Raw genomic sequence first — 69,769 nt, forward strand, 5'->3', positions numbered from 1 at the left:
ATCTTTACCATCGTATAAATGTTATTACTTTGTTGCTTGTCTTTTGTTCTTACAGAACACCATGACATCAGGGAAGTGAGTGATTCATGCAGGACATGCAAGTGAAATTGGATTTTAGTGAGGGAGAGCTGTGTAAAATCATTTGCCTCACTTTCTCCTTCAGAGCTATCAGAGGACCTATACTAGAGAGGTGAAAGTGATAGAGGGGAGAAGGAAGCATAATCAAGAGATGCTGCAAAGGGAAAACCAACAGACTATGGCAACAGCTTGGATATGGGGAATGAAAGATCCTGAGTTGAGCCATAACTGTTGGGTTGCAAACCTGAAGGAATGGGAGAATTGTGTTGTCCTCTGTATTAATGAATCAAGTAACAGATCAAGCAATAGATCAAGACAACTGGATATAATGACTCCATAGTTTCCTTAAAGAGAGTCTTCATTCCTTAGATTACAATCCTTCCATATATCATTACCCTATGCAATTCTTGTATATGGCTTTCCTTAAATCAACAAAAGTGGTTTTCCTCTTTGATTCCCTAGGATTCTTTGTCTGATTCTTTTGTTAGTACCAGTTTCACATTCACAATTCTTCCATTCTCATTTCCTGAGAGAGAATGGGTCCTGCTTCAAGCTAAATGCAAGTACTTAGGTTAAGCAAGCTTCTACAATCTCCTTTATTTTGTTAGATAAAGGAAAACATGCCGTATATCATTCAGGATTGATAGCATAAAATTGGCCTCCTCAGGGGAATATTGGATTGTGACCATTTGTAAGGATTTTCTCCTCTTCCTAAACATGACTAGACATAGCACAGGAAGAGTATAAATTGTGTACTCTTCAGCTAGGAACACTAGGAGTAAGAGAATTCTCTTAAGAATAAGTCTCTTTAAATAGGAAGAAAGATCTGTGTTACAGGACTAGGGGTTTTGAAAGGGTCCATGCTGTTAAGAGATATACTTGACCTTAATGAGATGATAGATCTTGTGGTTTTTATGCTTTATATCTCCTGAAATTTTTATGCAAGTGCAGTAGTAGGACAAATTTATGGATTTACAGACACATTTATTGACTTGGAGGTGGTCCAAAGCTATGTGATTTTGAAAGAACATACTTGTCAAGCCATCACTCTCAGTTAGATATTTAAAGATGAATGAGCTATAATTCATAAAGAATTCAAGAGAAATATTTGTCAAGTCATAAGTAAATTTCCCTAAGACCTAAGGGAAGTTATTAGAATTTAAAAGATTGCTTCAAGGGCAGGAGCAGAACAACATTTGATAGGAGAAGGAAGTGTCATGAGATCACCAAACAGTTCATACTCTTAAGGACTTAAATCCTGAATACTGATGGTTCAAGTCCCAGTTCAGGAACCTGAGAGGATTTTATATATTTATGGTTGTCAAAGCCAGAATAAACCTTTTATTGAGAATAAAAGTATGAGGTCCATTAGAATTTGGGTGTATTCTGAGAGAACATTGTACAAGGGGATAAGGTGGAATCAGAAGAAAATAATAGTATTCAAAGTTATAAATAGGTCACAGGCTACTTTCAATGTAATTCCTCATAACTTTGTACTAATATTTTTGGGTCCTGGAAACAAGAGCAGAGAGGTTATCTGACAATCACTGGGTGGAGTTGATCATAACCCTAACTATCTAGCCCTGTTCACAAAAAATGAGAAAAGTTAGAAATATAAGGGGCTCCTATCTACATATGGAAAATGGTATAGCCTAAGAGAATGGTCCTTGAAATTGTAGGAGCACTGAAAACAAGGCAATAACTTGTAGGCTTCTGGAGGAGCATGAAAAGATTATCTGCAATCCACTTAACTGTAAATAGGAGTATCTCTGAGGTAATGGTGGAGAAAAATTCATTTTATGACTTGGGTCTGAAAGATAATTGGGATAGGAGAGATCATATGGTAGGGAAAATGTTCTTTAAGTTACTTTTTTTTTCCCACCATAATAAATAGAAGCTGAGATACCCATGGAAGGAAATATTTGCCTCTTTTCCATATCTGGGAACAAATTTTATAATCAAAATAGCCTCTCATCCTTGCAATTTGTTAAAAGTTTTTAAAAAAATAATTGCTTCACCAGCTCATAGACTTGCTATAATATAACAGATTGGTTTTATTATGAGTTAATGATATGAGATAAGGGAAAAATAATTTTTCATATCAATCTCATATCATTTGAGGAACAGATAATAGGGGATATGAAAGAGGATATCTTATAGATCCTATGCTGTAGTGCATAGAAAACTAGCTTCAGAATCTGAATGTCTTGAGTTCAAGACCCACTTTTAACAAATACTGACTTTGTGATCCTGAACAAATAATGTAACATCCAGTGCCTCCAGAATCTACATTGCCTTTAAAACCTCCACTGTCTTCAGTGCCTCCAGTAACTACAATGCCCCACTATCTCCAGTGCCTCCAGTGTCAACAATGCTTACAGTGCCTACAGGTAACTCTGTGGAATAATAAGTAGCAGAGAAGGTATAGGCCTATATATAGGTAAAAGGTATAAATTCTAAAGATGTGAACTATATATTGAGTAAACTCAGATGTTTTAAAAAGCACTCCAAGAGTCAACCACTACGAAATGTATAGCTTGCAGAACAAGATGGTGGAAGGATTAAAGATAATTTGGAAGTGGAAAGACCTATATGAACTGATGCTGAATAAAGTGAGCAGAACCATGAAAACATTGTACATAGAAATTGCAAGATTGTGTGACAATCAATGATGATACACTTGGCTCTTCTTAGCAATTTGGTGATCCAAGGCAATTCCAATAAAATTTGGATAGAAAATGTCATTCACTGAGTGAAAACTATAAAGACCAAATGTGAATTGAAGCATACTGTTTTTATCTTTTTTTCCCCTTCTCATCATTTCCCCTTTTATTCTGATTTTTCTCTCCTAACAAGACTCATATGGAAAAGATATAAAAAATAAATGTACATATATAACCTAAAACAACGAAATTTTAAAACAAGATAATATGGAAAGATGGAATTAGATCCTTCAGAGATCTTTGATCAAAACCAATGGTCCTTTTCATGTTTATTTACAGGGGCTATTGAGTATTCCATTGGTTTATATATGAGACCAAAAGGTCCTGTGACATTTGTCCTATAAGAAAATAAGGGGAAGGAATAGACCTGGCATATATGTTGAACACACAACTAAGCTTAAGAGAGAGCATTATTCACACTTCTAGGAATGGAGTCCAGATGACAGAGTGGAGCCAGGAAACTGCTCCAGCTCTCCCAATTTCTCTCAAAAATAACATGAAATCAAGTGTTTGAACAGAGTTTGATAGAATGAAACCACTCGCCAGTCCAAGATAAACTAGAAAAACTTTAGTAAAGATGAGTCTCATTGAGGTGAAAGGGCTGAAGCCCAGCTCAGACAAAGTCTCGGAAAGCCAGTGAGAGTATCTTAATCACAGCAGATCAGCATCTGAGACCCTTGGTTCTGTCTCAGTAGAGAAACAGATCTGTGGGGCAACCCCCAGTCCCAGATCAGAAGGTAAACTCTGGGAAACCAAGTCTTTTCCTGGAAAGAGTAGACAAAGCTAGAAACATAAGGGGCTCCTATCTACAGAGCCAAGGCTCAAAGCTACATAGAAGCTTGGGACAGCACCTCTTTTACCCCAGGAGCAGAGTTTAACTAGAAAAGTTTTTTTTTAAATTCCAAAAGAAAAGGAAAGAAAATGAGAAAGAAGCAGAAAAGAATCTTAACCATAGAAAGCTACTATGGTGATAGGGAAGATAGAAACACAAACTCAGATGAGGACAAAATGTCCACGGAAAAAATATCTAAGAGTGATATGAATTGATCTCAGGCTAAAGAGGCTTCTTAAACTTCTCATAAAAGACTTTAAAAAAAGAGGTAAAAGAAAAAATGAGAAAAGAAACAAGAGGCATGTAAGAAAGAGTCAACAGCTTGGAAAATGAAGGCAATTTCTTTAAAAATACAATTGGCCAAATGCAAAAAAAGCAAAAAACCAAAAATAAAAAAAAAAACCACCGAGGAAAATAACACCTTCATAAATAGAATTAACCAAATAGAAAAAGGGATACAAAAGCTAACTAAAGAAAATCACATGTTAAAAACTAGAATGGGACAAGTGGAAGCTAATGACTCTAGGAGACACCCAGATTCAGTCAAACTAAAAAGAATGAAAAAATGGAAGAATATGTAAAATATATCATTGGAAAAACAGATGACCTGGAAAATAGATTCTGAAGAGACAATTTAAAAATTATTGGTCTACCTGAATGTCTTGACAAAAAAAAAATAGCCTGCCTGGATAGTATTCTTCAAGAGATCCTCAGGGAAAACATCAAGGAAGCAGAGGGGGAAATATTCATTGAAAGAATGCACCGAGCACTTTCAGAAAGAGATCCCACAAGGAAAATCCCAAAGAACATTTTTTCAAAACACCAGAACTACAATCTCAAGGAAAAAATAATGCAAGCTGCCAGACAAAAACAATTCAAATATCTAGGAGCAACAGTAAGGATTACCCAGAATGTGGCAGTTTCTACAATAAAGCATCACAGAGGGTTAGGAATATCGTATTCTGGAAAGCAAAAGACCTGGGGTTACAAACAAGAATTAACTACCGATAGAGACTGAGCATCATCATTCAGGGGAAGTGATGGATCTTTAATGAAGTTAAAAGACTTTCAATCATTTCCATTAAAAAAAAAACAGAAGTAAACAAAAAATTCAGTCTTCAAACACAGGACTCAAGAGAATCATAGAAAGATAAATGGGGGGAAATATATATTACTTAAAGATTAAATTATTTTCATCCCTGGATGGGAAAACAATATCTGTAATTCTTGAGAATTGTATCTGTCATTGGGGCAGACAGAGGGAGGCATCACATGGATAGAGGGTATGCTTGTGAATGGACTCTGATGTGATGATATCAAAGAAAAAGACATTAAAGGGTGGAAAAAAGACTGGGAGAAGAGGAAATGAGAAAAATTAGATCACATGAAGAGGCACAAAAGACCTATTACAATCAAGGGAAAGAAGGGAGGAGGATGAGCATTGTCTGAAGTTTGACCCCATCAGTTTTAGCTCAAGGAGGGAACAATTTGATCATTCTGTTGGATAGAGAAATTTATCTAATACTATAAAGAAGTAGGAGGAGAAAGAGGAAAGAAAAGGGAGGGCAGAAACACTATAGGAAAAAATGATAAGAGAAGGGGGGAGAGATGGAGAGAGTGTTAGAAAATAAGGTAGTGGGCACACCTGTCAGATTGGCTAGAATGAGGGAAAGATAATGTGGAATGTTGGAGGGGATGCGGAAAAACAGGGACACTAATACATTGTTGGTGGAACTGTGAATACATCCAATCATTCTGGAGAGCAATTTGGAACTATGCTCAAAAAGTTATCAAACTGTGCATACCCTTTGATCCAGCAGTGTTTCTACTGGGCTTATATCCCAAAGAGAACATAAAGAAGGGAAAGGGACCTGTATGTGCACAAATGTTTGTGGCAGCCCTTTTTGTAGTGGCTAGAAACTGGAAACTGAATGGATGCCCATCAGTTGGAGAATGGCTAAATAAATTGTGGTATGTGAATATTATGGAATATGATTGTTCTGTTAGAAATGACCAACAGGATGATTTCAGAAAGGCCTGGAGAGACTTATATGAACTGATGCTGAGTGAAATGAGCAGGACCAGGAGATCATTATATACTTCAACAATAATACTAGATGATGACCAGTTCTGATGGACCTGGCCATCCTCAGCAATGAGATCAACCAAATCATTTCCAATGGAACAGTAATGAACTGAACCAGCTATGCCCAGCGAAAGAACTCTGGGAGATGACTAAAAACCATTACATTGAATTCCCAATTCCTATATTTTTGCCCACCTGCATTTTTTATTTCCTTCACAAGCTAATTGTACAATATTTCAGAGTCTGATTCTATTTGTACAGCAAAATAACGGTTTGGTCATGAAAAAAAAATAAAAGAAAGAAAATAAGGTAGTGGGGGGGGCAAAAAATCTAAAACACTTCTAAGGACAAGGTGCAAAGAGAGAACAAAAGCATATACAGGGGAGGAAATAGAATGAAGGGAAATACAGAGCTGGTAATCATAAATGTGAATGTGAATGAGATATCCTTTCCCATAAAATGGAAGCAAATAGCTGAATGGATTAAAAAACAGAATCCTATAATATATTGTTTACAAAAAACCACATTTGACACAGAGAGATACATATAGAATAAAGGTAAAAGTCAGGAACAGAATTTATTGTGCTTCAGTTGAAGTAAAAAAAGCAGAGGTAGCAATTCTGATCTCAGATAAAGATAAAAATATCTTTTAATTAGAGAAGGAAAGCTCATCTTGATAAAGGGTACCATAAATAATGAAGTAGCAATGATATTGAATGTATATGCATCAAGTGGTAGAGCACACAAATTCCTAGAGAAGATATTATGCCAGTTACAGGAGGAAATAGATAGCAAAACTATATTGGTGGGGGACCGCAATCTTCCTCTCTAAAAGTCAGATAAATCTAAATACAAAATAAACAAGAAGGAAACCAAGAAGGTTATTAGGATACTAGAAACCTAGATGTGATAGACCTCTGAAGAAAACTGAATAGAGACAGAAAATAATATACCCTTTCCTCAGCAATATGTGGCACCTACACAAAAACTGATCATTTATTAAGTAATAAAAACCTCACAAATGCACAAAAGTTCCATTTTAGAAAAAGAAATCGAATAAGCCATTAATGAATTCCCTAAGAAAAAAATCTACAGGACAAGATGGATTTATAAGTTAATTCTACCAAACATTTAAAGAACAATTAATTCCAATACTATGTAAATTATTTGGAAAAATAGGTAGAGTCCTGCCAAATTCCTTCTATGACACAAATATAGTACTAATACAAACCAGGAAGAGCCGAAATTGAAAAAGGAAATTACAGACCAATCTCCCTAATGAATATTGATGCAATCAAATAGAGTATTAGCTAAAAAATTACAGCAATTTATCAGCAGGATAAAACACTACAAATAAGTGTGATTTATACCAAGAATGTTGACTGATTCAATGTCAGGAAAACTCTTACCATAATTGACCACATCAATAACAAAACCAGCAGAGATCATATGATAATTTCAATAGATGCAGAAAAAAAGTTTTTACAAAATAAAAACCTATTCCTATTAAAAAAAAATTCAAGAGCATAGGGGTAAAGGGAACTTTCCTTAAAATAATAAGTAGTATTTATCTAAAACCAACAACAAACATTATTTGTAATGGAAAGAATCTGGATGCATTCCCAATAAGATTAGAAGTGAAATGCCCATTACCATCACTATTATTCAACATTGTACTAGAAACGTTAGCTTTAGCAATAAGAAAAAAAAAAAAGAAATTAAAGGAATTGGAATAGACAATGAGGAAATAAAACTATCATTCTTTGCAGATGATATGAAGACATACTTAGAGAATTCTAGAAAATCATCTAAAACATTACTTGAAACAATTAATAAGTTTAATAAAGTTGCAGGATATAAAATAAACCCACACAAATCATCAGCATTTCTATGTAACACTGACAAAGCCCAGCAGCAAGAGATAGAAAGAGAAATTCCACTTAAAATAATTGTAGACAAAATAAAATATTTGGTGGTCTATTTGCCAAGACAAACCCAGGGACTATATGAACACAATTATAAAACACTTCTCACACAAATAAAGTCAGATCTAAACAACGGGAAAAATATCAATTGCTCATGGGTAGGCTCAGCTAATATAATAAAAATGACAATTCTGCCTAAATTGGTCTACTTATTCAGTGCCATACCAATCAAACTGCCAAAAAATTATTTTAGAAAACTAGAAAAAAATAATAACAAAATTCACCTGGAAGAACAAAAAGTCAGGAATATCAAGAAAATTAAAAAAAAAAAAATACAAAGGATAGTACCAGACCTAAAACTATATTATGAAGCAGCAATCATCAGAATTATTTGGTATTGGCTAAGAAATAGAGTGGTGGATGAGAGGAATAGAGTAGAAACACAGCACATTATAATCAAGACTTTTAGTAATTTAGTATTTGATAAACCCCAAACTCCAACTTCTGGGATAAGAACTCACTATTTGACAAAAATTGCTGGGAAAACTAGAAAATAATATGTCAGCAACTCAACATACACTTATACCTCATACTCTATACTAAAATAAGATCAAAATGGGTATATGATTTGGGCATAAAAGATGATACCATAAACAAATTAGGAGAGCAAGGGATAATTTACCTATCAGATCTTTGGAGAAGGGAGAAACTTATGACCAAAAGAGCAACTAAATTCCTGATTTCAAGTCCAACATTATATCTATTGTACTACCCAGCTTCATATCCAGGTTTTCTGTTTGCTGTAACAGTTTTATATTGATAGGAATTGATTCTGGCACCAGGGTGATAGCAAGAGTAGCTATTCCATATACACAGGAAATAGTTCATATAGAAGAGTCATTATAATATAAGGATATTTATTTTATCTATTCACATATTGGTGAGTTGTTGTTGTTGTTGTTTTTAAATCCCCCGGGTATTTCCTTTGGTGTTTCTGAGATATTTCACTTGAAAAGTGAAAAGCCTTCTTACTAACCTATTCTCCTCTTTCTCTAAGCATCTATTTAACTGTTTCCTCTTTGATTTAATTTAATTTATCCAGTCTCTCTCTCTCTCTCTCTCTCTCTCTCTCTCTCTCTCTCTCTCTCTCTTTCTCTCTCTCTCTCAAAAAACTTTTTGTTTTGACAAAATCAAAGCAGTTCTGAATCACTATAGGGATCATATTTCCAATTCTTTGAATTGCATTTGACTAAACATTTAATAAGCCACTTTAAGAGGCAAAGCAATGATCTTAATCTCTTGATAGTACAGTTTCTCTTTTTTGTATATATATTTTTTCTTGCTTAAAACCTGAGTTCATTTTACCCTGGCATTCTTTTAATTTCTAATTATCTGGATCACACTTATTAAATGTATTCTTGGTCGAAGTTTAGATCCTGTACTATCAAGATTTCTCCTAATACAAAATTTTAACATCTTTCTTCGTCAGTCAAGGTTTAGCCACATTTTTGTCCATGAGGAATTTGTCTAGGTCTACATATATGGGGTTCAGCACTGAAGAATTACTACACAGTAGCTGAATTCTAGCTTATTTAGACTGTGCCCCAATATTCACTCTTATAGTTGGGAACCACAAGAGAAAAGAAGGAGGCTCTATTCAATTAGTAAATGTTGACCAATTACCCCTTTGCTATTTAGATCTTTTACTATTGGTGAGTGCCAGCTAGGGAATTTTTTAAAAAAATTTCCAAATCTACCAGCAGTTTTTAGGGAAACAGATCATCTATCTTTATGAGCACTGAAACAATGAGCCTTAGGGATCCCAGTAGAAGTTCTAAGATTTATATGTATACAGTTCTAAGATTCATATGTATAAATGTGTGTACATGTATATATATATATTATATTATGACATATTTAGAAAAGAAAAAGAAAACGCATTCCTAGTGAGAAGGAACAAAATAGTTTTTAGGTCCAGTCTTTTCCAGAATTGTTAGATTTGGACATTTTGATTAATACAGATGGATTTTTTTATTTAAGCATGTCTTAGACTAAGTGGCTTGTGAGGTCACTTTCAAATTTGAAATTCTATGAAGTAATTTGCCCAAAATTACATAGGTATTAAATAGTAGAGTGGGATTAACATCTGACTCAAAATTCAGGTTGGCCTGAATTTTGGCCCCATGTTTCTTTTCTTATTCACTATATCATCCCTTAAAAAATCCATAATTTTAATATTCACAAAGCTTTTGATTCACAGTTGGTGATGAAAATGTGTTTATATTTCTTTTATAGAAAAAGTAACTGAAATATAAAGTGAGGTGTTCAAGGTTGCACAATTATTCAGAGCTGAACTATAAGCCCAGATTTCTTCTTACTTCTGTTTCATAACACTTTTTACCACAGCCAAAGCTTCTTTTGATCTATCCAAGTAATGCTGGGGGCTATAAGACACTAATAACGATGGTGATTGTGATAATACAAAAATAGATGCTACTCTTTTCTTTACAGAAATAATTATTATCCAAAGATATGTCAAATACCATCATTAGCATTTTTTTCAAATTTCAATGATAATCTCATATACTTATACAAAATACATAAAAGGAAATCTAAAAACTTTCAAGGAGGTGGAAGTCCCAGATTTCTGAAGGTTTCCCATGCTAGTCTGGTTTCCAAGTTATATCTAGTTTGTGCTGAAATGGTCTTCTCTGTTTCAGGAGTTAAGTCCTGGAGCTTGGCTAAATGAAAAGAGCAGCTATTAGGGAAAATTGAGATTTTGTATTAGAATTTGGGAATGGACATGCATTTTGACATTTTTTGTTGCTGTTGTGTCATTCCAATCATATTTAACACTTCATGACCCCAATTGGGGTTTTCTTGGCAGAAGTAATTGGAGTAATTTCTCATTTCCTTTTTCAGATCATTTTACAGATGAGGAAATTGAGGCAAATAGGGAGAAGTGACTTTCCAGGATCACACAAATATTAAGTTGTAGATTTAGGATTCACATCAAATTTCTCTGACTCAAATTCTGGTCTCCTTGTATAATACCAGTCTTCCCTTATTCTCTATAATACAAAAACAAAGAAAAACCCACATACAATTGCAAGGTTTATAAAGTCCCTGATTCACAATTACTCTATAAGGTAGATAATGAAAATATTTTTATACCCATGTTGTGAATCAAGAAGCTCAGGTTCAGAGACAAAATTACTTTTATAGGTCACGCTTAGAAATGAGATATAAATCTAGATCTTTTCTTACTTCTAGACTGGAATGCATTCCATCATACCATACTTGCTGTCAAACATTTTTTGATATGTTCAAGTAAGATTAGTGTCTATAATCAAAAATACTAATGATAGTGATTATATTACAAAAGTATGGGGTGTTAGTTCTCTTCTCTAGAAGATTGTTCTTATTCAGGAATATATCAAATGCTATCTTTAAAAAAAAAAAACCTTCAGATTTCAGTGACAATCTTATGTAACTATATTAAATACACTAAAAGAAATGGGAAAATTTGTCAGAGAGAGTGGAACTGTCAAATTTCTGACAGATTCTTATGCTCCTTCTCTATGCCATGAAGTATGTATTTGGTGATTTCACCTTTATCGAGGGCTAATTCTTAGTTTTGCCACTTGCCAACTTCTTTTCACCCAAGAAATGCTTTATGTAATCCTGGGTTAATAGATATATAAGATAGGTATACAAATCAAATGTTTACTTATAATGAATTATAACTTTGCAACCCTCACATTTAGTTATGTTATTCTCCCCCCCCCATATGGGATCACAACCCACAGTTTAAGCTGAGATCTAATCCATATGAGTTAAACAAAAATATGATAGTTTGGTGGAAAAGTATTCAAACCATTCATTGGACATCCTAGATTGTAGAGAGCAAAAAGGGAATTTTTCAAACCAATGTCTTGATATAATGTATCTACAATTGTCAATAGATAAACATGATCATTCATATGGTGTATTGGGAGTAAAAATTATTATGTAGTTTAATGTATATGCTTATTTGGCACATGTAATACTAGGTATCATTATTGAATACCAGAACCTCATTGATCTCAGTGAGTAAAGCACCTGAGTGGAGTTATACAACATATGAATAGTTCATCCCTATACCCTAACTTAGAAAGGGAGAAATTCTTAAAAAAAAAAAAAAAAAAAAAGGCTGGAGTTGGGATTCCAGGTCTATACTAGGAAAGATCATTATATCCTTTGTGGTCTCTAGAACTGCTTTACATGCTGGGATCCAATGAACATAAATAAATATATTCGTGCCGGTCAACCACATTTAGCACAGTTCATAACAGAATAATGGAACATTTTTAGGAACAACCTCTTCTTATAAACAGGTGAAGATGTGGGAAATAGAAGCAGTTTTATTGTTTATCAGTCATCTTCCACCTCGGCACTCTGTACTGATTTAGCCATACTCACTCATTTTTCTTTCCTTCTAAGAAGGGAAAAATTACATCTTTGGCTACTGTTAAATCTGCTGCAACAGTTCCTGCTCTTCTAGCCTTCAGAAACCTTTTCTTCTCTTTCCAGGTTCACTGTGTAAGTGCTGATCCCATCTGTCTCTTAGGTAAGTTCTCTCTTTTTTGCTCTGAGTTTCCCTTTTAGTCTCCCTACCCCCATATTAAAGCAAACAATATTTCCTTGAATCAAAAAAAGAGTGAAAAATTCCAAATTCAAGTGCTTAATGTGAGTTCAGGTCATTCTTTCTCCTTTCTGGAAGAGGTTTCACCAAGTAAAGGAACATTGGTTGTTCAGCATCATTAATTAGCATATCTGTGCTTCAGAGTAATTTTGTGACAACTCACCCATTTTTCTTGAAATTGAAATATGCCTCAAGAAATTAATGGAGTGTTTTGATTTTTGCAAAGAGTTTGAGTGTATAAAATACTGTTTGTTATGGATGATCAAAAATATACAAAAATGTAAGGAAAATTGTGTTATGTGAATTTGGCAATCTAGTTATTATTTCTCTCTAATTTGTCCTGTGAGTATCTTGTTCATATATAGCTATTTGTATGTTATCTTTCTCATTAAACTATGAGTTCTCTGATAGCAGATTCTGTCTTTTTATTTTTAATTCATTGAATAAAACAATCATTTCTATAACATAATATAATTAAGAAAATTATTGCACATGAAATTGCAAACTTGAAAATATCTAAGGAAAAACAAGATCTTCAATAGACTATCTTTTACCTCTCTTTCTATCTCCAGCACTTAATGAAGTACATGGAACATAGAAGGCACTTAATAAATGTTTATTGAATTGAATTTTGTCTTTTTTGTTACTCCAGGACTTAGTACAGTGCTCCGAACATATTAATAAATACTTATTGACTGACTAACTGGTTGAAAGAACTGGGAGGTGTTTAAGTTGGAGAAGAGAAGCCCTGGGGAGGAGAGGATTATATATGATATTTGTCTTCTAGTATTTGAGTAAAAGAATTGGATTAGTGCAGCACGTGCCCAGGAAACAAATCTAGAATCAATGAGTAGAAATGATACAGAGACTTAATGTAGAGGGACTACTATAGAATTAGAATTATCTAAGAACAGAATGGGGCTACTTTGAAATATCATAGGCTATATACAATCTCCCCTTGGATATTATCAAACCAAAGCTGACATGTCAAGTATGTTATAAAAGGAATTCACTTTCAGGTATAATTTGGGCATGCTGCCATTGAAGTTCCATTCAATTCCTGAAATGGGAAGATTCTCAGTTTTCCTGAGTTGCAAAGTACCATAGAGTGATCCATAAAAGCCACCTGAATTTTAGAATTCCCATAGCACACCTATTTAAATGTACTATTTCAGTGATAATTTTTCTTTCATATCACAGAAAGTACTAAACAATTAGGATTATTATCATGCTTAGACTGAAAGCAGGGTACATTTTATCAACAATACCTTTACTCAAAGTTCCATACTTTTCCCATATTAATAAAACACCCTTTGCTTTCCCACAGTTGAACTTCATGGAAAACTTTGGCCACTATTATTAACCTTGTCTTGTGTATTTGTAGAGATTAAAATGTGAAATACACACATTGTAGTCTATCTCCATGATGTTTTTTTTCCCATGAAATTGTGTCCAAATGATAAAATCCAGGTATAAAAGGACTTTGGCATTTGATCCTATTGGTACAAAGGCCCTGAATATTCTACCATGGTAAGTTGTTTTTTTTGTTTTTTGTTTTTTTTTACGTAGCTGTTGGGGAAAAAAATTCAAGAATCTTTGTCTTGTCATGTGCAGATTATTATTATTAAGATATTGAAATTGTTATGAATTCCTGTATTTTTATGATAAACTTTCTAATGAAACTCAATTGAATATTTCTTGATTGGTTTAGATGTTGGGGCTTTGGACTGTCACTCTTCTGCTCCTGGGCACAGTCTCAGGTAAGAAACAATAATTTAGACAATAATTTAAACCAAGCAAGTTTTGACCAGAATAGCCTCAGCTTCAATACCATATGTCTTACTGCCACCAGAGCAGAATTGTATTATGCTAGCTGACTCTATGCTGGATAGGGTAGACAGCACTGTAAGAAGTGATTTCAGGAAATGAACTTTTTTTTGTTTTTTTTAGTAATAGTAATTTTCTTTTACTATTTTTAATCACCCTGCCTTCTTCAATGCTTACTACTTCCATTTATATTTGACATGTCCATAATTAGATGATGTCTTGGGCTATGGTTTTGAAGACAAAAGAAAGGAAAGGAGAGTTTTTCATCATTTTGCCAGGAATTGACTCCAGCTTCTAGAGAGTCCAATCCCATCCAACAGTTACACAGACACACAAAAAAACTTTTCTCTTTAAATATTTAAGACTTAATTTTAAATTTACTTATTATAGGAAAGGAAATCTGCTATGATGAACTTGGATGCTTTCCGGATGATGAACCTTGGGGTGGAACCATAATAAGACCACTTAAAGTTTTACCCTGGAGCCCAGAAAAGATCAACACCCGCTTTCTGCTCTACACAAATGAAAATCCAAACTTCTTTCAAGTAAGATCTATGGTTATTTTAATTTTAAATGTGCTTCATCCAATAGAGTTAATAACTTAATTTGAATTTCCTGGAAGCTATCCTTTGGGCAAATAATGAAAAGATAAAACTGTAATAAAATAAGGACAAATTTCATATTATGATTATCATTCTTTTATGTCATCAAAGTGCTTCTTTGATGCTTCAGTGTGCTGTGGAGTAAATTGAGGTCCTCAAAGGGTATGTCAGTATAGTACAAGAGATCTGTGTCCTAGGCACTATGCTAAGTGCTGGGAATATAATGAAAGGCAAAACTCGATACAATCTAATAAACATTCGTTAAATGATATTAGTCCAGCACCATAGATTTTTCTGTCTTCACATTTGTCCAAGGACCAGTCACTCAATAAACAATTAATAAGCACCTACTCTATGCCAGGAACTGTTCAAACCATTGGAAATATAAAGTCAGAAACAGTCCCTCAAGAAACTTAGTAAAATGGGGAGACAATAAATAAAGAAGCTATGTATAAACAAAGAATATGTGTAATAATTTGAGATAATTATAGAGAGAATATATTAGCATTATGGGAAACTAGGAAAGACTTATTACAAAAGGCAGGATTCTAACTGAGACTTGAAGAAAATCATGAAAGCCAAGAAAGAGAGCTTTGGGGGTATGAAGAACATTCAGTGCAAATTCAAAGACTTTATGCTATAGAGTGTTTTATAGAAGGGATAACTAGTTCAGTAAAGGGGAATCAGTGGAAAGACTGCTGGGACCTGAAATCAGGAAACTCTAAGTTAAACTTTGATGCCTAAAGAATTTATAACCCCAGGTAATTCACTTAACTGAACAAGCCTGCCTCAGTTTCCCTCTTCTGTAAAAGGGAGATCATAATAGCATTTTCATTTATATTCATATACCACTGGACAATTGCTCTGTGGATACTGGTTGTTATTTTCATTTTGTTATCACTATTATTATAGAAATAGCAACGTCACTGGATTACAGAGAACATGGGAATAAGAAGAAGATTAGAAAGGATGAAAGTAGCTAATTTAAATAGGATTTTAAAAGACAAATAGAATTTTATATTTGATCCTAGAAGTATTAGGGAGTTACTGGAGTTTATTGTATAGTAGAGTAATATAGTCAGACCTTTGCTTTAGAGAAATCAATTTGATAGCTGAATGAAAGAAACACTGAAGTGAGGATTGATGTGACCCTGGAAGACTAACTGAAGACTATTGCAATAGACAGGTGTGAGGTGAGAAGGGCAGCACAGGGGAGTGGAAATGTCAGGGGACAGAGAGGGATATGTACAAAAGATGTTGCTAAAGTAGAATCAATAGGTCTTGGCAACAGATTGGATATGAGGGAGTGAGGGAGACTGAAGTACTGGAGAGGATACCTAAGTTGTGAGACTGGCTGACCAGAAAAATGGTGTTACCCTTGACAGTGATAGGAACAGAGTTAAAAACAAAGGGTTTTGGGGAGAATATGGTAAGTTTAGTTTTGAACATTCCAAATTTAAGATATCCATGGGACTTCCATTTTGAGATATCCAATAAATCATGAAAGATGAGATTAGGAGAAAAATAGGACAAAATGAATAGTCTGAGAACTATGTACATAGAAATTAAAAGTGGATACCCATAATTCTAGAACATATCTTCAGATTTGTGGGTCAGAAATCAGAGAATCCAGGTTCCAGAGTTCTGATAGCACCCACAAATTGTAGCCTAGAAGACAGGAAATGATGTCCTTTTTTTCCTATCTCTCCTTCAACATTGATAGCTGCTTGCTTCCCTAGATATATTCCCTTCTCTCACCAACTGTTTTCTTCCCTTCACTGAAATGACAAAGGGGTGCCATTGATCATAGCCTATGTAAATTTTTGCTGACACAATGAATTGACATTTCCCTAATCTAAAAGGGGGAGATCAGTTTCACATAAATACAATGTGGCCTGACAGAAAGAGTGAAGGACTGAGAAAGGCTTTATGGGGTATAGTCCCTTGATTTGACTACATGGAATATTAATGCCCACCATTACCACCTATATGACTTGCATAATTTATGTAATCTCTGATATTCCTCATCTGCAAAATGAAGGAGTTGAATCTGAAGTCCATTGTAGTCCTCACTATATGATCTTCTGATCTCTCTCCTGTCCTCTTGGTTACACTCTACTCCAGACCTCTGATGATATTCTTTTTCTGCTTCCAAATGCAGTATTATTGTATATTATAATTTTCTGTATTATGTCATCCCCCAGACAATAAACTCTTTGATAACAGGAACTCTATTTTATATAAATATTACATCTTCCTCCCATGTTCAGTTTAGTACAGTCTTTTTTACAATATAGTTAGATAGGTGGCACAGTGGATTAGAATGGCAGATCTAAAGTCTGGGAGACATGAATTCAAATCCAGCCTCAAACACTTAGTAGCTGTGAGAACCTGGGTGAACCACTAATTCCTGTCTACCTCAATTTTCTCAACCATAAAATGAGGCTAATAATATCTCTCAAGGTTTTTGTGAGGATCAAATGAGATAACATTTGTAAAAAATTTATCACAATGCCTAGCACACAGTAGGCATTTATTATTTATTTCATTTCCCATAAGTACTTATTTAATTGAACTGACTTTACTCATATTGAAGACTACCACTAAAAAATTGATGTTTCTTTCTATCTATAAAATAGTTCTTTCTTTCTTCTTAAAGGGAAATGAAGTAAATGATCACAAATTGTTTAAGACCAAAAATAATATCTGCTACTTTTTTTTTTTTTTAAATCACAGACACTGCAATCATCAGAACCATCCACCATTGAGGATTCAAATTTCAAAACAGACCGGAAGACTCGTTTCATTATCCATGGCTACATAGACAAAGGAGAAGAAAACTGGTTGTTAGACATGTGCAAGGTATAAGGCAGATCCTTTTCTGTATTCCCTTAACCTATATATTCAAGTCACTCTAGTTAGTTTCCAAAGAAATTCTACATCTATGTGTGTATGTGTGGTGTGTGTGTATACACACATATATCTGATTTGTATCAAATATATATATATATATATATATAATATAGTATATAATATTTGAAAATGAACTATATATATGTATATATGTGTGTGTGGAGAGAGAGAGAGAGAGAGAGAGAGAGAGAGAGAGAGAGAAGCTTTAAATAGACAGTTCTTTTAAATGACAGTCAAGTGACAATTCAAATTTACAAAAAAGATTGTTTTGGGGAGGAGGTTAGGAATTTTAGAATGTTAAGAATTTGTATTGCATATATAACCGAATGAATATTCAGAAATATTTACTATACAATTTATAATATTTGATTGTGTGTGTGTATGTGTGTGTGTGTGTATGTGTGTGTATTAGAGGTATGTTAAGAAATAAACAGTCAGGAAGACGGGTTCAAATAATGCCTCTGCTCCATATTGACTATGTAAACACAGGCAAATAGGAAATGATAACAAAAACATACTTTGGGAGGAGGGCATGTGATTATTCACTTGACAAGATTATGTAGTTCAAATTTTCTTTAAATAGTAAGTTTCTTCTTGCATTTAAAATTATTTACTTTATCCAAAATAAATTTGCTGATATGTTTTCAGGATCACATAAAACAAATAAAAAGTGGTTTTTTTTTTTTTTTTTGGCCATGCAAGTTTTTCCACCTCAAAATGTTATATTAATATGATTTGTTATTATGGTGATTATTTTCTCATTGTATTGATCTTCCTTCAGAAGCTTGAAATGCAAAGTAGAATAAGCTCTGTGTTTTCTGTGTCTATCATCAGTGAAAATCATTTTTATTCAAGGAAGTCATTTTCTTTATAAACAATTTTAATTTCTGTCTTATGAGTTCTACTTATGTTGAAGAATAATATAATCATTATTTTTCACCATTTGGGGCAGTTCTTGTTACAATAAGGGGGATATTTACACTGTCATTTGAATGAGAGGAAACCAAAAACTGTTGATTTTATGAGTGATGAGGGGCTAAAAGAAAGAGGATACAATCTAGTAAAATTCTATGGCATAAACCATCACATAAGCATAACAAACATGTTAATTGCAAGAGGAAGCAGCAAAAAGAGAAAGTATTCCTAAGATATAAATAACTTTTTTTTTGTAATGTAATGTAATGTCCTTGTAATGTAATGTAATGTCCTTTGTAATGTAATGTAATGTAAAGGCCCTTGATTCAGGACCTTTTTCTGCTTTCTAAACAGTCAGTTCAATAATGTTACCTTCCTCAAATCCATTAATAACTCTATCCATCCCTGAAATAGGTAGTGGAACCAGGAAAGTTACATGTGCATAAAATCAAAGATCTTAAATCTAAGGACATAGTTTTTTTCCAGTGATTCATCTTTTTGTACCTGCTCCCATCCCAGTGAAACAAGTGTGCTATTTATATGGTGTGATAGATGAGATTCTCCAGCTCCTTCACGTACATCAGTGCTTTTATTTCCCTGGTATGATAGAATAGCACATATGAGTATCATATATATTTGCAAAGAATGATGCTAAATTGATTTTTGGGGGGAAATATGCCCCATTTTAACCTTGGGAGGTTGGATGTCTTATGAAGTAGGACTACTGAGGACCCATCAATTCCTCGGATATCTCTGGAGAAGTATTTCTTGTGAAATAATGTATTCTGTGCTGGACCTATTCAATTCTACTAGATATAAGAACTTTCACAGAATATGTTTCCACATGAGATATTGCTACTTATTAATTACTATAACTACAATGATAAAAGCCTGTTCATTTAAAAATTTACAAAGGAAATGTCCTTCAAGCTGGGTGGAAGATTCCCATTCCCTGTATATAAGAGTTGCCCTGGGATGTTGTCTAACAACATTTAATGGCTCTTGTCTGGCTTTGGGTTTTCAGTAAGAAAACTGAATGACCTTTGCACTAATACTTCTTCATAAGGATTGTTCGTTTTATATCCCAACCCTAGAATATGTTTCAAGTGGAAGAGGTGAACTGCATCTGTGTAGACTGGAAAGGAGGCTCCCAGACTACTTATTCCCAGGCTGCAAACAACATCCGTGTTGTAGGGGCTGAAGTTGCTAAAATGATTAAAGTTCTTTCGGTAAGTAGAAAGGTATTCATTCAGTGTGCAGCATTCATTATTTTGTGTAAACCAGATCTTAGCTGTTGTGTCTCTACAACAGAATATAAGCTACTTGAGGGAAGAGATTGTTTTGCTTTTAGGTTTTATAATCCTACTTGATAGAGCCATGCCTTGCCCATAGGAGGTGTTTAATAAACACAGTATTATACTGAATATGTAGCTAGATGACTCAGCATGCTGAGCCTGCTGTCAAGAAGATCCAAGTTCAAATTTGGCATCAGATATACGTTGCATAACCCTGGGCCAGTCATTGAACCTATTAGCCTTAGTTTCCTCAGCTGCAAAATGAACTGGAGAAGGAAATTACAAATCACTCCAGTGTCTTTGTCAAGAAAACCCCCAAAGGGATTATGAAAAGTCAGATAAAATTGAAAACTGCTAAACAACAACTCTATTGTTGCCATTCCAAATAGACTTTGCCAAAGAATTCTAAAAAGGAATAAATCAAATAGAGATGAATAGTGTTGTGCCCTTTACTTAGTGGGGTTGAGAATTTCTTTTGTCCCTGCCATATCATGTCAGAATCACTTCAGTGACTTCTTTCTACCCCTAGGTTCTTATTTTTGTGATTTAATTGACCACAATCTCCTATGTCTATAGATACCAAATGTTCTCTTTCACAGCAAAAGGGCACACAAAGGCCCAAGATTCATTATGTTTTATTACAAAAATGAACGGGCTTCATCCAGAGAAATGAGACCATAAGGAGAAATCACTGGTTTTAACCAGTTCTGGCCATTGGCCAAACAGCCCCAGAGCAAGTCAAAGTCATAGTTTGTATCAGGGGGACCTTGCAGAAGTCCAAGGGCATACAGCCATGAAATCATAGCATCCCTGACAAATAGTTCCCATTGCCAAAGATGGGGAATATTTCTGTAATCAACATGGGCAGGAACCTGATGAGTTCATTTTTTTGAAAATGTGTTTTTCCACTAGACCAACTATCAGTATCCACCTTCTAAAGTCCACATCATTGGCCACAGTATAGGAGCTCATGCAGCTGGAGAGGCTGGGCGAAGGATACCTGGTCTGAGCAGAATTACAGGTAGGTGGGACTGGTGATATTGCCCTGGTTCATCATAAAGCACTGCAAAGGTCACTGGACAACTTAAATGCCACTTTATTTTTCAAAGAGAATTGTTTCTTTTACTTTTGACTAAGTAGATTATGTAAAGAATAAATATTTTAGGGAACCACAAATTTTAAAATGTTTGTTCCTTATAAATACGTGTGGCTTTCATAACTTCTTTATTTACCCTTTCTTCTTTACTCTGTCTCTTTTCTCATTTCAATATAAATTTTGTATTGTCTCCTGTGAGTCCATGAAAGTCTCAGATTTTCCATTATGCTGCTATATCTCTTTCCCCCACAATTTGTTATGCTTTCAGGAGCTGATTTTCATAAAAGAATAAGCAAAACAAACTTAAATTAATACCATTGTGATTGGAATGGATCAAGTCCCTAGTATTACAGGAGATATTTTAGAAAAGTGAGATAGTAGAGAGAGGGAGATAGAACAAAAATGGAAGATTAGCAGCAACTCAGCTGAACTCTCTCAACGTTTCCCTCCAAACAACTTTAAAATCACACCTCAAATCAAATTCTGGAGCAGCAGAGCCAAGAAAATGGTCAAAGTGAGACATTTTTCCAGCCTAAAAAAAAAAATCTTAGGAGGTCAGTAGAAAACTTTTTGGACACCAGCAGCATTGGGAATTCTAGGCTCAGAAATAGTAAGGGGATCAGTCAAGTGGTTAGAAAGAAATTGCAGGGGACCCTTTATTGGCACTGGCTACAGCAAGCACTTGTTGGAAATTCTATTATGCATACACATTTCTGGGGCAGAGCAGAGAGGAGTTCTGGGGATCAGTCAGAAGGGAGAAAGGGCCCTGGTCATAGTTCCAAGACAAAGAGAGTTCTAATGCTTGTTGCTACAGGCTACCAGGAGTCCCTCCTGTGTGGAGTGCAGATTAGGAGAGCAGTGCTCTCAGGATACCTCCACCTTGGAAGGACCAAAAACTTGCAGATCACAAGACCTAACTCTGAAAACAGCACCACGATAAAGTCAGTAGCTTGAAATAGTACCTGTCTACCTTTAACATAAAATTCAAAGTCAAAAAACAGACTATAAAAATTAGCAAACAACAACAAAATAATTTGATCATAAAAAGCTACTACAATGGCAGGGAAGAAAAAGGCACAAACTCATTAAAAATAATGTAACAATAATCAAAGCCTCAAAAAAATGCTAATTGGACATGAGCCCAACAAGAACTCTTGGAAGAGTTTTTTAAAAGAGAGAAGAGTAGGGGAGAAAAAAATTGAGAAAGGACATGAGAATAATGCAAGATAATTATGAAAAGAGAATTAACAGCTTAGTTAAAGAGAAAAAAAAATATGTAGAACATAATACCTTAAAAAAACCAAATTGTTCTAATGATAAAAGAGATACAAAAAATTCACTGAAGAAAATAACTACTTAAAAATTATAATTAGACAGGTCGAAGCTAATAATTCCACAAGACATCAAGCAACAATAAAATCAAATCAAAAGAATGAAAAAATAGAAGAAAATGTAAAACATCTCATTGGAAAAACAATTCATCTAGAAAATGAACTGAGAAGAGATAATTTTAAAATTATTGGGTTATCTGAAAGCCATGATAAAAAAGAGTCTATTTATCATATTTCAAGAAATTATCAAGAAAACTGCCTCAATATCTTAAGGTACAGAAAGCAAAACAGAGACTGAAAGAATCCACCAACAACTTCCTGAAAGAGATCCCAAAATGAAAACTCCTAGGAATATTACAGATAAATTCCAGAGCTTATGGTCAAAAAGAAAATACTTGAAGCAGCCAGAAAGAAACAATTTAGATATTGTGGAACTACAGTCGGAATTACATGATATTTAATAGTTTAAAATAGAGGACTTTCAATATGATATTCCTGAAGGTCAAGGAGCTAGGATGATAACCAAGAATAACCTATCCAGCAAAACTGAGTATAATCTTTCAAGAGAAAAAAATGTACAATTAATGAAGTGGAGAACCTTCAAGCAGTCCTGATGAAAATACCAGAACTGAATAGAAAATCTGATGTTCAACACAAGACTTAAGGGAAATATAAAAAGGTAAAGATGAAAGAACCCAATAATAAGGGTCTCAATTAAGTTAAATTGTTTGCATTCCTACATGGAAAGATGATACATTTAACTCAAGAATTCTATCATTATTAGAGCAATTCAAAGGAGTTTACAAAGATAGAGATCATGAATGTGAAATGATTTTGTAGAATAATCTCCCCCCCAAAATGAGGCCATGAGAAAGAGAGATACACTGAAAGAAAAGGAAAGGGAGAGATAGCATGGGGACATTTCCCCCACATAAAAAAGGTACACAAGGAAGATCTTTTATAAGAAAGGGGAAATGGAGAGGTGTGATGGCAGGCAATGCATGAATCTCAATCTCATTGGAATTGATCCAAAGAGGAAATAATAATGATATATACACACATATGTATATATAATTTATACACACGCATGCACACACTAAGTTGTGTATAAAACTATAACTTAGCCAATAGGGAAAAATAGGAGAGAAAAGGGGCGAAAGAAAGTGGGGGCATGGATAATAAAATTCAGGGCAGATTAAGGTAGGGTATAGAAGCAAAATAGACTTTTGAGGAAGGACAAAATTAAAAGAGAGGAACAGATGAAATATAACAAAATGGTGGGAAAAACATTAATCATAACTGTGAATATGAATGGGCTCACCATAAAAAGGAAGCAGCAGAATGGATTAGAAATCAGAACTCAAAATATGTTATTTACCAGAGAAACACTTGGAACAGAAAGATACACAGAATTAGAATAAAGAGCTAGAGGAGAATGTAAAGTGCTTCAGCTAAACTTAAAAAAAAAGCAGTGGGTACCAATCATGATCTCAGGCAAAGCATAAGCAAAAATAGACCTAATTAAAAGAGCTAATCAGAGAAAATACATTTTGCTAAAAAGTACACAGAGAACAAAGTAATATCAAAAAATTGCATAGAAAATTTCTTTGATAAAAGTTTTCATTTCTCAAATATATTCAGGCTATAGAACTGAGTCAAATTTATAAAAATGAGATCCTTTCCCAAATTGATAAATGGTCAAAAGAAATCTGAGACTTACAGTTTTCTGTAAAAGAAATTAGGACTATCTATAGTAATATGAAAAAATGTTCTAAATCATTATTAATTGAAGAAAATAAAATTAAAACAATTCTGAGATTCCACCTCACATATATTAGAATTAACAAATGCTAGAAGAGATGAGGAGAAAAATAGGCATGGAGTAGTGAACTAGTCCAACCATTTTTGAGAACAATTTGGAAATATAACCAAAGGGCTATAAAACTGTACCTACCCTTTGAGCCAACAATGCCTCTAGTAGATCTGTATCCCAAAAGATCAAAGGAAAATAAGTAGTGTATAAATGTACAAAAATATCTATAGGAGATCTTTTGTGATGGCAAAGAATTGGAAATTAAGAGGATTCTCATAAATTGGGATACGGCTAAATAAGTTGTGGTATATGATTATGATGAAGTATTAGTATGTTGTGAGAAATGACAAGGGGGAATGTTTCAGAAAAAAAGATCTATATGAACTAATGAAAAATGAAGTGAGAAGAACTAGGAGATTATTGTGCACAGTGATAGCAATATTAAAATCATGATCAATGTGAAAGATTTGGCTAAAATGATCCAAAACAAGGGCAAAGGGCTCATGATCAAAAATTATTATTCACTTCTAGAGAGAGAACCATTATAAATTAAAGTATAATGTTCTTGCTTTCCTATTTGGATTTTCTTCAGGAAATATGGCTAATATGGAAACTCATTTCGCATGATTTCACATGTATGATTAATATCATATTGCTTGCTTTCTCAGTGGGTGGGGGAGAGGGTAAGAAAGATGGAGAGAATTTGGAACTCAAAATTTGAAAAGAATATTTAAAGGAAATAATGTATTTTTTAATGAGATGGGGAGGGGAAGCACAGTGGGAGTGCTTCATCTCAGGACATAGAAATTTATCAAAGATTACTTCTCCCCATTTTCTCATCTGAGTAATTATTCTAAGCTAATCTTCTTCCAAGACCCAGAGTAGTATGAAGAATACCTTTGCAGTGACCAAAGAGTTGTCTTTGCCTGTGACAGTTTCATTTTTTCTCCTTTCCCTTCTCCTTAACTGAATTAGTCTTCTAAAGTTTATTTCAGGTTTCCTGTTCGGTGTCAAAATTGCTGGTAGCCTCTGAAGAAGGGTATAAAGCAAAGATATTTTGCTCCCTGATAGCACTGCTAACATGGTGAACACAAAAGCCAAGATATTGTGACCACAAAACAACACTAAATAAGAATCAAAAGACTTGGATTCAAATATTGACTTTGCTTTTTTACAGCGATCTGTTTGTGACAATAATAATAACTCTAACTTCTATGACACCTTAAGGTTTACAAAATTCAAAATAATTGTGTGAGGGAAGTAGTATTTGTTGTTATTACCTCTATTACATAAGTAAAGTACCTGAGCCTTGGTAAAATTAATTAGTTTTTGCCATATTCCAGGAGTCCAAACCTAGCTTTTCTGACTCCTAATCAACATGTTTCCTATAATAACACACAAATCTTTCCTTTCCTGTGCCTCAGTTTCTTCAGCTGTCAAATGAGGGAAACAGGTTAATAATCACCATATTTCTTTCTAATTTAGAAACTCTCATTCCATGAATTTCAGTCTAGGCTATGAAGGCTTGGTGAAATGTATTCCATGTACTTGGATGTGCATCTTGGAATGTAATCCATCCACTTTTAACTTCCTTTTTTGGATTTTCATTTTACCTTTGCATCCTCAATGCCTAGAATAGTGCCTTAAATATAATAGATGCTGAATAAATGCTTATTAAATTGGAGTTTACTATGAAATCTAAAATGAAAGAGAGGAAAAGCCAACTAATAAATTCCTATAAAGCAAGCATTTTAAGATGTAAAGCATTATCATATCAACTGTAGCTTAGAGAAACAACTTCATATTGCATCCTTTCCCCAGCCTGTTATAAAGGCACATTACATGATGCATCTTCATTGAATAAGAATTGCATCTTCATTAAAAGGGATCATTTGTAAACTCCTCAGCTACTTTGAGATAATTTTCAGATTGCAGCTCATTAAGGCTCTTGCTGAAAAGAAAAGGAATCTGAAAGACAAAAAATCATTCCTTTCTTCCTCCAAAAGAGATGATAATAACATAAAAGAGGAAAATATAAAATTTATTCTCATATTTTATTTTAGAAATTCACAATATTTATTCATCAGGTTAAATTTGATGAATAGACAAAATCTAGCAATGAAGCACAAAGTCAAATATAAATATATTTTATTTCCTTTCCTTTAGGGCCATTCATACCATTAAGCCCTCTCCCCCATCAAGTATGGTAATGTGATTATAGATATTTACCCTTTCTTATACCTGTCCCACTCACAAACCCATAAATTTATATATAGCTAAAATAAAACTCCTTGAAGGCAGAAATGTTTGTGTTAATGTTTGAATCTGACATAGTAGGCACTGTGTTTGTTTTATTGAGATGGATTGAATTAACTAGATGTATATATAAATATTTCTTTTAGGATTGGATCCTGCAGAGTCTTCTTTTGAAGGTGCCCCAGAAGAAGTTAGGCTGGATGCTAGTGATGCTCTGTTTGTTGATGTGATTCACACTGATTCAGCTCCTTTGATCCCTAATTTGGGTGAGGCTTCATTCACTGTGTTCCAATATTTTCCCTATAGTCAATTTTGGCACATTTTGTTACCAAAGTGATTGTTAACTCTAGAGCCATAAGTTTTGATTTTCTTGTCCTTCCCCAATTGCTTCAGGTTTTGGAACAACTGAACTAGTTGGTCATCTCGATTTCTTTCCAAATGGAGGAAAGGAAATGCCTGGATGTAAGAAGAACATCCTCTCACAGATTGTGGACATAGATGGCATCTGGGCCGGTAAGCCCATTTGGAAAATAATAATCACTGAAGAAAAATTATCCAATATCTTTGGCTGTGGGTAAAAAAAAAAACACTATGTGTTTTATTTTACCTACCAATACAGAACTTTGCATTAGGTTTTGTTGTTATTTGCATAAGAGAACATAGTTTCTTGTTTCTTTATACTGCCAAAGTTAAACTTATTTTTTTCATTATGGCTTAGAGTGGCAGAGAAAAAAATCATGAATATATTTACTTCTCTGTGTCTTGAAGTATTATTTGATAATTTTCTTAATTAAAAACATATACATAAAAATTGTGATCATAATTAAAATTTTATAGTTTTACAAAAAAAAAATCTAACCATTTAATTAGATTATAAGTATTTCAAAATTTTGCCAAGCTGCATCTAAATGACTTGTAAAATCTCATAATTATAATCAATATATAATCGACAATTACAAATATATCCTATAAAGAATAGGGACATAATTTCATTTACATAGAGAATTCCTGAGTGAGCAAACTTTCTCTACCAGATGCAGATCATCACATCTACTCTGCAATATATAATCATAGAAAATTGCCCTCTAGAGCAATGAGAGTTTCAATGGCTTGCCCAGGGTAACAAAATCAATATGTATCAAAGGTAAAACTTGATCCTAAATCTTCCTTGACTTTAAAGTCTTTTTCTCAAACCAGTATGCTAAACTACTATTCATAGCCTGAAAACAATCTCAAAAACAAAAACAAAAAAGCTATCTGTTCAAAGAACAATATAAATGTTCAGTAATAAGGAAATGATTAACTATATTGTTCATTCAGTAAAGAATGAAATTCTGTAATGCCATTATGACCAATATGTAGGTATGAAGGCAAAGAAATCTGGGAAGATCTTTATTAAATTATGGAAAAAGAAAGGCAGCATTATAAAAATGGCATAGGCACTACCAAGATTATATATGAGGAAACATGAATAAGAAGCAAGTTCTGAGACTCAAAGAAAATGACTGAGAAGTTGCTATGGTATTTTATGTACTGACATTTATTAAATTAAATATTAAGCAAGTTTAGTTGATTTTATTCATATTTGATGTTCTTTTTGGTGATACACTATTTTAAAATTTCAAAAAATAAAATTATTTGCAATTGTAAATATATTGTTAAAACAAATCCTTTGGGGTGATTACTTGAATTTCAGTCCTCTGTAGATTTTACTATAGTAAACACAAGGCATAAATTTTATCATGAAATCCAATTTATAATTTATGTCCAAGAATGATGACTATAAAATCTGGGGCTGATTCTAGAGTCCTCATTAGTTTTATCCTGGTTGGGATATTTTCCTTGAAGAATGTACAAATTTAATCTCTTTTATGTTAGTCTGTTAAGTATAACCAGAACTTTTGTTCCCAGGTACTCGGGACTTTGTGGCTTGTAATCACTTGAGGAGCTACAAATACTATGCTGATAGCATCCTGGAGCCTGATGGTTTCACTGCATTCCCCTGTGTTAACTATAAGGCTTTTACAACTGTAAGTTATTCTTCTGTCTAGGTCAATGGATGTCATGGAATCACACAATCACAAGTCCATGATTTATTAATTTTGACTCACTTCAAAATATAGGAATAGAGTATCTATTAAAGGCTTAGATGGGGAGACAGAAATACAAATATGGGATAGTAATAATGCAGGTATGAAAATGAGTGGTACAGCTGATAAGATTTCAGAGAAGAGGACAATTAATAGGGATCATAGTAACTAAAGAAAGCTTCAGGGAGGAGTTGGGACTTGAAAAATGGATTAGTTGAAAAATGAGTGGGATTTAGTTAAGAGGAAAGGAGAGGACAAAATATTCTAGGTGAGAGATCACATTAAAAAAAAAGTTTGATAATTGGAATGTTAAAGTCATTTGAAAAATAATGAGGAACTCAATTAATTGAAGTAAAGGAGCAAGATTGAGAAATAGGAGATAAGATTGAATAGATAAATAAAAACATGTATGCTCGGCAGAAAATTTTGTACCTCAACTTTTTTCCCCCTGAGGCAATTGGGGTTAAGTGACTTGCCTAAGGTCACACAGACAGGAAATATTAAGAGTCTGAGACCAGATTTGAACTTCAAGGCTGGTGCCCTGCACCACCTAGCTGTCCCTACCTTAACTTTCTTCTGATGAGGAGCCATCAAAAATTTTTGAGCTAGAGAGGAATACAATGAAAATAAAGATGATGTTTAATCCCAAAAATTGTAGGAATGAGAAAATGATAACAACCATATTGTAGGAAAATTCATAATGCATTACAACATGGGACCTCAAATCATCTCAATTGTTCATCTACACAACCATGATATTGCTCAACTCTTTATTTTGTTTTTAACTAATCTAATTTAATAGTATGCCAAGAAATGCTTTTGTAAGAGTAATACTGTTTTGAAGAGTCTAAACCAAATTGTCAGGCATATTAAGAGCATGCCTATATCTGCTATTAAGTTGGTTGAAGATGGTACATCAGTTGAACTCAGGAATTTCGAGTTGTAATGGGTTTAGTCAAAGAGATTTAGGGACAAAGTCCAGCATCAATGTAGAGAATCCATAGGAGCCGGGATCATGGTAGTGATACCAAGCAAGCAGTAAGGAGGAACAAAACAAACCTGATTATAAACAGAGAAAACCAAAGTGTCCATGTCAGTCAATAGTACTATTGGGTCTGGATCAAAGATTGAGTAAACATTCTTACTTCTTAATTCAATTCAACAAACAAATTCAATTAACTAAGGATCTTCTAAAACTACTACAGATATAAAGACAAAAATGAAACAGTTCCTGGTTTCAAGAACCTAACATTGTATTTACCATAATTCCTTGGAAGGGATACTTAAAGAAAGAAACCTCTAGACCAAGTTCTTCATTTTCAAAAGTGAGGAAATCGATTTAGAGTGGGGACATGTGGTTATTCTAAGGCTGCACGGTTAGTAAAAAGATTCAGAATTAGAATTAAATCTCACGAGTGATCTCCATTACATTATGTGATTTCTTAAATATGGAACTTTATTATTCTTTTCTTGTACCAAAAATAATGACATAGGATTATGGTTACATAGTCCTGTGATTGTAAAATGCATATAAGGAATTAGTCTGATTCTACATACCTATTTTTAGTTCAAAGAAATAGGTGATTTTAATGTTTTAATGCATCAAATTTTTATGTCAGGTTTTATTTTTTAAAATAATTTTCCTCATCAAAATGGGATGTTTGGAAGTTATGGATGTCCAACTACAAAGAGACAAACTCTTCTGACAAACGAACCCATTTTTTCTCTTTAGCATTTGCAAAGAAATAGATGATTGTAATGTTTTAATAGGTCAAATTTTCATGTCAGGTTTTATTTAAAAAAATAATTTTCCTCATCAAAATAGGATGTTTGGAAGTTATAGATGTTCAACCACAAAAGTGAACCACAAAGAAAGAAACTCTTCTGATAAACCATTTTTTTTCTCTTTAGCAAAAGTGCTTCCCCTGTCCAGAAAAAGGTTGCCCCCAGATGGGTCATTATGCTGATAAATATGCTGGGAAAACAAGTCAAGGGGAACAAAAATTCTTTTTGAACACTGGAGATGCAAGTGACTTTGCTAGTAAGTTGATATTTGGCTTCTCCCAATCTTTAAAACCTATATAAAGTCTAATATCAATAGTTCACCTATCACTTGAGATGTCACAGCTGCTCTTGAGCATTTGAGTGACTGAAAATTTTCCAAAAATCAGTTTGATATCCCTCCAATAATATATCTGTTATAACCTGGATAAAAAAGAGCCAGTCCATTAAGGTCATTGAATGATGTGACTAATTGATATCTATAACTGAGTAATTCCAGAAATATTGTCTTTTTTTAGTTCATTTAATTTGTATTAAACAACAGATAATAGTGATGGAAGCTTGTCTGTCTTTGAGATTATGTCAACAATAGCTATGCAAATTCAAGTATCTTGCATAGGCTGATCCAGCTTTCCACAACTTCTTATTTTATCACTTTTCTTATTTCAGAGATAGCATGACCTATTCAGTAAGAAACTGGATCTGGAATCAGGAAGATTTGAGTTCAAATCCTAAATTGGAACACTAACTGGCTATGTAATCCTGAACAAGTCACCTAATTTTTTTTGTGACTCATGCAGCTTTCTAGATCTTGCCTTCTAAACAATAAGCAAATTGCCATTGGTGGAAGGAATTCTTATACTGGGAGTTCTCTACATTGCAGAAACCATAGAACCTTCCATTATTTGAGTTATTTCAGGCTACCCATTCATTCATTCAAAAAATTGTTTATATAATGTTATATTAAAGAGCCTATATAAGGTGCAGGAGGGTGAGATAAGATGTATTCTAATACACAGATGTTGAGACACGGGATTTCTCACAAAAAGGCTTATTTAATTTATAAATAACTTCATCCGTTTATTATTTCTTACTCATAACAAAGAAATTTGTTAAGGTTCCAAATATATTTCCTATAGTCTGATCAATATTTTCTTTTATGAAGGTAGGAGAATAACTTCTAAAAATAAAACCAAGGTAACTACATGCACTTACATGAAGCAGGTTTAAAGAGAGGGACAAGAATACATATTCAGTCTGAATTACAATGACTGGCTCAATCCAACAATGAAGTTTCTATAATTCATTGCACTGTACAATTGAGACCTCCATGTAATAGATTTATTTTTAAAAGGAAACTGGTTATTCAGTTTTTCCATAGGTTTATGCACTGATACATGAAAGACTTGACCATTTTACATTAAATGTACATATCTAAAGTTATTTCAAGATAGGAAAACTGATTTCTTTTTCTTGTTAAATTTTCTTCTTTTTAAATAATTTCTTAGAAGTCAATACATTTGTTTTATTCAATAGTCTCACAGAATAAACTATGAAGTATTTCTTATTGTCTTCTTATGCATTTTGATCTGAGTATATACCGATAGAGATCTACAGTTCTACATAAATATACATATATGTTATGGAAACAAAGCTTTGGTCTATTTAGCTTCCATGTCTATCTATTAAGATATCTTCCTGTTTCTCTTGAGGATGGAGATACAAGGTGACTATCACTCTGTCTGGAAGAACAGTGACTGGTGGAGTAAAAGTTGCTTTGTATGGAGACAAAGGAAACACCAGACAATACAGCATCTTTAAGTAAGTTTCATATATTGTGATACATTTTATTATTCAATATATAATAATACAAATGCTCTTGAATATTCAGGAATAAGGTAATAGTCTTGCAATGCTTAATGCTAGGCAGAAAATATTTGGAATATCTGGTATTCAGTTCTGGCATCATATCATGGGTATAATGATTAGATAGAGAGTATACACAAGTAGAACAGGATAGTTAAAAGGCCAAAGAAAGGTTCAGAGTGAGAAAGGTAAGAAAGATACAGTTATCTCCAAGCATTTGAAAGGTTATGACTTGGAAGAGAAATTATACTTATCCTGCTTTGTTGATGGTGAGAATTAGAAACAATGGATAGAATCAATCAAACAAGTTTTTTAAAGCACTATGTTCTAACCTAATTACTTATTAGTTGCAAGTACATAGATTAAAACAATTCTTACTCACAATGCAAGTCTCCCATTGCATCCAGGACTATCCTGATTATATATACATATACATATATATATATATATATATATATATATATATATATATATATATATATATATATATATATATATATATATATACATAGGAAGTGAAAGTGAGGCAGGTTACTTTGCACAGCCCTCCCTCACTTAAGTCCAATTTCCTTACTTGTCATGGCATCCCTTCCTTGATATCATGTTTTCTTCAAGAATGAAGGACACAATTGGAAAAATATCAAATGCTCATGGGTGTGCTGAACTAATATAATAAAAATGACAATTCTGCCTAAATTAATCTTCTTATTTAGGGTGCCATACCAATCAAACTCCCAAGAAATTATTTTACAGAGCTAGAAAAAATAATAACAAAGTTCATCTGGAAGAACAAAAGATCAAGAATTTCAAGGCAATTGATGAAAAAATGCAAATGAAGGTAGTCTAGCTGTATCAAATTTAAAACCATATTATAAAGCAGCAGTCATCAAAACTATTTATTACTAGCTAAGAAATAGAGCAGTTGATCAGTGGAATAGGTTAGGTTCATAGAACACAATAGTTAATGACTATAGTAATCTAATGTTTGATAAACCCAAAGACCCCAGCTTCAAAGACAAGAACTCACTATTTAACAAAAATTTTTGGGAAAATTAGAAATTAGTATGGCAGAAACTGGGCATTGATCCATATCTAACACCTTATACTAAGAGAAGGTAGAAATAGGTTCATGATTTAGACATAGTAATACTATAAGTAAGTTAGAGGAACAAAGGATAGTCTACTTTCCAAAAATGTTGAGAAGGAAGGCCAAAGAAGTACTAGAGTACATTATGGAATATAAAATGAATAATTTTAATTATATTAACTTAAAAAGATTTTATACAAACAAAACCAGCGCAGACAAAATTAGAAGGAAAGCAGAATATGGTGTGGGATGGGGAGGTTGGAATCTTTATATCCAAGGGTTCTGATAAAGATCTCCTTTCTGAAATATGTAGATAATTGACTCAAATTTATAAGAATACAAGCCATTCTCCAATTGATAAATGATCAAAGGATATGAAGAGATAATTTTCAGATGAAGAAATTAAAACTATTTCTAGTCATATGAAAAAATGCTTTAAATCAGTATTGATCAGAGAAATGCAAATTAAGACAACTGTGAGGTAACTTCTCACAGTTGGCTTCTGCAAAGCCAAACTTCTCAGACTGGCTAAGATGACAGGAAAAAAATCATAATAAATGTTGGAGGGGATGTGGGAAAACTGGGACACTAATGCATTGTTGTTGGAGTTGTGAACTGATCCAACCATTCTGGAGAGCGATTTGGAACTATGCCCAAAGGGCTATAAAACTGTGTATACCCTGTGATCCAGCAGTGTCTCTACTGGGCTTATATCCCAAAGAGATCTTGAAAAAGGGAAAAGTGCCCACATGAACAAACATGTTTCTAGCAGCCCTTTTTGTAGTGGCAAGAAACTGGAAACTAAATGGATGCTCATCAGTTGGGGAATGGCTGAATAAATTATATCATATGAATCTATAAAAAGGATTATTTCAGAAAGACTTACATGAACTGATGCTTAGTTAAGTGAGTAGAACCAGGAGAACAATTTACACAACAAGATTATATGATGATCAATTCTGACAGATATGGCTCTTTTCAACAAGGAGATGATTCAAGCCAGTTCCAATAGTTTTGTGGAAAGAGACATCTGCATCCAGAGAGAATACTGTGAGAACTCAGTGTGGATCACAACATAGCATTTTCACCTTTTTGTTATTTGCTTGCATTTTGTTTTCTTTCTCATTTTTTTCCTTTTTTAATCTGTTTTTTCTTGTGCAGCATGATGATTGTGGGAGTAGGTATAGAAGAATTGCATATGTTTAACCTATATTGGATTAGGGGAGGAGGTGGGAGGAAGAGAGGGGAAAATTTTGGTTTTGCAAAGGTGAATGTTGAAAATTATGCTTATGTTTTGAAAATAATAAAAAAAACTTAAGTAAAAAGAAAAAGTAGAAGGACAAACAACAATTCACAGTACAATGAAAGAAATTTAGAATTTCTACCTGGAAAAATTATCTAACAACCAAGAACTTGCATTTAATGAGTGCCTATTCTAGGCTTGGCACTGTGAGAAGTGCCAACAGATGGGAAGATGCTTGGAATGTGGAGGAAGTATCAGGTATGGTTTGGATTAATTGGGTTAATCAATTGAAACTTCAAGGAAAGACTGGCTGATCATGTCAGGTGTATTGTGGAGGAATTGAATCACTTAGGTAGATGAGCAGTCAGGTCTAAAATTTTGTGTCCATCTACTATAAGATTTGTATCACAAATGAAAGATAACTAGGTGACTAGAATAATGAAGCTAGATGTTAGAAAAAGCATTGAACTTTAAATTACAAAATCTAGTCTTGAGGTCCTGTTCTGACATTTATTATATAACCTTAAACATGCCACTTACACTCTTTGAGACTCAGTTTCCTTTTTTTATTAAGTCTCTAATCACCAAGTTATTGTAAGGAAGATCCTTCCCAAAACATATAGTTTTATAGACATTTAGACTATTAATAAATAGATTTTAAAATTCCTCCACAAAATGAATGAAATATTAAAATTAACTGTGGATATATGCCGGGTTTTTTGGTCTTGTTTCCAATGCTACTGTTTAGTTTTATTATGTTTTAGTAAAACAGATTTTCTTTTCTAATGAGGGGGCCAGTTTACCAACTCTGTAGTTATTCTTCTTGTAAAAAGGACAATAAGAAAGTCATTATTTATGAATCTTTAATGTGAATTTGAAATAATAAATGAAAGTCAAAGTGATATTGGGGTAATTATATTGAAGACAGATATTCAGGAGACTGGGGTTCCGATCTCATCTCTTGTGCTTAATAAATGTCTGACTTTGTATAATTCTATGAACTTCAGTTTCTTCATCTATAAAATTTAGTTTTACATTTATTTTACAACAACAATGCTTGTTCTGAAGAAACTGTTATATGAGTCTTAAAGCAAAATAGAAATTTGAATTTTTGTAACTCACATTTCAAAATTTTGACTTAGAAGCCACTAGGTGCCACAATGAATAGATTTCCTGGATCTGGAGGCAAAAAGACCTGAACTCAAATCCAATCTTAGATATTTGCTAGCTGTATGACCAACCTTGACAAAATCATTAAGCCTCAATTTACACATCTGTACAATGGAGATAATGATGCCACTTACATCCCAGAGTTGTTTTGGGGGGTTAGGGAGACAAAGGAGATCAATATTTGTAAGATGCTTAGCACAGTGCCTGGTACATAGTAGGTACTATATAAATGCAAGCAATTATTATTATTATTATTACATCTCACCAGACTTCTTCGGATTAGACATAGTTTGGATTTTAAGAAATCAAGTGTCTTTTTACATCTTAACATCATCAAAATACAACTAGCTTTCCATTTTCTATATTTACTTGGTAATTCAGTTGAAAAATGAACTGATAGCCCTAAGTAATAAAGAATATAATTTCACTCTAAGGTCTTTAGAGTATTAGTCTATAACTGTGAATATCTCTTTTCTTATTTTTCCAGGGGAGTACTCAAACCACAGACTACTCATTCTAATGAGATTGATGTAGAGATCAATGTTGGAAAACTGGAGAAAGTTAAATTTCTGTGGAATAATAATGTGGTCAATCCAACCTTTCCCAAAGTGGGAGCCTCAAAGATCATCGTGCAAACAGTTGATGGCAAAGAGTATGTATGATTATTAATATGAACTTAAGAATACTTGGAAAGATAAACATTTACAATGAAAATTTGCTCACAGAAAATCTATAATGATTAAGGCAAAAAGATTTTTGAAAATACTTGTCCTTATTATACCCTGTCTCCAAGCAAAAAATGACTGATAGATACCTTAAAATGTATCAGTCAAGCACTTAATAGGTACCCACTCTTGTTAGAGCAATAATGTGTTATGTTCTCTGGAGAATTATTATTCTTGACCTCTAGCTAGGAAGATGAGGCTTATATCCATGATAAAGTCCTTGAAGACAAAGCTATTCACTATGTACTGTAAAATAGAGAAAAGGGAAATTTATTAAAATATAATAAATGTAAAACTATTAAAGAGGAATTATTGATACAGAAGTGAAAGGTAGAAGGAAGCAGTGGAAAGAAAATAATAAATCAGACAAAATAATAAATAGAATCAGGAAGACATAGATTCAATCCTTGTTGTTGTCCATCCGTTTCAATTGTGCCTGACTCTTCATGACTCCATTTAGGGTTTTCTTGGCAAAGATGCTGGAATGGTTTGCCATTTCCTTCTCCAGCTCATTTTATAGATGAAGAAACTGAGGCAAACAGAGTTAAATTATTTGACCAGGGTCATATAGCTAGTAAGAGTGGATTTGGACTTGCAAAGATGTGTCCTCCTGACTCCAAGTCTGTGTTTTATGCATTATGGGGCCACTTTTGGTCCTAATTCAAATCCTACTGTTGCTAATTAGTTGTATAAGAATCACCAAGTCATTTAACCTTTCCAACCTTCAGTTTTCTTATTTCTAAACTATGGATGGTATTAATTACCTAATGAGATTGTTGTGAGCCTTAAACAAGATAATGTATTTAAAATCATTTTGCAAATGTTGAAATGTTATTAATATAGCCAATATTCATAATTTTAAATTTCTAAATTTTGAATTTAAATTAAAAATTAAATTAAATTTAAAAAATTAAATGTCTAAAGCACTTTGTATTTGAGCCCCAAAGCAACCTGTGATGTCATTGTTTTCATTTTAGAAATTTTAGAATTTTTAGAAATGAGAAAACTGAGGTTATAAGAGTTTAAGCAATTCACCCAGAATTGAAAAGCTAAAATGCATGGATAAATAGATCCTTCTGCTTCCAAAGTTAGCAAAAAGCCTTGCCATGCCAGATGACCTCAATGCAAAATCTAAAGAAAAGGTAGCAGACGCTGTGAAGACTGAATTTTGGGATTTCTTTATCATCATAAAGCAAAAGGAAGAGAGGAGTCACCAAAAGAGACAGAGAAATAGCTAGAAAGGAAAGAGGATCTAATTAAGAGATCACAATTAGTATATCCTAATTGGGATACCTTAATGGTGGAGGCAAAGAGGAAGAGAAGCTTTTAAGAGCCAGGAGGTGGGCCAATAATGGGAAAAATATGGAGAGGTTAAAAAAAATAAAAACTGAGAAAAAAATTGTTGGATTTGGTCATCAGAAGACTATTAGTGTCCTTTGAGAGGATTAAGAACCAATTTTCTCAGAGTTAAGGAGAATGTAAATTGTAAAAAAGTATATGAAAAAATTGTGCATCAAAAAGTTGGAAAGTGGAATGAAAGAGAAAGCTTACAAGGGAGTTAGAAGAAACAAGAACAGGAACAAGAGAAGATTTATATATAATATCATTGGGTAAAATAAGCCACTTTCATTTGCTGAGACTTACCATATGGTCAACATTGCTCTAGGTACTGCAGAGCAGGATTTCTTAAACTTTTTTCACTTTTCATTTTTCCATGGAGAAGTTTTTTACATGACCCTGAATATATAGATATATAAAATAGGTATGCAAATAAAATACTTACTAATAGCAAATCAAATTTCACTATCCCACATTCAGTTATAAGAGCCTATATGGAGTCAGGAACCAGAGTTTGAAAAAACTGGGCTTTAGAGAATAGAAAAGAAGCATAAATTATGTTCCTCAAGCAGCTTTTTATTTTTGCGGTAGAAGAAGATCCCTATCCCTGAAACTAAGTACATTGCAAGGCCATTATTAACTGAAATGCTTTGAAATCAAAAAAGTCATTTCCAAAACATTCTTTTTGTCTCCTCCATTAATACAATAGACAATAGAACAGCATAAAAATTGTATTTAACCCTAACAAATCTGACAAAGTACTGTTAAAGTAGACATGTGTACACTCAAACATTCATGTTTTTCTTCACAGGTATAATTTCTGTAGTATGGAGACTGTGAAAGAAGATGTTTATCTCACTCTTACTCCCTGTTAAATGTGACCAAATGTTGTCACTACATTTACCTTAATAAAATTTTATTTTGCATCAATCTATTTCCTGGATATGTCACTGCTGTCAAAGCCTTTCGATGGGGAAACTTAAGACCTTGAAATATGATAAACTAAGGCAATAGGGAAATCAACACCTGAATATTTTCAGATTTTATGAAATTGTGTAATTCAAGGATCAGTTTAATTAAGTTCAGAAAAGCTGGCTGAGGCTTCTTTAAACTATAACTAAGCATGAAATCTGTCTACTAAGGCATATAAGAGTTTTGAGTTGCATTGATTGAGAAGTCTCACAGGATTGAAATTATGTCTTTTTGAAGAATATGTATATTCAGGTAAACATCTGTTTAATAACTACCTTTCTGGGGTGGAAATGTATATATAATTTTATTTAAAATTTAATCTACATTATTATTATTATTATTATTTCATCACTGTATTTTCTAGATCAGGCTTCTTAAATTTTTTTTTCTACTCGCAAACCCTTTTTTCCAGGAGAAATTTTTACATGACCCTGGATATAGAAGTATTTAAAATGTACTTATATAGAAACCAAACATTTACTGATAGTAAATCATAAATAAATTTATTTAAAACAATTTTTGCTTACATATAATTTTACCATTTATTAAAGACAAAACTTGCATATTAATGAGATGGATATGCTTGTTTATTTTTACATAAAGAATTAAAAGTTTGGTTTTTTTTTTTTCTGAGTCAATTGGGGTTAAGTGACGTGCCCAGGGTCACACAGCTAGGAAGTGTGACCTAAGAAGCTGAGGCCAAATTTGAATTCAGGTTTTCCTGACTGCAGGGCTGGTGCTTTATCCACTGCACCACCTAGGTGCCCCAAGAATTATATCTTATGTGGTCCCTGCTATCATGGAGCTTACTGACTGATAATGGAATGACTGATGCAAACCCAAATCACTAGAAAATACCATTGAACATGTTAAGTGTTTAATAAAGACACTGATTTTTATTATCACCAAAAAAAAAAAAACCCAACAAAACAAACAAACAAACAAAAATAATTAAATCTTGGCAGAATAGTTGACATCTTTTACTGTAGTTAAAGTTTTTGAGATCTCCATATTCAGATACATGATCCCTTAGTGGGATCAACAATTCACAGTTTAAAGAAGCTTTGGTCTAGGCAATCAAAATAATAAATCAAACCTTGATTTGTAGCATTAACTTATTGAATACTCATACTTAAAATTTAATAATTAACTCATAAGCTGGTTCAAGCATCCCTGTTATAAGTATAGTAAGGTTTCTTATCAGTGATCTCTTAAATTCAAATATTAATTTGTAGTGTTCTGGTTGGTTTTCTGGAGGTCTCTGGACCAGCCTTCATTTCAGCTGAGTAATCACCACAAGAATAACCAGGGATGAAGTCCAAATTCTTTATTATCTCCTTCACAGTGTAGTTTCCTTGCCTGGCGCTCGGGTCAGCTTTCTGGATGTCCTCTGGAATGTGTCTTAGTTTCTATGGGGGAGACCGGAGGACCACCATGACAGTCTCTGTCTTGAAGTCTGTCTCAGTCCAAGGTTTTGTGCTCCAGCCTCCAGCCCTCTATCTTCTCCCAGTCTGTCTCCAAGAATTCTCCAAGTCTAATCCTGGCCCTTCTGAGTCTGTCTCTGGCTGAGTTTGTCCCAGTTTATATGCAGTATATTGAGTATAGGCTAATCATTATATTACTAGGGAACCATTATTTGTTGTAAGATTAATTCAATCATACTGAACTAGAGAATTATTAATCCCCATGCTAAGCTAGATAACATTTGTCTCATCAGTTCCACTGACTTAACACCTTGTAAGAATACTTGTTTCAAGTACAGAGTTCTGGCCCATAATACTAATTTCCCAAAGCACTTTAATATCATTATTTTTTCAAATGTGGAAAGATCTTTAAAGATGATCTAGTCCAACCCTACCATTTTACAAATGGAAGAACTGAGACCCAGGAAGGTCAATTAGCTTCCAAGACCACTCACATTAATTTGCTCATAGCAGAGCTGGAACAAAAATGAGTTCTGTTGACTTTCAAGCCAATGCTCTTTTCCTCCTCCTCCTCCTCCTCCTCCTCCTCCTCCTCCTCCTTTTCTTCTTCCTCTTCCTCCTCCTCCTCCTCCTCTTCTTCTTCCTCTTCCTCCTCCTTTTCCTCCTTCCCTTCTCCTATTCCTCCTCCTCCTCCTCCTCTTCATTATTATTATCATCAATTTTAATATTTCAATGGCTCCATGATCTCATCAGTATATGTACTCTTTCCACTGGTACAAATTCCAACTTTTTCACGTCCTCTCATTCTAAGCAATTCTTATTGTCTTGAGTCTACACTAGAAACTCTCCCTATTCAGGACAGTAGAAGCCTTTCTATATTTCTCTTAATCTTTTTTATGGGTATTTGCATAATATTTCTCTCACTCTCATTACATGACTAATCAGTTTCTAATGATATTATAAATACAATAAATCCCAACATAATATCACCTCAATATATCATCGACTAGATTGTGTTGACATTTCAACTGTGCCCCCCATGTTGAGAGAGTTTGATGTATTTCTTTCTGTATTAAACAGGATAATGTAGAAGCTATAATTTTCTGCTAACAACAGTACCATATAGTTCTATTGTATTTCAGTAGCCATGGGGCAATGAGTGGTTTCGATGTTCCATTTAAAAGAGCCTATAGGGCCAACTCTAGGCAGAAGTATAAGTTAAGCAAAGGTTTTTCTTAACTCTATTGCTTCCTTTTGGGCATCCTGGCTCTTGACTATGTATTTCTCTTCAGGTCGTTCCCCTCTTTTCTGTCTCAGTCAGTTCTCTACATCCCTGAACAGGACCCAGTGTTTAGGCATTTTCCAAATCCTCAACTTCCTTTAAACCCCCTTGTAGGCTCTGTCACCAAATTAATTTGATTGGATCTCTGGTGGAGGTCTCTCTCCAGGAAATATTCCAGAGGATGAGAGATGAGGTGAAAACTAGGAAAAAGAGGAAAAATCATTGACCGAGTAGTCAGTGGGATGTTGTTCTATCACTATTTTCCTGTATGCTCTGGACTCCACACAAATTTTTTTTTTATTTATTTAAAAGCCTTTTATTTACAGGTTATATGCATGGGTAACTTTACAGCATTAACAATTGCCAAACCTCTTGTTCCAATTTTTCACCCTCTTACCCCCCACCCCCTCCCCCAGATGGCAGAATGACCAGTAGGTATTAAATATATTAAAATATAAATTAGATACACAATAAATATACATGACCAAACCGTTATTTTGCTGTACAAAAAGAATCAGACTCTGAAATATTGTACAATTAGCTTGTGAAGGAAATCAAAAATGCAGGTGTGCATAAATATAGGGATTGGGAATTCAATGTAATGGTTTTTAGTCATCTCCCAGAATTCTCTCTCTGGGCGTAGCTGGTTCAGTTCATTACTGCTCCATTGGAAATGATTTGGTTGATCTCATTGCTGAGGATGGCCTGGTCCATCAGAAATGGTCATCATATAGTATTGTTGTTGAAGTATATAATGATCTCCTGGTCCTGCTCATTTCACTCAGCATCAGTTTGTGTAAGTCTCTCCAGGCCTTTCTGAAATCATCCTGTTGGTCATTTCTTACAGAACAGTAATATTCCATCATATTCATATACCACAATTTATTCAGCCATTCTCCAATTGATGGGCATCCACTCAGTTTCCAGTTTCTAGCCACTACAAAAAGGGCTGCCACAAACATTCGTGCACATACAGGTCCCTTTCCCTTCTTTAGTATCTCTTTGGGATATAAGCCCAGTAGTAACACTGCTGGATCAAAGGGTATGCACAGTTTGATAACTTTTTGAGCATAGTTCCAAACTACTCTCCAGAATGGTTGGATTCGTTCACAACTACACCAACAATGCATCGATTGGACTCCACAAAATTACAGGATTATAGTGATGATTTAAATCTGAAAGGAAAAGGTGAGGGGATCCAACTCTCTCATTTTACAGAAAAAGACTGAGAGTTAGAGAAAATAAATGATTTACCTATTGGCATGGATATCAATATCCTTCTTTTATATTGTGAATATTTTTCTCAGATGTGTCAGTATATAGGCCCTGTATGGGATAAACAGTGAAAACTCTCTCATAAGGATATGGCTTCGACCTATGCTCTAAGTATGACTTCAGACTTTGCAATAACAAGTTAAGCTATAGCTAAAAAGCTGCAACTGTTCCATTGTCTTGAATGAACATTCCCCTCCTATTTCCTACCAACTCTTAATTAGCATTTAAGTGCTTCTTTTAAAGGCAATTTATTCTTTTGTTTCTAGGATAGATTTCCTGTTAAGAGTATAAGCCTGGACTCCCCCCAGACAATGGGAGAAAAGGTCAAGGGATGGAGGGCTTGTCCTTCTATTTAATCTTGTGTTTTCCAGTTCCAGCTTTGAACTCCTTTAACTGACACCTTGTTGGTTAGGTGCTGCTCTTTCTCCTGAGACCCTAATAAACTCCTTTCTGCTTTTCTTACGCTGAGAGAGTCTCTGATTGTTTTTGTAGTAGCTATTGTCCCACACAGGCCCCCTCATATCAGATCTGGATCCCAAACAGACCAAACAGCAATTCATGTTAGGAAATTAGTGGAAGTGAATTCACTATAGCATAAAAGCAGAACCCTTAAGAGTTATATTACTTATACATACATGTCATGTCAGATTCTTGAAGTGGGCTAGCATAGTAAGATTTGTTATTAAAAGTATCCTCCAAGGAAGAAAATATCTTTCTCATGTGTTTCCTAATACCTGAAATTGTATCACTGAAGCTTAGCTATTCTGCCTTACAATGAAGATGTCTGTTAATGTATAGTCATATGATCAATAATATTTTATACCATTAGTAGTCATTTACACTCTATTATAAATGAGTTTCTGACCATAAAACTTGAAACTGGAAGAAGCTTTAGAAGCCACATAGCCAAACATTATATTTTACAGAAAACTAAGTATCAAAAATGGGATTCAAATCTCCTTTCTTGAAAACAGTTTTTGCTAGGAAGAGAACATGGCAATACTGAATACTTGAGGAGGAGGAGCAGCAAGAATGAGGGAAGAGATGTACAAGGGCAGACATTTTGCATACATTCCAACTGTGGGCAAGTACTCTAATTCTTTCATCTGGTATTCAAAACCATTAATGTCCAAGGCCAGCAGAAATCTGGGATGACAAGAAATTAAAAAATACTTTAAAGCAGATAGAGGTCTGGGTAAGTTAGGGAGGGAGAGAGAGGAGCTAGTAGCAAGAAAAGAAGGAAGTCAGTCATTAAAAAAAAAACAAAAACTAGAATCTATTAGCAAACACCATAAACATTCAAATGAGGCATTATAGAACAGACCCATTATCTTTGGAGTTTTGAAGTATGATGGAGTGGCCATATGTTACTGAAATGAAGAGCAGGAACAGAGACAGATTGCAATTACCTGAGTTGGAATTGGGCCAGGATACCAAAATTCAAGTCCTTGCATCCCTTTGTGTGTACATATTTCATTTATCAGAAGTATTGCTCTGGGAAAAAAAAAAAAAAAAAACACAGAGAGAGGCCAGATCTAATGATAAAAGATCAACGTTTGGTTTTTTTGTTTGTTTATTAAAGCTTTTTATTTACAAAACATATGCATGGATAATTTTTTCAACATTGACCCTTGCAAAATCTTTTGTTCCAAATTTTCCCCTCCTTCTCCCTCCCTCCCCTAGCTGGCAGGTAGTCCAATACATGTTAAATATGTTAAAATACATGTTTAATCCAATATATGTATACATATTTATACAGTTGTCTTGCTGCTCAAGAAAAATCAGATCAAGAAGGAAGAAAAAGAAAAACTGAGAAAGAAAACAAAATGCAAGCAAACAACAACAGAGAGAGTGAGAATGCCTATAGGCACTCAGTGCCTATGGTTCTCTCTCTGGGTATAGATGGCTCTCTTCATCCCTGAACAAGTGGAACTGGTTTTAATCATTTCATTGTTGAAGAGAGCCACATCCATCAGAAATAATCATCATATAGTATTGTTGTTGCCATATACAATGATCTCCTGGTTTTGCTCATTTCACTCAGCATTCAGTTCATGTAAATCTCTCCAGACCTCTCTGAAATCATCCTGCTGGTTGTTTCTTACAGAAAAATAATATTCCATAGCCTTCATAATTCATTCAGCCATTCTCCAATTGATGGGCATCCACTCAGTTTCCAGTTTCTGGCCAGTACAAAGAGGATTGCCAAAAACATTTTTGCACATGTGGGTCCCTTTACCTCCTTTAAGATCTCTTTGGTATATAAGCCCAGTAGAAACACTGCTGGGTCAAAGAGTATGCACAGTTTGATAACTTTTTGAGCATAGTTCCAAATTGCTCTCCAGAATGGTTGAATCCATTCACAATTCCACCAATAATGTATCAATGTCCCAGTTTTCCCATATCCTCTCCAACTTTGGTCATTATTTTTTCCTGTCATCTTAGCCAATCTGACAGGTATGTAGTGGTATCTCAGAGTTGTCTTAATTTGCATTACTCTGATCAATAGTGATTTCATGTGACTATAGTTTTAATTTCTTCATCTGAAAATTGTCTGTTCTATCCTTTGACCATTTATTAATTGGAGAATAGTTGGAATTCTTATAAATTTGAGTCAATTCTCTCTATATTTTGGAAATGGGGCCTTTATCAGAACCTTTGAATGTAAACATGTTTTCCCAGTTTATTGCTTCCCTTCTAATCTTATCTGCATTCCTTTTTGTTTGTACAAAAACTTTTTAACTTAATATAATCAAAATATTCTATTTTGTGATCACTTATGATTTCTGTTTCTTCTTTGGTAATAAATTCCTTCCTCTTCACAGATCTGAGAGGTAAACTACTCTATGTTCTTCTAATTTGTTTATAATATCATTCTTTATGTCTAGATCATGAACCCATACCAACCTTATCTTGGTATAAACAGTGTTAGATGTGGGTCTATGCCTACTTTCTGCCATACTATTTTCCAATTTTCTAGCAGTTTTTGACAAATAGTGAATTCTTATTCCAAAAGCTGAGGTCTTTGGGTTTGTAAAATAGTAGATTGCTGGAGTTGTTGACTATTTTGTTCTATGAGCCTAACCTATTACACCAATCAACTTCTTTATTTCTTAGCCAGTACCAAATGGTTTTGATGACTGCTGCTTTATAATATAGTTTTAGATCTGGTACAGGTAGGCCACCTTCATTTGATTTCTTTTTTCATTAGTTCTTTGAAATTTTTTACCTTTTGTTCTTCCAGATGAATTTTGTTGTTATTTTTTCTATATCAGTAAAGCGTTTCTTGGGAATTTGATTGGTATGGCACTGAATAAATAAATTAGTTTAGATAGTATTGTCATCTTTATTACATTCACTTGACCTATCCAAGAGCACTTAATATTTTTCCAATTACTTAGATCCAATTTTATTTGTGTGGAAAGTGTTTTGCAGTTTTGCTTATATAGTTCCTGACCTTCCCTTGACAGATAGATTCCCAAATATTTTATATTATTGACAGTTATTTTAAATGGACTTTCTCTTTATATCTCTTGCTGTTGGATTTTGTTAGTGATTATAAGAATGTTGATCATTTATATGGATTTATTTTGTATCCTGCAACTTTGCTAAAGTTATGAATTATTTCTAATAGCTTTTTAGTAGAATATCTGGGGTTCTCTAAGTATACCATCATATCATCTGCAAAGAGTAAAATTTTGGTTTCCTCATTACCACTCTAATTCCTTTAATCTCTTCCAAAACTCTTATTGCCGAGGCTATTGTTTCTAATACAATATTGAATAATAATGGTGATAGTGGGCAACCTCGTTTCATCCCTGATCTTACTGGAAATGGTTCCAGTTTATCTCCATTACATATGATACTTGCTGATGGTTTTAAATAGATGCTACTGACTGTTTTAAGGAAAAGTCCATTTATTCCTATTCTCTCTATTGTTTTTAAGAGGAATAGATGTTGGATTTTATCAAATGTTTTTTCTGCATTTATTGAGATAATGATATGGTTTTTGTTAATTTGGGTTACTGATATAGCCAATTATGCTAATAGTTTTCCTAATATTGAACTAGTCTTTCATTCTTGATATAAATTCTACTTGGTGGTGATGCATTATCCTGGGGATGATTTTCTGTAATCTCTTTGATAATATTTTATTTAAGATTTTTTGCATTCATTAGAGAGATTGGTCTATAATTTTCTTTCTCTGTTTTCATCCTACCTGGTTTAGGTATCAGTACTATATCTGTGTCATAAAAGGAATTTGGTAGGAGTCCTTCATTCCCTATATTTTCAAATAGTTTATATAGTATTGGAGTTAGCTGTTCTTTAAATGTTTGGTAGAATTCATATGTAAATCCATGTGGTCCTGAGGATTTTTTCTTAGGGAGTTGATTACTAGCTTGTTCTATTTCTTTTTCTAAAATGGGACTATTTAGTAATCTATATTTTTGTAGGTATTCCTCCATTTCACTTAAGTTGTCAAATTTATTGGCATAAAGTTGAGCAAGGTAACTCCTAATTATTGCTCTAATTTCCTCTTCATTTGGTGGAAAGTTCTCCCTTTTCATTTTTGAGATTAACAATTTGATTTTCCTCTTTCCTTTTTCTAATCAAATTAACTAAAAACTTCTCTATTTTGTTCATTTTTCATAAAAACCAACTCAGTTTTATTTATTAATTCAATAGGTTTTTTTTAACTTTCAATTTTATTAATCTCTCCTTTTATTCTTAGAATTTCAAGTTTGGTATTTGATTGGGGTTTTTAAATTTTTTGTAGCTTTTTTAGTTGCAAGCCCAATTTATTAATCTTCTCTTTCTCTATTTTATTTAAGTAAACATCTAGAGATATAAAATATCACCTTATTACTGCTTTGGCTGCATCCCACAAATTTTGGTATGTTGTCTCATTATTGTCATTCTCTTGGATGAAAGAAATTATTGATTGTGTCTCTGATTTGCTGTTTCAGCCCTTTATTCTTTAGGATGAGATTATTTAGTTTCCAATTACTTTTGGGTCTATTTTCCCCTGGCCTTTTATTGAATGAAATTTTTATTACATTGTGATCTTTAAAAAAATGCATTTACTATTTCTTTTTGTCATCTTCCTCAGTTCAAATTCAGCTTCAGACATTTACTAACTGTGTGACTCTAGGAATGCCACTTAGCCTTCTTTGCCTCAGTTTCCTTATCTGTAAAATGAGCTGGAAAAGAAAATGACAAATCCCTCCAGTATCACTGCTCAAAAAGAACTCCATATAGGGACATGAGAATCAGACTTAACTGAAATGACGCAATAACAAGAACAACAAAATTATTGTTAATTGTTTTTATGTGATTTGTAACACAAGTTGCCAACTATAAACTTTGATGTCAAACCTGCCACACTTCCCATTATATCACTCAGTCTCTCTACAAGGAGTTTGGGCTTCATCCAGTAGTCAATAGGAAAATATTGTAGGTTATTTGTTTTAAAGTTTTAAACTTAAAATTAAATACAAAATAAGAAAAAATAGAAAAAAGGAAAATTTTTAAAATGTTCATATGTGCAGCAGAATATCATGGAGGATTCAAAATATATAACAATAAGTTTCCATTTCAATAAAGTACATATAATAATACAAGACATATTTATGCCTGTCCATCTTTTTTCTTTGCTTCCTGTAGAGTATTCATACTCTAAATGGCAAATGACAGACAACTTAAGATTTGTCCATTCCCTACAAGATTTCATTTAATCTAACAATGAAGACCTCAGGTTAAAAAGCACACATTTTAAAGCCTCTTAATTTTGGCAATAACCAATATGTGAGGATGATGCTTGGAAATGGGAAAGATAGGATGGGTTTTGTTGTCTTACTGATTTAGGACAAGATGGATCCTCGTCAATATTTAAAAGGTAGATAGGCTATCAATAAGAACCTCTATAGACAAGCGTTTCTTATTTTGTTCCAAAAGGCTGAAAATATAGATTCAAATGCTGGTCAGTACTGGAGTCAGAAGACTAACAGTGGCTTAGATGCATTTCAGAATATAGTGTTACCATTTTAATAATGCTCATATGCAATCTATGAAACAGACATACTTGGAGAATAATAAGGACAGAGCTTCTATTCCTTTCTGTATATCATCACTGCTTCTCTTCTTCCAGATGGTCCTCAGTTCCATGCATTTGCATATAAAATCAGTAATAGTCTCTTGTTTCTTTGGTAAGACCAGCCACCATTGACTTATATTTTTCTATTCTGCCAATTCTATCTGCTGAAAGTCATCTATTCTTCTCCCACAAATGTTATTTTTTCTTTTTTAATCAATTTAGGAACATTGTGCTATGGTTCTATGTACTCTTCCAAATCCTCAGAGTCCTCTGCTTCTTCAGGGATTGAACAATTTTCCTTTGTCTTATAGTATTTATTCCTAGATATTTGACTTCTTTAATCATATATAGAGGCCAAATTTCCCTCTGCAAGCCCTTATCTGGGTTTCCTTGGGATTTTCTTCCTATTGAAACCTTATGTAATTTCAGTCTTTCTTCCTCTTCTATCCCCCCTTAACTAATCACTTTCTGACTCTTTTTGCTTTAATGACAATTGCTCCCAAGGTTGCATTTCAAAAAATCTCAGTATCTTCCCAATTCTAGACAATTAATTCATACTCTGACAGTCTGGGTCTCTAATTCAAATGACTTTTGTAATGATCAAACTAACCAGTGCTGGCTTTTACCCTCAGACTGTCCTATTCCAGGTCCTGATGTTCCTCAGCTGTTTGAGCTGGGTGCTGACTGACTGAGCTTTGTTGGGACACACAATGCTTGGCCATGCTTCTGGATCAGCCTGAACACACACTTCTATTTTTAAATTTCCCCTGAATTCAAGAGGGCTAAGGTGAGGTTTGAATCTAGATCTGTTGCAAGCCCCTGGGTCAGCTTGTGCCTGTCGCGCTTCCTGAGAGCATGGTGGGTAGTGGGGTAAACCATGCTGAACCAGCTCTTTAGGTTTTAGCAATTATTAGATTTCTCTATTGTTAGTTCATCAGGTTTTTCCCATCATTTGGGTTCTTGGTGTCCTAGAATCTGACTTCTTAAATATTGTTGTAAATTTAAAAGAGAAAGCAAAAGTGATATGAGATCAGATAAAGAAGATATCACTTCCAATAGAAGTAATCAGGGAATATTTCATGAAAGAGGTGGCATTTGAGTATTGGGAGGTAAGAGTAGGGGTAAAGACATCATAGGTGTAAAAATATACAAACATAAAAAAACAATTTAAAATTTAAATATAGTATATTTTCCTTTCTTTCTACTGGAAAATACTCCTTCTGAGAATAATTTTGGTCTTTTTTTTTTTTTTGAGACAATAATAGGATCTTCCCAGAGCCATGGTACAACTTTAACATATCACTAGTTTGTTTACTTGTATATATATATATATTTTTTAATTTAATAGCCTTTTATTTACAGGATATATACATGGGTAACTTTACAGCATTAACAATTGCCAAACCTCTTGTTCCAATTTTTCACCTCTTACCCCCCCCACCCCCTCCCCTAAATGGCAGGATGACCAGTAGATGTTAAATATATTAAAATATAACTTAGATACACAATAAGTTGTATATATTTTTTTAATAGCGTCTTCCTTGTTGTATTACATCTTGTGTTTCAGAAGTACCATCAATTGTCCTGAAAGAATCTTTCAATCAAATCATAGTAATGGGTTTCCCATATGTGTTCTAGATTTGTTAATACGGATCAGGGTAATTTCATGTTGTTTATTTTGTGTAGTGTGCTTTCTAGAGCCCACAAATTGGGATGCCAAAATGTACTGTCTGGACTATTTCTCTGGAGGATCTCGGGACCAGCGTGAGTCCTTGTCTTAGTAAAGGAATGAAGGAGGCAGGAGATCCACAAAGATAGTCAAACATGGAGTCCATTTATTTCAAGTCCTTTCAGCCCTTAAATACCTTAGTACAATTACATCACTACAGCACACTGAGCAGGTGCCAACTAGAAAACCATTACATCGCCACAGTATACTGAGTATGTATTAACTATAAATACCCTGCTATTGATATGTAAATTCCTCTTACTGTAAGTATCCCTTGCTTCAAGTAAAACACAGGTGGTCAAGCCCTCCTTGGGTTCTCAGGAAGGGTGAGAGCCCTTAAGGGAGATGGGGAGCCAAACCAGACATTGTCAGCAGGTTCCCTCTGGGCTGAAGGGTCTTATACCTCACCCAGCGTTCCCCCACTATCTGTGGTCCTCTACAATTTTGTATTTCAAAAATATGACCAATCAACTGAATTTGTAAATATGGTGGCTCTGATAGAGTTTTTGAAAATAACCCAAGTTCTATAGCATCGGTACTAAGGAAGAGAGAGGTGAGATGCTAGAGGTGATACTAGAATGTCATTGACCTAGCTAGAAAGACCATATCTGAAGTACTTGATTCAGTTCTGGGCACCTCATTTTAGGAAGTAAATTAAATGCAACCATAGTTAGGGGAAGGTGAGTGGTTCTCAAAACTAAAGCAAACAAGTGATGGTTGAAGGGAAAGAAAAGGTTTGAAAAAGAAAAGACTAAAAGGGCATATCATTGTGATCCTCAAATATTTGAAGGATTATCATGGGGAGGAAAGGTTAGTCAACAAAGATTTGCCCTTCTTTGTTTCAGTGTCTTTCTTCTTTTAAACATTTTCTACTTATTCTGTATGTAGCTTTGTATTTTTTTTCCTTGGTGTCTTCCCCATTATGAGCCCCTGAGGACAGGAACAATATTTTGCTTCTTTTTTCTTGGCACATGATAGGTGTTCAATAAATGTTTTTTTGACACTGAAGATATACTGAGCATCATGCTAAACAATGGGGCTAAAAAAAAAAGCAAAAAACATTGGCCCCTCCCCTCAAGAAACTTACATTCTAAGGAAAAAGATAACAGGCAAATGACTATGCAGATACAATATATTTAGAATGAAAATGGAGATAATCTCTTGGGAAAAAAAGCCTTGGGGATAAGGTAGGGCAAAAAGAGTGGGGAAATAAGAAAGGCCTTCTGCAAAAGGCAAGATTTGGAATGAGTCTGGAAAAAAACCAGGAAGGTCAGGAGATGGAATTGAGAAGGGAGAGCATTTACAGGCATGAGGGATGAATAGATGAAAATATGATGTGGAAGAAGGGAAAGGAATACAAAGACAAACAAGCAAAAACTTCCTCAGAATGAGAGAAATGACTGCCTGGGGAGGCAATGAGTGTCTTATATGTAGAAATTTCCAAGTAAAGACTCTCAAGAGTGATGTGAAATAAATTCATGATTTATGCAAAAGTCAGACTGAACCATACTGGAGATCCCATCCAACTCATAGATTCTATGAAATATATTCAAATAAGTGTTTATTGTTTTGGAGGGAAGGAAATAAGCTTTTTCTTTTATGTAATGGGTTTCTCCTAACATTATTATTTTTGATTATTTTAGAAAAAAAAAGTTTTACACTAGATTAGGATAAGCCTTTTAGATTAATAGATGACTATTCCCACAGGTGTTGACCTTTTCTTTTTTCACACATAGGAGACTGCCAAAAGATGCAAGGACTTTCTGACACCCAAGGTTATGTGACAGCTAAACCAATAGTGAGGGGAATAGTTTATTCTGCCATTCCAGACTTATCTGGTACTACTTCTTGATAGCAGATAGATTAGTTGCCAAGTTCAGGTGTGTAGTCTCCCTTAATTTGGGGAGGTAGGGATCCTTAGAGGAGCTGGGGCAGAAATTTGGAATTTTCTTTATTTTTCCCTCTCCCTGTGTTCCCTTTTCCAGAAATTTGTGGTCATATTAATAATAATAATTTAGTATTCAAAACATATATGGCACTAACTATGGGCCAGACATTGTGCTAAAACTGTAAATTTTTGCACAAATTTTGGACAAAAAATTGTAAATTGTAAAAATGCTAAGCATTTTACAATTATCTCATTTGATCCTAACAATTACTGGGAGAATTTACAGATGAAGAAATAGAGGCAAAAAGAGGTTAAATGAATCACCCATAGAGTTAACATTTGAATTCACATCTTCCTGACTCTAGGTTCATTAAACTATTACTATGTGGCCATGTGGATCCAGAATTCCTTGACTATTCAGTCTACAGTACTACAGACAAATTAGGGACTGGATGGGAAAAGGAAGGTAGTGATGTTGTGAAGATGATACCTGAAGCAGCAACTTTACCCAATTATGCAAATTCCCCCTTAAATCGCTCCTTCTTTACTTGTAAAGTACAATAGGAATTGAAATTTGTTCAGTCATTCCAATAAATCACTTATTAAGTATTAGTACTGTAATTAGAGAACCCCTATGTTATAATAGATAATAGGTGAAAGAGTTGTGAAAGTTATTCTGGGTCTCAGAAATCCTTCCAGAGAGTCTACAAATTCAAATTTAGTTTTTATTTCTAATAAAATGTAAAATTTGTAAAATAAAGGGGTTAGATTAGATGACCTTAAAGGTCTCTTTCAGCCTGAAATCTTTGATCTTATTTGCAAGCAATTATACCAATATATTTGTACATATGGGCAACTAGGTAGCGCAGTATATAGAGTTCTGGTTTTGGAATCAGGAAGATCTGAGTTCAAAATCTGGTCTCAGATACTTCCTAACTGGGTGATCCTGGGCAATCCACTTAACACCATTTGCCTCAGTTTCTTCATCTGTAAAATGGGCTGGAGAAAAAAATGGCAAATCACTTCAGTATCTTTGTCAAGAAAACCCTAATGGGATCCCAGAGAATTCAGCACAACTGAACATTACAACAACAACAATTTGTGACATATAGCTAGTAAAGGACATCTACTATTTGTTGATAGATAATTAGGTTGGTCACAACTTTGTTACTCTTGGGTGGTCAGACCTAGATGAGACTTTTAGACTCATAAAAGAAATTATAGTATTGTACAGTAATAACAACAGTAACAACCTTTGTAGGAACTTTTCCTGTCTGAGGAGCACAAATCTGCGTGTCTTTTCTACTATACTTTGGAAGGGCAGAGAGGACGGTGCATTATCTCTCTGTTTTCTTTCTTCTAGCATCTTGTGTTGTGTTTTTGCAGGGGACTTTTCCCAGTGGAAAAAGATCAATTTTCTCCTAGGGAATGAATCTGTGATGATAAGACCAATCAGTTTTGAGCTGCCTCATCACAATGTGAATTGTTTCAAATGCCCAGACATAACATCTCTACTTATACAATGAAAACCAGCTTCTCAGTACTTATAACCAGTGATAAGTTCAAACCAGTTTGTACCAAATTTCAAGAAAGCTGATTATTGAATTATCAGAGTGAACTTTTGACATTTCAGAGATGGGCAAATGCTATAAATCAGGAGGTGATGGAGAAAATGTTAATAATGTTAATTAAACTTAAAATTGTATCATATGCACTTCCCTTTTAATTCTCCAGTTTGCCAATTGTTCAGCATTTCCCAATATACTTCTACCTGTAATTATGAAGGATTTAGAGCAAAAGTTTAGAAGTTGAGGGATCGAGTCCAAGAATTACAAACTGTGGACATCACATCATACTTTCAAAATGATAGTCTATTAGTATTAATATTACTAGTTAAAGTAGCTCCTCCCATGCCCAAGCCCAGTAAAACAGTGATTCTCAAACTTTTATTCTCAATATCTTTATACTATTTAAAATTGTTAAGGATCTGTCCAAAGAGTTTATGTGGGTTATATTTGTGGGTATTTACCATATTAGGAATAAAAACTACATTAGAATTTGTAGATTCTCTGAAAGGTTTTTGAGACTCCCGGAATTCTCTGGACCACACTTTGAGAACCATCACACTATAGAATCATTATCCACCTTTAAAGGGTAATAGTAAGATGCTACTGGACTTTCTGGATCACTATGAGCTGGAATTTAACCATAAACATAAACTTTTGTACTATATTACAAACAGGTGTTTTTTTTTGACAGAGAAATTAGGAGGGACTATTTTAGAATGACCAATTCCTCTGATAGAGGAGGAGGGCCCCCTGCTGGAAAATTATGAACAAAGAAAGGCAAAGGTTTCTGCTCAATTCCAAATATTTCCATCGTAAATGGCGTATATCTCCAGTTGTCCTGATTTATGTCTTGCTACTGGATGGCTCTGGAGGGGAAAGTGAGGCAAGTGACTTGCCCAGCCCTCCCTCACTTAAATCCAATTCATTTGCATGTCATGGTGTTGAGGTTTGGAACCAAATGGTGAGGTGTAGACCACATGTTGAGGTCTACATTTGGGGTACCTAAATGAAATTAGGGTTTAGTTAAGGTCTAGTGGCAGGTTTGGGGTACAGGGAGTCAAACAGAGTTCCCCTGCAACCCCCTTAGATTTGGCGCAAGGATACGGCGGTATATGAGGTCTAGAAGCGGTGCGGATTCCCAATAAAAGTATTTATTAGCCCAGAGAGCTAGATTAATAAAAGAGGTTTATTATTGAGTTTAGAAGTAGGAGATAGGTGAAGGTAGAGATAAAGAGGGCACTGGACAGAGGGTCCAGTGGACAGAGGGTCCTCACATGGCGACCATGTTTGGAATCTCTGCAAAGAGGGGTTCCCAGTGTGGTCCTTTTAAGTCGAAGACTTAGCTCGAGGGGCTTTGGGGAGTAGCCCCAGAGTTGGCTCAGATCGGGGTGGGGCTGGGACAGGTCCGGACCTTCTATTGGAATTCAAAGGGACCAGGATTTGTGAGTCAAAGGGTAATTTACATTAGCTAGGGGGGTTGGGAATCAAAGATTGGAATCTTTCCCGCATCAATGGCATCCCCTCTCTGATGTCATGGTACATTTTGAGAATGAAGGACAAGGAATAATAACAATGGGGTTCAATAATGCTGTGATACTAAGACTATATTGATGCATTCTGATAACCAAAGAAGGGAGAAAAAGATATTGATGGAAGGATTTTGAGAGGGATTAAACAAGCATTTAAAGGACCGTAACAGGGCATCTTTTGACTGTTGGACTTAATTATGAGACCATGTAATTGAATAAACTCACAGTAGACAGGAAGAGGAGGAAGACTTGGAACTGGGGAAACTATACTAAAAACAGAACCATTTGTGGATTGGCTTGGAGGATGGCAGCCTAGCTAAGAGGCCGAAGTTAAGAGAAGGAACAAATGCAATGGCATGGAAATGGGAAATAGATGTTCCTATATGAGAAACTTAAAGTAGGTCACTATGGCTAGAATATAGAGAGCAAGGGGGAGTGGGAATTACTTGAAAGACTAGGAAGATAAGAAGAAGCCAATTTACAAAAAGTGTTAAATTAATAATAAAATTTAAAAAAATTTAATTGAATTTAAAGGCAATATGGAGCTGCTGAGGTTGGAAAGTGACTCTAAAAGGTTGGGATAACAGACCCTGGCAAGAGGTATCTCAAAAGACAAGCTAGCAGGATTGAACCCATTTCCAAGTCAAGGGACAAAGTTTATTTTAATTATTATGCCAATTGAAGCAATCTAAATTCCAGGAGAATTGAGCAAAAAGACACATTTATCTAGTTCTTCATGTTATAGATATGCAAATTTTATGCCCTAGGGGTAGAACCAAGGAGTGGTCTCAAGAATTTGGTTATAACTAACAGATTATCTGTCAGCAATGAATTGAGGAGTAGTCTATTCACTATTTGTTTTAGGAGTTTGATTTGTAGGACTATTCTGAAGCTACAAGACTTTAGAATCAAATAGATTGTTAGAACAATAGTATTCTTAGGTTGAGTGGGGAGGGGAGCTTTAGAATCACTGACATTGTTAGAATAGAAGCCCCTTAAGGTCAGGGGACCTTGAAATTATTGCTGTCTCCCCTAGAAGCTATATTACATCAGAGCCATTGCAATTTATTGAATAGGATGTGATAGAGCTATGCTTTGCAAAATTTACTTTTGCAGTATGTGAAGGATGTGGTGAACTGGGGAAAATTTGAAACAAAATATTCAAATAGAAATCCATTGTATTAATTCAGGCAAGAAGTGATGAAGGCCTGAACCCAAGAGATGCTCTTTGAATAAAGAGAAAGGGCATATTTGAGAGACATTCTAGAAAAAGAAATGACAAGATTGGCATCTGGTTGAATACATAGGATGAATGAGAGAGGAATTAAAGAAGATACTTCGTTTGTAAACCTTGATGACTGAAATGGTAGAGGAAGTCCCCTTGAGAGTAATAGGAAGTTCCAGGAGAACAATTAGATTTTAGGAAAATAAATCATTCTGTTTGAACATGTTAAATTTAAGATGTCTATTTTTTGGTAAAATTTAAGGTGAGGTCTTCAGTGAAGAAGGGTAAGGGTGAAGAAGGGACCCCGAAACTCTAAAACTCTTTGAAAGAGAAAATCTCCTTCAACTCTTACCTCAGTGAGGGATCCTGCCTGAGAGGAAACAAGATAAATAGCTTCATTCTGTTATCTAGGAGGGTTTCTGGTGGTCAGGAAGTTAAATGATAAGGTCTAGTGGCAGGTTTGGGGTTCAGGGAACCAACCGGAGAATTTTGGCTCCCCTACAAGCCCTTGGGATTCAGCGCAAGGCTAGAGAGTTTTGGGGAACCCCCTTTGGCGGCACAGAGATTCTCTGTAAAGGAATTTACAAACCTAAAAACCTAGATTGATAAAAGAGGTTTTATAATAGGGGTCGGGAATTAAGGTTAGAAATCCTGACAGAGCAGTATAAAGTCTTGTTAGGGAAATAGGTGAGGGTAAAGAAAGGATAGCACTGGAAAAAGAATATTATCCAATGGGCAGAGGCCTCCTTGGCATAGCAAGCATGGCATAGATGGCATATTTAGAACCTCTGCAAAGAGAGGATCTTACATTCTCTCTTTTATAATAGGAGCTTTGGCTACAAGCTAGGTTTCAGCTTGAGCTGAATTTGAATAGAATTGAATGAGTTTCTATTTCTAGTCATATGAAAAGATGCTCCAAGTCATTATTAATCAGAGAAATGCAAATTAAGACAACTCTAAGATACCACTACACACCTGTCAGATTGGCTAAGATGACAGGAAAAAATAATGATGATTTGTTGGAGGGGATGTGGGAAAACTGGGACATTGATTCATTGTTGGTGGAGTTGTGAACGAATCCAACCATTTTGGAGAGTAGTTTGGAACTATGCTCAAAAAGTTATCAAACTGTGCATACCCTTTGATCCAGCAGTGTTACTACTGGGATTATATCCCAAAGAGATTATAAAGAAGGGAAAGGGACCTGTATGTGCACGAATGTTTGTGGCAGCCCTTTTTGTAGTGGCTAGAAACTGGAAACTGAATGGATGTCCATCAGTTGGAGAATGGCTGAATAAATTGTGGTATATGAAAATTATGGAATATTACTGTTCTGTAAGAAATGACCAACAGGATGATTTCAGAAAGGCCTGGAGAGACTTACACGAACTGATGCTGAGTGAAATGAGCAGGACCAGGAGATCATTATATACTTCAACAACAATACTAGATGATGACCAGTTCTGATGGATCAGGCCATCCTCAGCAACGAGATCAACCAAATCATTTCTAATGGAGCAGTAATGAACTGAACTAGCTATACCCAGAAAAAGAACTCTGGGAGATGACTAAAAACCATTACATTGAATTCCCAATCCCTATATTTATGCACACCTGCATTTTTGATTTCCTTCACAAGCTAATTGTACAATATTTCAGAGTCTGATTCTTTTTGTACAGCAAAATAACGTTTTGGTCATGTATACTTATTGTGTATCTAATTTATATTTTAATATATTTAACATCTACTGGTCATCCTGCCATTTAGGGGAGGGGGTGGGGGGGTAAGAGGTGAAAAATTGGAACAAGAGGTTTGGCAATTGTTAATGCTGTAAAGTTACCCATGTATATATCCTGTAAATAAAAGGCTATTAAATTTAAAAAAAAAAAAAAAAGAATTGAATGAGTTTCTTTAGCTCAGGACTGAACCAAACCCTCTTAGATAACAGAATGAAGCTGTTTATCTTGTTTCCTCTCAGGTAGGGTCCCTCACTGAGGTAAGAGTTGAAGGAGATTTTCTAATCTTATTTTGGTTCCCTAAATCTAGACCTTATCATTTGGTTCCCTACTAAGGGGAACCCCAAAACCTAAACCTCATCATATTTTGGTTCCCTAACTGGGAACCCCCAAAACTAGATGTCCTCATCAAGGGCAGAGAAGAGGTTTAGAACAGTTGCTATGGTAAGTGGGATAAAATATCAATTAAACAGCAGGAACTGGATTGCCTTGCTACAGAGGGACAAGTTGATATTAGCTAGCATAAATTTGTAGAGTACATAATCAGCAGGATTTAATGATTTTCTTTTATTGCATTCAGCAGCACTTGAGCAGGAGTAAAAGAATTGGATGATAGGAATACTCTAGGGTCAGAGGAGTTGGCAAAATGTGATTATCAATAAAACAAAGGAATTTCACAGTACAGGAAAGTATAAAATTTGTCTGGTTAAACAAGAAGTTGTGATCAGGAAGGAGCTAGGATAATGGCCTAGATAGTATTGATGGATGGGAGCATTGGTAGTCACTCTAAAGACATGGAGTGGGTTTAGGAGGAGTAAGGGATATGGAAAAGTGGAAAGATAAAAAATAGTGATCATAAGAAGGAAATTCATTTCTTGAATATGGACATACCTGTGGATGAGTCAAGATTAACAACATGAGGGATGAGGCAAATATTATAATTTGATCAGGATTCTATAAATAGTGAGTGAAATATATATATATAGGAAGTCTCCCAGAAAAAGTTTATTAAAATAATTAAAGTCTGAGAGCCTCAGTTTCTATTTCTCAGAAACAAGATTACTAAACCTTTTTACAATAATGCTAATGTCAGACCTTGAAAAATGCTGTTGTAACAATCCTATTCTTTGAGAAAGTACCTTGCAGAGAGGATACAAACTTCCTTATTCCCTGCAGGCAAGGAGGAATAGGGTGGGTTAAGGAAGAACTGTGGTTTTTGAAGATAAAATCCTGGTGATAATGTCTGTGGGCCAGCCTCCAAGCACCGAGTTTTTCCCTTTAGACTGAACCGCCTGCTTCTCGAGATTCTAAATAAAAGAACATTCTGTCTGTACCTAGAGAGACCTCTGAGTAGTCAATTTGAGTGAGGGTCCTGCCATCCCACACATTAATGAATGAGGAAGAATTCAAATCCAAATCTTCCTGACTCTATGTGGGCTATTTCACTAGGCAACCTAGCTCTACCTGTATTTCCCTGGGTCAATGTCACCTATGATTTGTTTTCAGAATGACTTCTTTGTTTTTATGTTTTTCAGTAAAGCAATTTAAGAATTAGCTTAGGCTGGTCTTTGCCAGAAGTGAGTTTCACAAAATATAGGCTATTAATATGATTGATCTTTTTTTTTTTTTTCAATTTCAATAGTTTGATTGAAAAGTTACTTTCTTAGTACCAGAATATAATGGTGGATTAGAGAATATAATGGTGGATAGAGCAGTTCCAAACTACTCTCAGACACTTAACACATCCTAACTGTGTGATCCTGGGCAAGTCACTTAACCCCAATTGCCCAGCAAAAAATCAAAAAAGATAAATTATGAAGGAAATTCTCCAATGAATTAGGAGTAACTGAAGAGTATATATACAAAATGCAACATAAAACATCTGAGACACAGTATAGTTCTTTGGTTTATCTTTAAAGGGAATTTCTCCCCACAATGTGATGTCATAGGGAAATTTGAACTCTTATAGCTATTATGAATATACCGATTTACTATATGCTTTCTTAATGCTATATGTCAATTTATGTCATTAACCAATGTGATTGAAATTCTTTTTTAAAAGAAGGTACTGACAACACTAATAGTTTCTGGGAGAAACAAAAAGGCAGGGATGGATAAACATTTTTAATGAGGCCATTCTCCTCCCAGTTATAGTGACTTAAGAAAAACACTTGTACTTTGTGATCAGTGAACCAAGATACAAAAGCAATTGTCAACTCTAAAATTAAATGGAAATTGCCATAAATAAAATAGTGCCTGTGGAATAAGCCCACAATTCCTGGTGCATATCTTCCTTCAGAAGTTCTGTCTCACCCAGAAGTTCTTAGCTTTTTTAATATTTTCAATCTCCTTGGTAGCACAGTAATATCTAATAACACTGCCATTTCTTTTCCACAGTCGTAATTGAAGGAAATTATAAATTTCAACTAGAAGTTAATGAAAATAAAGATTCATTCCCCCCATCCAATTCACAAATCTCCTTTACCCCCAATCTATCCACAGGTCCTTGGTAATGGATTTGGATTGGACCCCAGATTAAGATTTCGTGGTGACCTCACTTGACTGGTTTAATCTTGTTCCCTAAAAGACAATAAAGTGGAAAGGTCATAGAGCCTGATTCAAATGTCACCTCTGGTCCTTGTTCCTGGTTGCTTTTGAAGACTTTTCTTTTTACTATGCTAACTAGCTGCTTCATGCCATAGAAAGATAGCTGTGACATAAAGCACTGGTGTAGGGGCTAAAGGTTGTGGAACAGTTGGCATGGGAAAGGTGGCTGAACAACAGATTGTTATAAAAATGTTAGAAACCACTTCCCTCAAGGAACTTGGAAGGAGAAAGGGAGGGATTAGAAGTTGGCAACCCTTTGCTGGTAAAAGCTTAATTTGTGTGCTAAAGTCATTTAGAGGCAACACAAGTTGGATTTCTGACATAAATGTTCTGGTGAGGGTTGAGAGTCCCAAATCTAATATTAAGTGACTACTAAGTATAGGGTTCTGCTGTGGCTATGTATGGGGTGTTAAGGCGTGTTAAGGGGTGTTAATGGAGTGTAACGGAGGACTAGCTCTTCTGCTGTAAGGGTTTGTCAAACCCCTTTAAGGGTTGCTCATCCGCATGTGGTATCCAACCAGTCATCCAGCTGTCTCACCTGTAGCATGAGAAGTAACTATACTCTGGTAAAAGCATTTTGGAACATGGGCTAAATCAAATTGACAGGAACTGACAAGGCTCAAATCCACTGATGAATTAGGAGGACATCCACTCCAAGCATGTCAAGACTTCCCTTGGCAGAATGGGCAGAGGAGAATAATTTGTCATTTTGGTCCCGTATTCATGAAGTACTTAGAAACTGGTCAAATATTGAAGATGCCAAAGTCATCCGCTGCATCTTGGACCATCATCACATGCCCTGTTTTTTGTTTTGGATGGACTTAGATGACTGAGGAAGAAAGAATAATTTTGATGACTTTGTGCAACTCTGTATCACTTAAATCCAATTCATGCACAAGTCAAGACATCACACCGTAATGTCACAGGATCTCTTCAAAAATGAAGGACAAACAATAGCATTAACAACAGCAGTTAAGTCTAAAAGTTAAAAGAACTGGGGGAAAGGGAAGATAATAGCAAAGGGGGGGAGCCAAGATGGCGGAGAAGACACACGCTTTTCATCTTCTCTTACCCTTTCAATAAATATCAAGCCTCAAAATAGTCTTTTTGCACAATTGTAAAATAAAAGTGAACAACTCAAGCCGAAAAAATCCTGCAGTCTCGCCAAAAAGGGGTTCGGGGCCGGGGAGATAGGCAGACTGGGGAGAAATTGGTTGAGGAGGTCTCAAACCGGGGTGAAGGCGATCTCCCGGCGCAGCCCCAACCCGCAGTGGGGCTTTTCCTTGGGGCAGTTGTGATCTTGCACGGGGAGGGCAGCCGGGTTAGCCTCCAATCTGCGCAGGGGAGCTCGGCGGGGCCATGGGCTTTTTTCCAGGGCCGATTTGCATCAGGCAGGACGCTGGGGGGTTTGTGGCTGTCTGCCTGGGTCTGTGCCAGCTGCTAAACTACAGTCCCACAAGAGGCTCCCGGCCTGGGGTGACACTTTCACCACAGTCTCTAGCCGAGGGCAATCGAAATCCACTCAGCCCTACTAACAGTTTGATAGCTCGGCCAGTGCTGAATCCATCCTGTTGGGGAAGGGAAAACTCTCACGAGCACTCCCATACCTTGGAGCCTGAAACGGTTTACATCTCCCCTATTCTCAGAGGGCTGAACCCCCCTTGCCTGGGAGACCACCTAAAGGCTTTAAAATGAATAAAAAAGATGAAAAGAAAATCGAATTCTATACAGAAAAAGGCTCACAAACCTGAAGGACCTCAAACAACAAAAATCATCAGATTCCTCCTTTACATAATGCTCTAAGAAGAGGCCATTAAAAGTCTCAAAAGAGTTAGAAGAAAATGGGGAAAGGAAAGAAGCCTTACAAAGAGGCAACAACTTCCTGAAATGAACTGGAAAAAAAAAAGAATTCACTACAAAGTAGGTTTGTGATTTGGAAAAAGACAAAGAACCCAAAAGTAGGATCCATGAATTGGAAAAGACAAAGAAACGCAAGAAAGTAGGATCTGTGGTTGGAAAAAGAAAATAATTCACTAAAAAAAAATTAGTGAAATGGAAAAAAATTCCACAGACCAAAACAATACATTCAAAAACTCAATTGGACATTAAGAAAAGAAGTAAAAAAGCTTTGAAGAAAATAATTTTTAAAAATTGAACTGAACAAATTGAAACTAATGATTCATTGAGACAGCAAGAATCAGTCAACAAAAAAAAAAAATGACAAACTGGAAAAAACCACGAATTATCTCCAAAACGAAGACTTGGAAAAAGTCTAGGAGAGATAACTGAGGTTTTGGATTTCTGAAAACATGATGAAAAAAAGAGCCTAGATATATTTTACAAGAAATCATCAAAGAAATTTGGATGTAATAGAACGAAGGTAAAATACATTGAAAGAATTCATCAAACCTTCTGAAAAAACCCTAAAATAAAACCCAAGGAATATTGTAAAAATTTCAGAACTATAAGATTAAGGAAAAATTTTTACAAAAGACCAAAAAAACCATTTAAATACCGGTTTCAATAAGGATCACCCAAGATCGGTGCCTCATTAAAGGAAAAGAAGGGCCTGGTTGATATTCGAAGGCCAAAGAACGAATGCACCAAGAATAAACTACCCAATAAGCTGACATTTTCTTCCAGGGAAGAAGATGGACATTTAATGAAACAAATGAATTCCATTTGTTTCTGAAGAAAAAAAACTAAACAAAATTTGATCTCCAAAATGAACTAAGATGCAGAAAAAGGTAAAAATAACTCTTGAAATTGTATTTCTGTTTGGATATACAAAAGAATACATTAAATTTGTTTACTGATATAACATAAAAAAGGGGTAGATATGGAAAAGGGATGACAGAAAAGGTGGGAAGGAGGGATAAAAAGAGGGAACCCATCCCACAAAAAGGGAAGAAACTTATCAATCTGAGGGAATTTAGAGAGGGGAGGAACATTGTGGAATCTTCCCATCAGGTTGGCTCAAAAGAAAAAATAATTGACATTTGTTTTAGAAAATTCTCCCGCCTCATTAAAAACGGGAGGGAAAAGGAAAAAAATTAAAGGGAAGGAAGGGGAAAGACCAAAGGGGGGAGGGAGGATTATAAAGAGGATAAGATCGTGAACAAGAGGGGTAATAAGTTTAAAAGGGGAAAGAGGGTTGGGGAGGCAAGAATAATGCCAAATCTGGGGATTAGGATGGAGGCGATTTAGAATTCTCTGAAAAAATGGGATGAACTCCCCATAAAGAGGGGCAGATAGCAGATGGATCAAAAGTCAGAACCCCAATATGTTTGTTTACAAAAACACATTTAAAGCAGGGATGATATGAGAAAGTAAAAGGCTGGAAAAATCTATTAGCTTGGTGAAGTCAAAAAGGGGTAGCCATCCTTATCCAGATCAACAAAAGTAAAATTGATCTAATTAAAAGAGATAGGAAGGTAATTTACATCCCAAAGGGTCATAAACAAGAAGCAAATCAATATTAAAATATATGCACCAAGTGGTATGGCACCAACTTCCCAAAAGGAGAAGTTAAGAGGTTGCAAGAAGAAAAGACAACAAAACAATAGTAGGAATTAACCCACCTCGAATTGACAAACAAACCAAAACCAATAAGAAAGAAATTAAAGGGAAAAATAGAATATTAGAAAAATTAGGTATGTTGGATCTTTGGAAAAAATTGAAAATAGAAGGGAATTTTTCTTCCAGCAGTTCATGGAACCTATTCAAAATTGACCTTATTAGGACATAAAGACCTAAAATTAAAAAAAACAGAAAAGAAATGCTTTCTTTTCAGATCATGATGCAATAAAAAACACATTCACAAAAAGTTGGGGAAATGCCAAAAAGTAATTGGAAACAAAAATTCATCTTAAAGAATGATTGGGTGAAGCAAAATTATGATACAATTTAATTTCCCAAGATAATGACAATGATGAACATCAACCAAAATTTGGGGATCAGCCAAAGCGGTAATAAGGAATTTTATATCCTGGGATTTAATAAAAGAAAGAAAAGATTAATGAATCTTAACTAAAAAAACTAAAAAAGACCAAATTAAAACCCCAATAAATCTAAATTGGAAATTTAAAATTAAAAGGAGAAATTAAAATATTGAAAGTAAAAAACTTGAACTAATTAATAAAACAAGTTTTCTATGAAAAAGCCAATAAAATAGATAAGCCTGTAAATCTGATTAGAAAAGGAGGGAGGAAAAGAAATTATAGTCTTAAAATGAAAAGGAGAACTTTACCAATGAAGGAAATTAGAAAAATTAAGGAGTTATTTTGTCAACATGAATAAATTTGATAACCAATGAAATGGATGACTACCCAAAAAATACAGACTTCCCAGACTAACAGAGGAAGAAGTAAATTGCTTGAATAGTCCCATTTCAGAAAAAGAAATAGAACAGGAATTAAACAACTCCCTAAGAAAAACCCCAGGACCAGATGGTTTAATTGAATTTTACCAAACATTTAAAAAATTTGGCCCCAATGCTATATAAATTATTTGATAAAATAGGGAATGAAAGGGTCCACAAATTCCTTCTATGACACAGACATGGACTGATACCTGCCGGTAGGCTGAAAACAGAGAAAAAATTATAGACCAATCTCCCCAAATGAAATATTGATTAAAACTTAAATAAGATTTGAAAAAAGACTAAAAATCATCCCAAAGATAAATTACACTATGATCAAGTAGGATTTTAACCAGGAATGCAGGGCGGTTCAATTTGGGAAAACTATAATATAATTGGCCAGTAATAACCAAATTAAAAAAACCAATATCATCTCAATAGATGCAAAAAAGCATTTGATAAATCCAACATCCATTCCTATTAAAAACACTTTATAGGAAAAATGGACTTTTCCTTAAAAAATAACAGCACATTTAAAACCATCAGTAAGCATCATATGTAATGGAGACAAACCAACCATTCCCAATAAGATCTGAGGAAACAAGGTTGCCCACTATCACCACTATTTAATATTGTATTAGAAACGCTAGCTATAGCAATAAGAGCTAGAAAAGAGATTAAAGGAATAAGAATAGGCAATGAGGAAGAAATTATCACTCTTTGGATGACATATTGGTTATGAAACCCCAAATTCTGCTAAAAGTTATTGAAAAATACACAACTTTAAAAGGGTTTTATAAAATAAACCCATAAGTCATCAGCATTCTTATATCACTAAAAAATCAACAGTCAGAGTTACAAAGAAATTCCATTTAAAGTAACTACTGATAAATAAAATATTTAGGGAATCTATCCCAAGGAAAAATCAAACTTATGAGCAAAATTAAGACCACTTTTACACAAATTAAAGTCCATCTTTCAATTGGAAAATATTAAATGCCTTGGAAGGGCGAGCAAATATAATAAAGATAAATATTACCTAAACTAATCCTTTTATTTAGCTATACCAACAGACTCCCAAAAACTATTTTAATGACCTAGAAAAATAACAACAAAGTTCATATGGAAAACAAATAAAATTTCAAAGGGAATTAATGAAAAAAATCAAATGATGGTGGTTAGCTTACCAGATCTAAAAACTATACTATGAGCAGCAGTTACCAAAACTATTTGGTATTGGCTAAGGAATAGATTTGGTTGATCAGTGGAATGATTGGGTTCAAGGGATAAAAAGTCAACAAATATAAACCATTTTGCCCCAAAGATCCCTTTTGGGATAAGAACTACTGTTTGATAAAAATTGCTGGGAAAATTAAACTAAATGGCAGAAACGGCATTGATCCATACAATTGCAACACCAAGATAAGGTCAAAATGGGTTCATGCCTAGGATAAAGAATAAAATTAATAAATTAGAGGAACATAGGATGTTTACCTCCCAGACCTGTGGAAGGGAAGGTTTTTATGACCAAAAACAGAACTAAAGGAATCTTACTGATCACAAAATAAAATTTCGATTATCAAACTGAAAAGTTTTGTACAAACAAAACTAATGCAGAAAGATTGAAGGAACAATAAACAAAATATTTTTACAGTCAAAGGTTCTGATAAACCTCATTTCCAAAATATAAATTAACTTTTTATAAAAATCGCCATTCTCCAATTGAAAAATGGTCAAAGGATATGAACAGACAACTCAGATGAAGAAATGAAACTATTTTAGTCAATGAAAAGATGTCGTCATTATTAATCAGAGAAATGCAAATTAAACAACCAGATACACTACACACCTGTCAGATTCTAAGATGACAGGAAAAATAATGATGATTGTTGGAGGGAAAAATGGGACATTGATTATTGTTGGTGGGTTGGGAATCCAACCATTTTGGAGTGTTTGGAAATGCTCAAAAAGTTATCAAACTGTGCTACCCTTTGATCCAGAGTTTACTGGGATTATATCCCAAAGAGATTATAAAGGGAAAGGGACCTGTATGGCACAATGTTTGTGGCACCCTTTTTGTAGTTAGAAACTGGAAACTGAATGGATGTCCATCAGTTGGAGAATGGCTGAATAAATTGTGGTATATGAAAATTATGGAATATTACTGTTCTGTAAGAAATGACCCAGGGATTTCAGAAAGGCCTGGAAGACTTAACGAACTGATGCTGAGGAAATGAGCGGACCAGGAGATCATTAATACTTCAACAACAATACTAATGATGACTAGTCCGATGGATCAGGCCATCCTCAGCAACAAGATCAACCAAATCATTTCTAATGGAGCAGAATGAACTAACTAATACCCAGAAAAGAACCTGGGAGTATGAAACCATTACATTGAATTCCCAGTCCCTATATTTTGCCACCCATCTTTGATTTCCTTCACAAGCTAATTTACAAAAATTCAGAGTCATTCTTTTGTACAGCAAAATGATGTTTTGGTCATGTTACTTATTGTTATCTAGGTTATATTTTATATATTTAACATCTCTGGTCATCCTGCCATTTGGGAGGGGGGGGGAAAGAGGTGAAAAATTAACAAAAAGGTAAATTTTAATGCTTAAAAGTTACCCATGTATATATCCTGTAAATTGGTATTAAATAAAAAAAAAAAAAAAAAAAGCCTCTATTGGACATCAATCAAGATGTCTTAGGCAATTGAAAGAAGATTGGAGGTCGAGGGTTAGACTTAGATAAGTATTGTCATCTTAGAATTGCCATTAGAGAAATGGTAAAAAAAAAAAAAAAAAAAAGATAATAGCAAAGATATATAGAGCATCTCATAAATCTCTGTGCCAAAGAATAGGATAAGTATAACTATATTTAATTTTAGAATGGAATTCATCTACTGCTTTGGTTCATTTTCTGAAATTGGATCATAGGTTAGGGACTGGGGAAATAATGAGATATGAAAGGTTGTCTTACATTATTACACTGTTGTCTTGAAGAGCCTATGCATAGTGTGTGTGTGTGTGTGTGTGTGTGTGTGTGTGTATAATTATATATATATATACATATATATATATATAAAATTAAGCACACAAATATATATATGTATAAATAGTAAACTCTGTGGAATGCATGTCTCCTAGGAACCTTCATTATTCTATAAATTGTGTTTTTTTTCCTCTGAGTACTTATTTAGTTGTTAGGATTGTAGGAACTTCATTCAGTGACCTCTCAAGCTCTCTTCCTTTCTGAGAGATATGTGGGGAATGAATGCAGTGGAATGACATAAAAGGAGGTTGGCGAAGAGGTAAACATAATAATCAGGGCAGACTTGAGGGCAAAGGATGTGAAAGACTTTGAGAGTCTCTAAAGATAGATAGAATTTTTTTTTTCCTAGCAGCTATATAATAGGTGTGATTTCCACCACAAGAAGCAAAGAAAACTTTTGTATAATTCCAATTTTAGATACAACACAAGTTGCATTTCTGACAAAAATACTCTGGTGAGGGTATTTGAGAGTCCCAAATCTAATTAAGTGACTGTTACGTGTAGAACCCTGCAGCAGGTATTGGATGGAATATTAAGGAATGTTAAGGGAACACTAGCACCTCTAAAAGGTTATGCATTGTCAGATTTAAACTTTTAAATGGAATTCCATGTCCCAAACCATAAATCCTATATTACTTTTTGTACCCTTGAGTGGGATGTAAATATTAAAGATTTAGATATGAAAGGGTCTACTGAGATTATCAAATCATACTTGAGACCCAGAAGGACTAAAAGACTTGTCAAATCATACAAATAGGAAGCACAGAACTGGGTCCTCCAAAATTTTGGCACTATCCCAGGTACTGAAGAAAATTGCATTATATACATCTCACTTCTCCCTTCTTAAAGTTTTCCCATATTGTGTTCCTTGGTTCTCACTTCCACCTTGGGTATAAAGAAGATGCCAATAAATATTCATTTAGATTAAGTGGTTTCCCCAGGATAACACAAAGAAAAAGAAAGAAAGAAGGAAAGAAAAAAAGAAAGAAAGAAAGAAAGAAAGAAAGAAAAAAGAAAGAAAGAAAGAAAGAAAGAAAGAAAGAAAGAAAGAAAGAAAGAAAGAAAGAAAGAAAGAAAGAAAGAAGAAGAAGGAAGGAAGGAAGGAAGGAAGGAAGGAAGGAAGGAAGGAAGGAAGGAAGGAAGGAAGGAAGAAAATGCTCTATAGGGATAGAACCCACATTTCCAACCTCTTCCTTGGGAACCATCTCTAGTCAGGAGCAATCCCTCTCTTGATTATGCTTGGACAATTCATAGGCTCTTGGGATCATAGATTTAAAGCCAAAAGAGACCTCAGAAGTGATCTACTTCTACTGTCTAATTTTACAAACGAGAAATCTAATTGAAA

The 69,769-nt window shown here is 34.4% G+C and overlaps 1 protein-coding gene across 1 annotated transcript; it reads left to right on the forward strand.

The window, feature by feature from the left end:
- The first annotated feature begins 13,800 nt into the window (after window positions 1–13,800).
- PNLIPRP1 (pancreatic lipase related protein 1) lies at window positions 13,801–38,611 on the forward strand. Its single transcript, XM_031955921.1, has 13 exons — window positions 13,801–13,858; window positions 14,040–14,088; window positions 14,546–14,700; window positions 17,494–17,619; window positions 19,680–19,814; window positions 20,793–20,901; window positions 26,523–26,642; window positions 26,770–26,889; window positions 28,288–28,406; window positions 30,378–30,507; window positions 31,961–32,069; window positions 36,102–36,266; window positions 38,489–38,611. The coding sequence occupies exons 1-13, from the start codon at window positions 13,856–13,858 to the stop codon at window positions 38,550–38,552; spliced, it is 1,404 nt and encodes a 467-aa protein (XP_031811781.1). The 5' UTR covers window positions 13,801–13,855; the 3' UTR covers window positions 38,553–38,611.
- Window positions 38,612–69,769: the final 31,158 nt, after the last annotated feature.

The sequence above is a fragment of the Sarcophilus harrisii genome, chromosome 2 (genome assembly GCF_902635505.1).
Source record: "Sarcophilus harrisii chromosome 2, mSarHar1.11, whole genome shotgun sequence".
Classification (NCBI taxonomy): domain Eukaryota; kingdom Metazoa; phylum Chordata; class Mammalia; order Dasyuromorphia; family Dasyuridae; genus Sarcophilus; species Sarcophilus harrisii.

What these genes read in the sequence shown, in the direction of transcription:
- PNLIPRP1 (XM_031955921.1), top strand. An exon ending in TCCTTTGATCCCTAATTTGG is followed by an intron (nt 26,643 to 26,769) that starts GTGAGGCTTCAT and finishes CAATTGCTTCAG; the next exon opens with GTTTTGGAACAACTGAACTA. An exon ending in CATAGATGGCATCTGGGCCG is followed by an intron (nt 26,890 to 28,287) that starts GTAAGCCCATTT and finishes TTTTGTTCCCAG; the next exon opens with GTACTCGGGACTTTGTGGCT.